The sequence below is a fragment of the Conger conger genome, chromosome 15 (genome assembly GCF_963514075.1).
Source record: "Conger conger chromosome 15, fConCon1.1, whole genome shotgun sequence".
NCBI lineage: Eukaryota > Metazoa > Chordata > Actinopteri > Anguilliformes > Congridae > Conger > Conger conger.
Window position 1 is genome coordinate 3,567,886 of NC_083774.1, and position 72,089 is coordinate 3,639,974.

Below are 72,089 nucleotides of genomic sequence, written 5' to 3' on the forward strand. Positions count from 1 at the left end.
CCTGGACTGGCTGATTGACATAAAAAATGTATTAAATTGAAGATGAATTCAAGTGAACATTATTTCAATAACACTCCCGAAGTACTAGGAATACAAGAATGCAGACAAGTGTAATTTCCAACATCTGCTAAAACAAACATACTGTTCTGTACAATTGCTGATTAAGCTGGAACCGAGAAATGTACTTCCACAGAAAATACCCATTTGAGTGAGGAAAAATAATGTTACTGTGAATTCTCAATAATTCAAGAAAGGTAATATTTTCTAGAACTGTAAAAATACAGAAAAAACTTTTTTGGATCATATCGTTCAGCACCTGGTTCTGGTTTGAGATGCATGTTGTTAAATCAATGACAAATAAGGAGCAAAACAAAAAATGCATGACAGTCTCACACCATTTTGCGCCAGTTTAAGATACATCTTTGAAAACAAAAATCAGTTACATGAGAGACACAGTTACAGGTTTTAACCCAAGCTCAAAAGTAAGCCCAGTTAACCAATGTATAAAGCAGATAATCACTTTGAAATATGTCACATCTGTGTTTTTACACAATGTAAATAAGTCAACAAATTATTATATGGAAAGGTTTGGCCTGGACAAATAGAATGTCCTCTTACCAGTCACCAACACCAGGAGACTTTGTTGCCCTCTAGTGGTGATCTGCTCTCTAATGAAAATAAAAACCAATAAAAAATGATGTATGCATAAATAAATTAAAATGAATATGTTTTAAGAAATTTACAACTGTACATTTATGATGAAAAATGGTTTACAGTGGAAAATTTTAAAATAATTAAAATAAAATAAAACGGAGAAAAGGGTAAAAAAAAAAGAGGTTTTATTGAGGAAATGGATGCAGAATAGCATGCATATGATGAATATGAAGACAAAGAAAAAATAAATAAATAAAATAAAATAAAAAAATACATAAGACTATAGTCTTATGTCCGAAATAGAAAATGGTCAAAAAATTATTTTTTTCTTTTTGTGGACTTAAATGGATTGCCAATTACGTTCAAATTACAACTGTGTTGACATTAATGAATATGAAGGCATTTTAATGTTTTTATGTGGAAAAATGTTTTTCATTGGCAAATAAAAAAAATACATAAGACTATACTCTTATGTCCAAAATCAGAAAATGGTCAAAAAAACTTTTTTTTTCTTTTTGTGGACTTAAATGGATTGCCAATTACGTTCAAATTACAACTGTGTTGAAATAAATGCACACAAGCGTTTTCTACAGTTTTTATTGGGAAAAATGATTTTCATTGGCAAATAAAAAAATACATAAGACTATAGTCTTATGTCCAAAATCAGAAAATGGTCAAAAAAACTTTTTTTTTCTTTTTGTGGACTTAAATGGATTGCCAATTACGTTCAAATTACAACTGTGTTGACATTAATGAATATAAAGGCATTTTAATGTTTTTATGTGGAAAAATGTTTTTCATTGGCAAATAAAAAAATACATAAGACTATAGTCTTCTGTCCAAAATCAGAAAATGGTCAAAAAAATTGTTTTTTCTTTTTGTGTACTTAAATGGATTGCAAATTACGTTCAAATTACAACTGTGTTGAAATAAATGCACACAAGCGTTTTCTACAGTTTTTATTGGGAAAAATGATTTTCATTGGCAAATAAAAAAATACATAAGACTATAGTCTTATGTCCAAAATCAGAAAATGGTCAGAAAATTCTTTTTTTTTTTTTGTGAACTTAAATGGATTGCCAATTAGGTTCAAATTACAACTGTGTTGTAATTAATGAATATAAAAGCATTTTAAGGTTTTTATGTGGAAAAATGTTTTTCATTGGCAAATAAAAAAATACATAAGACTATAGTCTTTTGTCCGAAATAGAAAATGGTCAAAAAATTATTTTTTTCCTTTTTGTGTACTTAAATGGATTGCCAATTACGTTCAAATTACAACTGTGTTGAAATAAATGCACACAAGCGTTTTCTACAGTTTTTATTGGGAAAAATGTTTTTCCTTGACAAATAAAAAAATACAAAAGACTATAGTCTTATGTCCAAAATCTGAAAATGGTCAAAAAAACTTTTTTCTTTTTGTGGACTTAAATGGATTGCCTTAGGTTCATATTATAAAGGTGTTGAAATAAATGCACACAAGCGTTTTCTACAGCTTTTATTGAGAAAAATGTTTTTCATTGGCAAATAAAAAAATACATAAGACTATAGTCTTATGTCCAAAATCTGAAAATGGTCAAAAAAACTTTTTTCTTTTTGTGGACTTAAATGGATTGCCAATTACGTTCAAATAACAACTGTGTTGACATTAATGAATATAAAGGCATTTTAATGTTTTCATGTGGAAAAATGTTTTTCATTGGCAAATAAAAAAATACATAAGACTATAGTCTTATGTCCAAAATCTGAAAATGGTCAAAAAAATTGTTTTTTCTTTTTGTGTACTTAAATGGATTGCCTTAGGTTCATATTATAAAGGTGTTGAAATAAATGCACACAAGCGTTTTCTACAGCTTTTATTGAGAAAAATGTTTTTCATTGGCAAATAAAAAAATACATAAGACTATGGTCTTATGTCCAAAATCAGAAAATGGTCAAAAAAATTGTTTTTTCTTTTTGTGTACTTAAATGGATTGCCTTAGGTTCATATTATAAAGGTGTTGAAATAAATGCACACAAGCGTTTTCTACAGCTTTTATTGAGAAAAATGTTTTTCATTGGCAAATAAAAAAATACATAAGACTATATAGTCTTATGTCCAAAATCAGACAATGGTCAAAAAAATTGTTTTTTCTTTTTGTGTACTTAAATGGATTGCCTTAGGTTCATATTATTAAGGTGATGAAATAAATGCACACAAGCGTTTTCTACAGCTTTTATTGAGAAAAATGTTTTTCATTGGCAAATAAAAAAATACATAATACTATAGTCTTATGTCCAAAATCTGAAAATGGTCAAAAAAACGTTTTTCTTTTTGTGTACTTCAATGGATTGCCAATTACGTTCAAATAACAACTGTGTTGTAATAAATGAATATAAAAGCATTTTAATGTTTTTATGTGGAAAAATGTTTTTCCTTGACAAATAAAAAAATACAAAAGACTATAGTCTTATGTCCAAAATCTGAAAATGGTCAAAAAAACTTTTTTCTTTTTGTGGACTTAAATGGATTGCCCATTACGTTCAAATTACAACTGTGTTGACATTAATGAATATAAAGGCATTTTAATTTTTTTATGTGGAAAAATGTTTTTCATTGGCAAATAAAAAAATACATAATACTATAGTCTTATGTCCAAAATCTGAAAATGGTAAAAAAAAAAAAATCCTTTCTTTGTGTACTTAAATGGATTGCCTTAGGTTCATATTATAAAGGTGTTGAAATAAATGCACACAAGCGTTTTCTACAGCTTTTATTGAGAAAAATGTTTTTCATTGGCAAATAAAAAAATACATAAGACTGTAGTCTTATGTCCAAAATCAGAAAATGGTCAAAAAAATTGTTTTTTCTTTTTGTGTACTTAAATGGATTGCCTTAGGTTCATATTATAAAGGTGATGAAATAAATGCACACAAGCGTTTTCTACAGCTTTTATTGAGAAAAATGTTTTTCATTGGCAAATAAAAAAATACATAATACTATAGTCTTATGTCCAAAATCAGAAAATGGTCAAAAAAATTGTTTTTTCTTTTTGTGTACTTAAATGGATTGCCTTCGGTTCATATTATAAAGGTGTTGAAATAAATGCACACAAGCGTTTTCTACAGCTTTTATTGAGAAAAATGTTTTTCATTGGCAAATAAAAAAATACATAAGACTATAGTCTTATGTCCAAAATCTGAAAATGGTAAAAAAAAAAAAATCTTTTCTTTGTGTACTTAAATGGATTGCCTTCGGTTCATATTATAAAGGTGTTGAAATAAATGCACACAAGCGTTTTCTACAGCTTTTATTGAGAAAAATGTTTTTCATTGGCAAATAAAAAAATACATAAGACTATAGTCTTATGTCCAAAATCAGAAAATGGTCAAAAAAATTGTTTTTTCTTTTTGTGTACTTAAATGGATTGCCAATTACGTTCAAATTACAACTGTGTTGAAATAATTGCACACAAGCGTTTTCTACAGTTTTTATTGGGAAAAATGTTTTTCATCGGCAAATAAAAATATACATAAGACTATAGTCTTATGTCCAAAATCTGAAAATGGTCAAAAAAATTGTTTTTTCTTTTTGTGTACTTAAATGGATTGCCTTAGGTTCATATTATAAAGGTGTTGAAATAAATGCACACAAGCGTTTTCTACAGCTTTTATTGAGAAAAATGTTTTTCATTGGCAAATAAAAATATACATAAGACTATAGTCTTATGTCCAAAATCTGAAAATGGTCAAAAAAATTGTTTTTTCTTTTCGTGTACTTAAATGGATTGCAAATTACGTTCATATTATAAAGGTGTTGAAATAAATGCACACAAGCGTTTTCTACAGTTTTTATTGGGAAAAATGTTTTTCATTGGCAAATAAAAAAATACATAAGACTATAGTCTTATGTCCAAAATCAGAAAATGGTCAAAAAAATTGTTTTTTCTTTTTGTGTACTTAAATGGATTGCCTTAGGTTCATATTATAAAGGTGTTGAAATAAATGCACACAAGCGTTTTCTACAGCTTTTATTGAGAAAAATGTTTTTCATTGGCAAATAAAAAAATACATAAGACTGTAGTCTTATGTCCAAAATCAGAAAATGGTCAAAAAAATTGTTTTTTCTTTTTGTGTACTTAAATGGATTGCCTTAGGTTCATATTATAAAGGTGATGAAATAAATGCACACAAGCGTTTTCTACAGCTTTTATTGAGAAAAATGTTTTTCATTGGCAAATAAAAAAATACATAATACTATAGTCTTATGTCCAAAATCAGAAAATGGTCAAAAAAATTGTTTTTTCTTTTTGTGTACTTAAATGGATTGCCTTAGGTTCATATTATAAAGGTGTTGAAATAAATGCACACAAGCGTTTTCTACAGCTTTTATTGAGAAAAATGTTTTTCATTGGCAAATAAAAAAATACATAATACTATAGTCTTATGTCCAAAATCTGAAAATGGTAAAAAAAAAAAAATCTTTTCTTTGTGTACTTAAATGGATTGCCTTCGGTTCATATTATAAAGGTGTTGAAATAAATGCACACAAGCGTTTTCTACAGCTTTTATTGAGAAAAATGTTTTTCATTGGCAAATAAAAAAATACATAAGACTATAGTCTTATGTCCAAAATCAGAAAATGGTCAAAAAAATTGTTTTTTCTTTTTGTGTACTTAAATGGATTGCCAATTACGTTCAAATTACAACTGTGTTGAAATAATTGCACACAAGCGTTTTCTACAGTTTTTATTGGGAAAAATGTTTTTCATTGGCAAATAAAAAAATACATAAGACTATAGTCTTATGTCCAAAATCTGAAAATGGTCAAAAAAATTGTTTTTTCTTTTCGTGTACTTAAATGGATTGCAAATTACGTTCATATTATAAAGGTGTTGAAATAAATGCACACAAGCGTTTTCTACAGTTTTTATTGGGAAAAATGTTTTTCATTGGCAAATAAAAAAATACATAAGACTATAGTCTTATGTCCAAAATCTGAAAATGGTCAAAAAAACTTTTTTCTTTTTGTGGACTTAAATGGATTGCCCATTACGTTCAAATTACAACTGTGTTGACATTAATGAATATAAAGGCATTTTAATTTTTTTATGTGGAAAAATGTTTTTCATTGGCAAATAAAAAAATACATAATACTATAGTCTTATGTCCAAAATCTGAAAATGGTAAAAAAAAAAAAATCCTTTCTTTGTGTACTTAAATGGATTGCCTTAGGTTCATATTATAAAGGTGTTGAAATAAATGCACACAAGCGTTTTCTACAGCTTTTATTGAGAAAAATGTTTTTCATTGGCAAATAAAAAAATACATAAGACTGTAGTCTTATGTCCAAAATCAGAAAATGGTCAAAAAAATTGTTTTTTCTTTTTGTGTACTTAAATGGATTGCCTTAGGTTCATATTATAAAGGTGATGAAATAAATGCACACAAGCGTTTTCTACAGCTTTTATTGAGAAAAATGTTTCTCATTGGCAAATAAAAAAATACATAATACTATAGTCTTATGTCCAAAATCAGAAAATGGTCAAAAAAATTGTTTTTTCTTTTTGTGTACTTAAATGGATTGCCTTAGGTTCATATTATAAAGGTGTTGAAATAAATGCACACAAGCGTTTTCTACAGCTTTTATTGAGAAAAATGTTTTTCATTGGCAAATAAAAAAATACATAAGACTATAGTCTTATGTCCAAAATCTGAAAATGGTAAAAAAAAAAAATCTTTTCTTTGTGTACTTAAATGGATTGCCTTCGGTTCATATTATAAAGGTGTTGAAATAAATGCACACAAGCGTTTTCTACAGCTTTTATTGAGAAAAATGTTTTTCATTGGCAAATAAAAAAATACATAAGACTATAGTCTTATGTCCAAAATCTGAAAATGGTCAAAAAAATTGTTTTTTCTTTTTGTGTACTTAAATGGATTGCCTTAGGTTCATATTATAAAGGTGTTGAAATAAATGCACACAAGCGTTTTCTACAGCTTTTATTGAGAAAAATGTTTTTCATTGGCAAATAAAAATATACATAAGACTATAGTCTTATGTCCAAAATCTGAAAATGGTCAAAAAAATTGTTTTTTCTTTTCGTGTACTTAAATGGATTGCAAATTACGTTCATATTATAAAGGTGTTGAAATAAATGCACACAAGCGTTTTCTACAGTTTTTATTGGGAAAAATGTTTTTCATTGGCAAATAAAAAAATACATAAGACTATAGTCTTATGTCCAAAATCAGAAAATGGTCAAAAAAATTGTTTTTTCTTTTTGTGTACTTAAATGGATTGCCTTAGGTTCATATTATAAAGGTGTTGAAATAAATGCACACAAGCGTTTTCTACAGCTTTTATTGAGAAAAATGTTTTTCATTGGCAAATAAAAAAATACATAAGACTATAGTCTTATGTCCAAAATCTGAAAATGGTCAAAAAAACTTTTTTCTTTTTGTGGACTTAAATGGATTGCCCATTACGTTCAAATTACAACTGTGTTGACATTAATGAATATAAAGGCATTTTAATTTTTTTATGTGGAAAAATGTTTTTCATTGGCAAATAAAAAAATACATAATACTATAGTCTTATGTCCAAAATCTGAAAATGGTAAAAAAAAAAAAATCCTTTCTTTGTGTACTTAAATGGATTGCCTTAGGTTCATATTATAAAGGTGTTGAAATAAATGCACACAAGCGTTTTCTACAGCTTTTATTGAGAAAAATGTTTTTCATTGGCAAATAAAAAAATACATAATACTATAGTCTTATGTCCAAAATCTGAAAATGGTAAAAAAAAAAAATCTTTTCTTTGTGTACTTAAATGGATTGCCTTCGGTTCATATTATAAAGGTGTTGAAATAAATGCACACAAGCGTTTTCTACAGTTTTTATTGGGAAAAATGTTTTTCATTGGCAAATAAAAATATACATAAGACTATAGTCTTATGTCCAAAATCAGAAAATGGTCAAAAAAATTGTTTTTTCTTTTTGTGTACTTAAATGGATTGCCAATTACGTTCAAATTACAACTGTGTTGAAATAATTGCACACAAGCGTTTTCTACAGTTTTTATTGGGAAAAATGTTTTTCATCGGCAAATAAAAATATACATAAGACTATAGTCTTATGTCCAAAATCTGAAAATGGTCAAAAAAACGTTTTTCTTTTTGTGGACTTAAATGGATTGCCAATTACGTTCAAATAACAACTGTGTTGACATTAATGAATATAAAGGCATTTTAATGTTTTCATGTGGAAAAATGTTTTTCATTGGCAAATACAAAAATACATAAGACTATAGTCTTATGTCCAAAATCTGAAAATGGTCAAAAAAACGTTTTTCTTTTTGTGGACTTAAATGGATTGCCAATTACGTTCAAATAACAACTGTGTTGACATTAATGAATATAAAGGCATTTTAATGTTTTCATGTGGGAAAATGTTTTTCATTGGCAAATACAAAAATACATAAGACTATAGTCTTATGTCCAAAATCTGAAAATGGTTAAAAAAAAAAAATCTTTTCTTTGTGTACTTAAATGGATTGCCAATTACGTTCAAATTACAACTGTGTTGAAATAAATGCACACAAGCGTTTTCTACAGTTTTTATTGGGAAAAATGTTTTTCATTGGCAAATAAAAAAATACATAAGACTATAGTCTTATGTCCAAAATCTGAAAATGGTCAAAAAAACGTTTTTCTTTTTGTGGACTTAAATGGATTGCTAATTACGTTCAAATAACAACTGTGTTGACATTAATGAATATAAAGGCATTTTAATGTTTTCATGTGGAAAAATGTTTTTCATTGGCAAATACAAAAATACATAAGACTATAGTCTTATGTCCAAAATCTGAAAATGGTCAAAAAAAACTTTTTTCTTTTTGTGGACTTAAATGGATTGCCAATTACGTTCAAATAACAACTGTGTTGTAATACATGAATATAAAAGCATTTTAATGTTTTTATGTGGAAAAATGTTTTTCCTTGACAAATAAAAAAATACAAAAGACTATAGTCTTATGTCCAAAATCTGAAAATGGTCAAAAAAACTTTTTTCTTTTTGTGGACTTAAATGGATTGCCAATTACGTTCAAATTACAACTGTGTTGACATTAATGAATATAAAGGCATTTTAATTTTTTTATGTGGAAAAATGTTTTTCATTGGCAAATAAAAAAATACAAAAGACTATAGTCTTATGTCCAAAATCTGAAAATGGTCAAAAAAAAAAATCTTTTCTTTGTGTACTTAAATGGATTGCCTTAGGTTCATATTATAAAGGTGTTGAAATAAATGCACACAAGCGTTTTCTACAGCTTTTATTGAGAAAAATGTTTTTCATTGGCAAATAAAAAAATACATAAGACTATAGTCTTATGTCCAAAATCTGAAAATGGTCAAAAAAACGTTTTTCTTTTTGTGGACTTAAATGGATTGCTAATTACGTTCAAATAACAACTGTGTTGACATTAATGAATATAAAGGCATTTTAATGTTTTCATGTGGAAAAATGTTTTTCATTGGCAAATACAAAAATACATAAGACTATAGTCTTATGTCCAAAATCTGAAAATGGTAAAAAAAAAAAAATCTTTTCTTTGTGTACTTAAATGGATTGCCAATTACGTTCAAATTACAACTGTGTTGAAATAAATGCACACAAGCGTTTTCTACAGTTTTTATTGGGAAAAATGTTTTTCATTGGCAAATAAAAAAATACATAAGACTATAGTCTTATGTCCAAAATCAGAAAATGGTCAAAAAAATTGTTTTTTCTTTTTGTGTACTTAAATGGATTGCCAATTACGTTCAAATTACAACTGTGTTGAAATAATTGCACACAAGCGTTTTCTACAGTTTTTATTGGGAAAAATGTTTTTCATCGGCAAATAAAAAAATACATAAGACTATGGTCTTATGTCCAAAATCTGAAAATGGTCAAAAAAACGTTTTTCTTTTTGTGGACTTAAATGGATTGCCAATTACGTTCAAATAACAACTGTGTTGACATTAATGAATATAAAGGCATTTTAATGTTTTCATGTGGGAAAATGTTTTTCATTGGCAAATACAAAAATACATAAGACTATAGTCTTATGTCCAAAATCTGAAAATTGTCAAAAAAAAATCTTTTCTTTGTGTACTTAAATGGATTGCCTTAGGTTCATATTATAAAGGTGTTGAAATAAATGCACACAAGCGTTTTCTACAGCTTTTATTGAGAAAAATGTTTTTCATTGGCAAATAAAAAAATACATAATACTATAGTCTTATGTCCAAAATCTGAAAATGGTCAAAAAAACGTTTTTCTTTTTGTGGACTTAAATGGATTGCCAATTACGTTCAAATAACAACTGTGTTGACATTAATGAATATAAAGGCATTTTAATGTTTTCATGTGGAAAAATGTTTTTCATTGGCAAATACAAAAATACATAAGACTATAGTCTTATGTCCAAAATCTGAAAATGGTAAAAAAAAAAAATCTTTTCTTTGTGTACTTAAATGGATTGCCTTCGGTTCATATTATAAAGGTGTTGAAATAAATGCACACAAGCGTTTTCTACAGCTTTTATTGGGAAAAATGTTTTTCATCGGCAAATAAAAATATACATAAGACTATAGTCTTATGTCCAAAATCTGAAAATGGTCAAAAAAATTGTTTTTTCTTTTTGTGTACTTAAATGGATTGCCTTAGGTTCATATTATAAAGGTGTTGAAATAAATGCACACAAGCGTTTTCTACAGCTTTTATTGAGAAAAATGTTTTTCATTGGCAAATAAAAATATACATAAGACTATAGTCTTATGTCCAAAATCTGAAAATGGTCAAAAAAATTGTTTTTTCTTTTCGTGTACTTAAATGGATTGCAAATTACGTTCATATTATAAAGGTGTTGAAATAAATGCACACAAGCGTTTTCTACAGTTTTTATTGGGAAAAATGTTTTTCATTGGCAAATAAAAATATACATAAGACTATAGTCTTATGTCCAAAATCAGAAAATGGTCAAAAAAATTGTTTTTTCTTTTTGTGTACTTAAATGGATTGCCAATTACGTTCAAATTACAACTGTGTTGAAATAATTGCACACAAGCGTTTTCTACAGTTTTTATTGGGAAAAATGTTTTTCATCGGCAAATAAAAAAATACATAAGACTATAGTCTTATGTCCAAAATCTGAAAATGGTCAAAAAAACGTTTTTCTTTTTGTGGACTTAAATGGATTGCCAATTACGTTCAAATAACAACTGTGTTGACATTAATGAATATAAAGGCATTTTAATGTTTTCATGTGGAAAAATGTTTTTCATTGGCAAATACAAAAATACATAAGACTATAGTCTTATGTCCAAAATCTGAAAATGGTCAAAAAAAACTTTTTTCTTTTTGTGGACTTAAATGGATTGCCAATTACGTTCAAATAACAACTGTGTTGTAATACATGAATATAAAAGCATTTTAATGTTTTTATGTGGAAAAATGTTTTTCCTTGACAAATAAAAAAATACAAAAGACTATAGTCTTATGTCCAAAATCTGAAAATGGTCAAAAAAACTTTTTTCTTTTTGTGGACTAAATGGATTGCTAATTACGTTCAAATAACAACTGTGTTGACATTAATGAATATAAAGGCATTTTAATGTTTTCATGTGGAAAAATGTTTTTCATTGGCAAATACAAAAATACATAAGACTATAGTCTTATGTCCAAAATCTGAAAATGGTCAAAAAAACGTTTTTCTTTTTGTGGACTTAAATGGATTGCCAATTACGTTCAAATAACAACTGTCTTGACATTAATGAATATAAAGGCATTTTAATGTTTTCATGTGGGAAAATGTTTTTCATTGGCAAATACAAAAATACATAAGACTATAGTCTTATGTCCAAAATCTGAAAATTGTCAAAAAATAAATTTTTTCTTTTTGTGTACTTAAATGGATTGCAAATTTCCTTCAAATTACAACTGTGTTGAAATAAATGCACACAAGCGTTTTCTACAGTTTTTATTGGGAAAAATGTTTTTCATTGGCAAATAAAAATATACATAAGACTATAGTCTTATGTCCAAAATCTGAAAATGGTAAAAAAAATTGTTTTTTCTTTTTGTGTACTTAAATGGATTGCCTTAGGTTCATATTATAAAGGTGTTGAAATAAATGCACACAAGCGTTTTCTACAGCTTTTATTGAGAAAAATGTTTTTCATTGGCAAATAAAAAAATACATAAGACTATAGTCTTATGTCCAAAATCTGAAAATGGTAAAAAAAAAAAATCTTTTCTTTGTGTACTTAAATGGATTGCCTTCGGTTCATATTATAAAGGTGTTGAAATAAATGCACACAAGCGTTTTCTACAGCTTTTATTGAGAAAAATGTTTTTCATTGGCAAATAAAAAAATACATAAGACTATGGTCTTATGTCCAAAATCAGAAAATGGTCAAAAAAATTGTTTTTTCTTTTTGTGTACTTAAATGGATTGCCTTAGGTTCATATTATAAAGGTGTTGAAATAAATGCACACAAGCGTTTTCTACAGCTTTTATTGAGAAAAATGTTTTTCATTGGCAAATAAAAAAATACATAAGACTATAGTCTTATGTCCAAAATCTGAAAATGGTAAAAAAAAAAAATCTTTTCTTTGTGTACTTAAATGGATTGCCTTCGGTTCATATTATAAAGGGTTTGAAATAAATGCACACAAGCGTTTTCTACAGCTTTTATTGAGAAAAATGTTTTTCATTGGCAAATAAAAAAATACATAAGACTATAGTCTTATGTCCAAAATCTGAAAATGGTCAAAAAAATTGTTTTTTCTTTTCGTGTACTTAAATGGATTGCCAATTACGTTCAAATTACAACTGTGTTGAAATAATTGCACACATGCGTTTTCTACAGCTTTTATTGAGAAAAATGTTTTTCATTGGCAAATAAAAATATACATAAGACTATAGTCTTATGTCCAAAATCAGAAAATGGTCAAAAAAATTGTTTTTTCTTTTTGTGTACTTAAATGGATTGCCTTAGGTTCATATTATAAAGGTGTTGAAATAAATGCACACAAGCGTTTTCTACAGCTTTTATTGAGAAAAATGTTTTTCATTGGCAAATAAAAAAATACATAAGACTATAGTCTTATGTCCAAAATCTGAAAATGGTCAAAAAAAGTTTTTCTTTTTGTGGACTTAAATGGATTGCCAATTACGTTCAAATAACAACTGTGTTGACATTAATGAATATAAAGGCATTTTAATGTTTTCATGTGGAAAAATGTTTTTCATTGGCAAATACAAAAATACATAAGACTATAGTCTTATGTCCAAAATCTGAAAATGGTAAAAAAAAAAAAATCTTTTCTTTGTGTACTTAAATGGATTGCCAATTACGTTCAAATTACAACTGTGTTGAAATAAATGCACACAAGCGTTTTCTACAGTTTTTATTTGGAAAAATGTTTTTCATTGGCAAATAAAAAAATACATAAGACTATGGTCTTATGTCCAAAATCAGAAAATGGTCAAAAAAATTGTTTTTTCTTTTTGTGTACTTAAATGGATTGCCTTAGGTTCATATTATAAAGGTGTTGAAATAAATGCACACAAGCGTTTTCTACAGCTTTTATTGAGAAAAATGTTTTTCATTGGCAAATAAAAAAATACATAAGACTATAGTCTTATGTCCAAAATCAGACAATGGTCAAAAAAATTGTTTTTTCTTTTTGTGTACTTAAATGGATTGCCTTAGGTTCATATTATTAAGGTGATGAAATAAATGCACACAAGCGTTTTCTACAGCTTTTATTGAGAAAAATGTTTTTCATTGGCAAATAAAAAAATACATAATACTATAGTCTTATGTCCAAAATCTGAAAATGGTCAAAAAAACGTTTTTCTTTTTGTGTACTTCAATGGATTGCCAATTACGTTCAAATAACAACTGTGTTGTAATAAATGAATATAAAAGCATTTTAATGTTTTTATGTGGAAAAATGTTTTTCCTTGACAAATAAAAAAATACAAAAGACTATAGTCTTATGTCCAAAGTCTGAAAATGGTCAAAAAAACTTTTTTCTTTTTGTGGACTTAAATGGATTGCCCATTACGTTCAAATTACAACTGTGTTGACATTAATGAATATAAAGGCATTTTAATTTTTTTATGTGGAAAAATGTTTTTCATTGGCAAATAAAAAAATACATAATACTATAGTCTTATGTCCAAAATCTGAAAATGGTAAAAAAAAAAAAATCCTTTCTTTGTGTACTTAAATGGATTGCCTTCGGTTCATATTATAAAGGTGTTGAAATAAATGCACACAAGCGTTTTCTACAGCTTTTATTGAGAAAAATGTTTTTCATTGGCAAATAAAAAAATACATAAGACTATAGTCTTATGTCCAAAATCAGAAAATGGTCAAAAAAATTGTTTTTTCTTTTTGTGTACTTAAATGGATTGCCAATTACGTTCAAATTACAACTGTGTTGAAATAATTGCACACAAGCGTTTTCTACAGTTTTTATTGGGAAAAATGTTTTTCATCGGCAAATAAAAATATACATAAGACTATAGTCTTATGTCCAAAATCTGAAAATGGTCAAAAAAATTGTTTTTTCTTTTTGTGTACTTAAATGGATTGCCTTAGGTTCATATTATAAAGGTGTTGAAATAAATGCACACAAGCGTTTTCTACAGCTTTTATTGAGAAAAATGTTTTTCATTGGCAAATAAAAATATACATAAGACTATAGTCTTATGTCCAAAATCTGAAAATGGTCAAAAAAATTGTTTTTTCTTTTTGTGTACTTAAATGGATTGCCAATTACGTTCAAATTACAACTGTGTTGAAATAATTGCACACAAGCGTTTTCTACAGTTTTTATTGGGAAAAATGTTTTTCATTGGCAAATAAAAAAATACATAAGACTATAGTCTTATGTCCAAAATCTGAAAATGGTCAAAAAAACGTTTTTCTTTTTGTGGACTTAAATGGATTGCCAATTACGTTCAAATAACAACTGTGTTGACATTAATGAATATAAAGGCATTTTAATGTTTTCATGTGGAAAAATGTTTTTCATTGGCAAATACAAAAATACATAAGACTATAGTCTTATGTCCAAAATCTGAAAATGGTCAAAAAAAACTTTTTTCTTTTTGTGGACTTAAATGGATTGCCAATTACGTTCAAATAACAACTGTGTTGTAATACATGAATATAAAAGCATTTTAATGTTTTTATGTGGAAAAATGTTTTTCCTTGACAAATAAAAAAATACAAAAGACTATAGTCTTATGTCCAAAATCTGAAAATGGTCAAAAAAACTTTTTTCTTTTTGTGGACTAAATGGATTGCTAATTACGTTCAAATAACAACTGTGTTGACATTAATGAATATAAAGGCATTTTAATGTTTTCATGTGGAAAAATGTTTTTCATTGGCAAATACAAAAATACATAAGACTATAGTCTTATGTCCAAAATCTGAAAATGGTAAAAAAAATTGTTTTTTCTTTTTGTGTACTTAAATGGATTGCCTTAGGTTCATATTATAAAGGTGTTGAAATAAATGCACACAAGCGTTTTCTACAGCTTTTATTGAGAAAAATGTTTTTCATTGGCAAATAAAAAAATACATAAGACTATAGTCTTATGTCCAAAATCTGAAAATGGTAAAAAAAAAAAATCTTTTCTTTGTGTACTTAAATGGATTGCCTTCGGTTCATATTATAAAGGTGTTGAAATAAATGCACACAAGCGTTTTCTACAGCTTTTATTGAGAAAAATGTTTTTCATTGGCAAATAAAAAAATACATAAGACTATGGTCTTATGTCCAAAATCAGAAAATGGTCAAAAAAATTGTTTTTTCTTTTTGTGTACTTAAATGGATTGCCTTAGGTTCATATTATAAAGGTGTTGAAATAAATGCACACAAGCGTTTTCTACAGCTTTTATTGAGAAAAATGTTTTTCATTGGCAAATAAAAATATACATAAGACTATAGTCTTATGTCCAAAATCTGAAAATGGTAAAAAAAAAAAATCTTTTCTTTGTGTACTTAAATGGATTGCCTTCGGTTCATATTATAAAGGGTTTGAAATAAATGCACACAAGCGTTTTCTACAGCTTTTATTGAGAAAAATGTTTTTCATTGGCAAATAAAAAAATACATAAGACTATAGTCTTATGTCCAAAATCTGAAAATGGTCAAAAAAATTGTTTTTTCTTTTCGTGTACTTAAATGGATTGCCAATTACGTTCAAATTACAACTGTGTTGAAATAATTGCACACATGCGTTTTCTACAGCTTTTATTGAGAAAAATGTTTTTCATTGGCAAATAAAAATATACATAAGACTATAGTCTTATGTCCAAAATCAGAAAATGGTCAAAAAAATTGTTTTTTCTTTTTGTGTACTTAAATGGATTGCCTTAGGTTCATATTATAAAGGTGTTGAAATAAATGCACACAAGCGTTTTCTACAGCTTTTATTGAGAAAAATGTTTTTCATTGGCAAATAAAAATATACATAAGACTATAGTCTTATGTCCAAAATCTGAAAATGGTCAAAAAAATTGTTTTTTCTTTTTGTGTACTTAAATGGATTGCCTTAGGTTCATATTATAAAGGTGTTGAAATAAATGCACACAAGCGTTTTCTACAGCTTTTATTGAGAAAAATGTTTTTCATTGGCAAATAAAAAAATACATAAGACTATAGTCTTATGTCCAAAATCTGAAAATGGTAAAAAAAAAAAATCTTTTCTTTGTGTACTTAAATGGATTGCCTTCGGTTCATATTATAAAGGTGTTGAAATAAATGCACACAAGCGTTTTCTACAGCTTTTATTGAGAAAAATGTTTTTCATTGGCAAATAAAAAAATACATAAGACTATGGTCTTATGTCCAAAATCAGAAAATGGTCAAAAAAATTGTTTTTTCTTTTTGTGTACTTAAATGGATTGCCTTAGGTTCATATTATAAAGGTGTTGAAATAAATGCACACAAGCGTTTTCTACAGCTTTTATTGAGAAAAATGTTTTTCATTGGCAAATAAAAATATACATAAGACTATAGTCTTATGTCCAAAATCTGAAAATGGTAAAAAAAAAAAATCTTTTCTTTGTGTACTTAAATGGATTGCCTTCGGTTCATATTATAAAGGGTTTGAAATAAATGCACACAAGCGTTTTCTACAGCTTTTATTGAGAAAAATGTTTTTCATTGGCAAATAAAAAAATACATAAGACTATAGTCTTATGTCCAAAATCTGAAAATGGTCAAAAAAATTGTTTTTTCTTTTCGTGTACTTAAATGGATTGCCAATTACGTTCAAATTACAACTGTGTTGAAATAATTGCACACATGCGTTTTCTACAGCTTTTATTGAGAAAAATGTTTTTCATTGGCAAATAAAAATATACATAAGACTATAGTCTTATGTCCAAAATCAGAAAATGGTCAAAAAAATTGTTTTTTCTTTTTGTGTACTTAAATGGATTGCCTTAGGTTCATATTATAAAGGTGTTGAAATAAATGCACACAAGCGTTTTCTACAGCTTTTATTGAGAAAAATGTTTTTCATTGGCAAATAAAAAAATACATAAGACTATAGTCTTATGTCCAAAATCAGACAATGGTCAAAAAAATTGTTTTTTCTTTTTGTGTACTTAAATGGATTGCCTTAGGTTCATATTATTAAGGTGATGAAATAAATGCACACAAGCGTTTTCTACAGCTTTTATTGAGAAAAATGTTTTTCATTGGCAAATAAAAAAATACATAATACTATAGTCTTATGTCCAAAATCTGAAAATGGTCAAAAAAACGTTTTTCTTTTTGTGTACTTCAATGGATTGCCAATTACGTTCAAATAACAACTGTGTTGTAATAAATGAATATAAAAGCATTTTAATGTTTTTATGTGGAAAAATGTTTTTCCTTGACAAATAAAAAAATACAAAAGACTATAGTCTTATGTCCAAAATCTGAAAATGGTCAAAAAAACTTTTTTCTTTTTGTGGACTTAAATGGATTGCCCATTACGTTCAAATTACAACTGTGTTGACATTAATGAATATAAAGGCATTTGAATTTTTTTATGTGGAAAAATGTTTTTCATTGGCAAATAAAAAAATACATAATACTATAGTCTTATGTCCAAAATCTGAAAATGGTAAAAAAAAAAAAATCCTTTCTTTGTGTACTTAAATGGATTGCCTTAGGTTCATATTATAAAGGTGTTGAAATAAATGCACACAAGCGTTTTCTACAGCTTTTATTGAGAAAAATGTTTTTCATTGGCAAATAAAAAAATACATAATACTATAGTCTTATGTCCAAAATCTGAAAATGGTAAAAAAAAAAAATCTTTTCTTTGTGTACTTAAATGGATTGCCTTCGGTTCATATTATAAAGGTTTTGAAATAAATGCACACAAGCGTTTTCTACAGCTTTTATTGAGAAAAATGTTTTTCATTGGCAAATAAAAAAATACATAAGACTATAGTCTTATGTCCAAAATCAGAAAATGGTCAAAAAAATTGTTTTTTCTTTTTGTGTACTTAAATGGATTGCCAATTACGTTCAAATTACAACTGTGTTGAAATAATTGCACACAAGCGTTTTCTACAGTTTTTATTGGGAAAAATGTTTTTCATCGGCAAATAAAAATATACATAAGACTATAGTCTTATGTCCAAAATCAGAAAATGGTCAAAAAAATTGTTTTTTCTTTTTGTGTACTTAAATGGATTGCCAATTACGTTCAAATTACAACTGTGTTGAAATAATTGCACACAAGCGTTTTCTACAGTTTTTATTGGGAAAAATGTTTTTCATCGGCAAATAAAAAAATACATAAGACTATGGTCTTATGTCCAAAATCTGAAAATGGTCAAAAAAACGTTTTTCTTTTTGTGGACTTAAATGGATTGCCAATTACGTTCAAATAACAACTGTGTTGACATTAATGAATATAAAGGCATTTTAATGTTTTCATGTGGGAAAATGTTTTTCATTGGCAAATACAAAAATACATAAGACTATAGTCTTATGTCCAAAATCTGAAAATTGTCAAAAAAAAATCTTTTCTTTGTGTACTTAAATGGATTGCCTTAGGTTCATATTATAAAGGTGTTGAAATAAATGCACACAAGCGTTTTCTACAGCTTTTATTGAGAAAAATGTTTTTCATTGGCAAATAAAAAAATACATAATACTATAGTCTTATGTCCAAAATCTGAAAATGGTCAAAAAAACGTTTTTCTTTTTGTGGACTTAAATGGATTGCCAATTACGTTCAAATAACAACTGTGTTGACATTAATGAATATAAAGGCATTTTAATGTTTTCATGTGGAAAAATGTTTTTCATTGGCAAATACAAAAATACATAAGACTATAGTCTTATGTCCAAAATCTGAAAATGGTAAAAAAAAAAAATCTTTTCTTTGTGTACTTAAATGGATTGCCTTCGGTTCATATTATAAAGGTGTTGAAATAAATGCACACAAGCGTTTTCTACAGCTTTTATTGAGAAAAATGTTTTTCATTGGCAAATAAAAAAATACATAAGACTATAGTCTTATGTCCAAAATCAGAAAATGGTCAAAAAAATTGTTTTTTCTTTTTGTGTACTTAAATGGATTGCCAATTACGTTCAAATTACAACTGTGTTGAAATAATTGCACACAAGCGTTTTCTACAGTTTTTATTGGGAAAAATGTTTTTCATCGGCAAATAAAAATATACATAAGACTATAGTCTTATGTCCAAAATCTGAAAATGGTCAAAAAAATTGTTTTTTCTTTTTGTGTACTTAAATGGATTGCCTTAGGTTCATATTATAAAGGTGTTGAAATAAATGCACACAAGCGTTTTCTACAGCTTTTATTGAGAAAAATGTTTTTCATTGGCAAATAAAAATATACATAAGACTATAGTCTTATGTCCAAAATCTGAAAATGGTCAAAAAAATTGTTTTTTCTTTTCGTGTACTTAAATGGATTGCAAATTACGTTCATATTATAAAGGTGTTGAAATAAATGCACACAAGCGTTTTCTACAGTTTTTATTGGGAAAAATGTTTTTCATTGGCAAATAAAAATATACATAAGACTATAGTCTTATGTCCAAAATCAGAAAATGGTCAAAAAAATTGTTTTTTCTTTTTGTGTACTTAAATGGATTGCCAATTACGTTCAAATTACAACTGTGTTGAAATAATTGCACACAAGCGTTTTCTACAGTTTTTATTGGGAAAAATGTTTTTCATCGGCAAATAAAAAAATACATAAGACTATAGTCTTATGTCCAAAATCTGAAAATGGTCAAAAAAACGTTTTTCTTTTTGTGGACTTAAATGGATTGCCAATTACGTTCAAATAACAACTGTGTTGACATTAATGAATATAAAGGCATTTTAATGTTTTCATGTGGAAAAATGTTTTTCATTGGCAAATACAAAAATACATAAGACTATAGTCTTATGTCCAAAATCTGAAAATGGTCAAAAAAAACTTTTTTCTTTTTGTGGACTTAAATGGATTGCCAATTACGTTCAAATAACAACTGTGTTGTAATACATGAATATAAAAGCATTTTAATGTTTTTATGTGGAAAAATGTTTTTCCTTGACAAATAAAAAAATACAAAAGACTATAGTCTTATGTCCAAAATCTGAAAATGGTAAAAAAAAAAAATCTTTTCTTTGTGTACTTAAATGGATTGCCTTCGGTTCATATTATAAAGGTGTTGAAATAAATGCACACAAGCGTTTTCTACAGCTTTTATTGAGAAAAATGTTTTTCATTGGCAAATAAAAAAATACATAAGACTATAGTCTTATGTCCAAAATCTGAAAATGGTCAAAAAAATTGTTTTTTCTTTTCGTGTACTTAAATGGATTGCCAATTACGTTCAAATTACAACTGTGTTGAAATAATTGCACACATGCGTTTTCTACAGCTTTTATTGAGAAAAATGTTTTTCATTGGCAAATAAAAATATACATAAGACTATAGTCTTATGTCCAAAATCAGAAAATGGTCAAAAAAATTGTTTTTTCTTTTCGTGTACTTAAATGGATTGCCTTAGGTTCATATTATAAAGGTGTTGAAATAAATGCACACAAGCGTTTTCTACAGCATTTATTGAGAAAAATGTTTTTCATTGGCAAATAAAAAAATACATAAGACTATAGTCTTATGTCCAAAATCTGAAAATGGTCAAAAAAAGTTTTTCTTTTTGTGGACTTAAATGGATTGCCAATTACGTTCAAATAACAACTGTGTTGACATTAATGAATATAAAGGCATTTTAATGTTTTCATGTGGAAAAATGTTTTTCATTGGCAAATACAAAAATACATAAGACTATAGTCTTATGTCCAAAATCTGAAAATGGTAAAAAAAAAAAAATCTTTTCTTTGTGTACTTAAATGGATTGCCAATTACGTTCAAATTACAACTGTGTTGAAATAAATGCACACAAGCGTTTTCTACAGTTTTTATTGGGAAAAATGTTTTTCATTGGCAAATAAAAAAATACATAAGACTATAGTCTTATGTCCAAAATCTGAAAATGGTCAAAAAAACGTTTTTCTTTTTGTGGACTTAAATGGATTGCTAATTACGTTCAAATAACAACTGTGTTGACATTAATGAATATAAAGGCATTTTAATGTTTTCATGTGGAAAAATGTTTTTCATTGGCAAATACAAAAATACATAAGACTATAGTCTTATGTCCAAAATCTGAAAATGGTCAAAAAAAACTTTTTTCTTTTTGTGGACTTAAATGGATTGCCAATTACGTTCAAATAACAACTGTGTTGTAATACATGAATATAAAAGCATTTTAATGTTTTTATGTGGAAAAATGTTTTTCCTTGACAAATAAAAAAATACAAAAGACTATAGTCTTATGTCCAAAATCTGAAAATGGTCAAAAAAACTTTTTTCTTTTTGTGGACTTAAATGGATTGCCAATTACGTTCAAATAACAACTGTGTTGACATTAATGAATATAAAGGCATTTTAATGTTTTCATGTGGAAAAATGTTTTTCATTGGCAAATACAAAAATACAAAAGACTATAGTCTTATGTCCAAAATCTGAAAATGGTCAAAAAAACTTTTTTCTTTTTGTGGACTTAAATGGATTGCCAATTACGTTCAAATAACAACTGTGTTGACATTAATGAATATAAAGGCATTTTAATGTTTTCATGTGGAAAAATGTTTTTCATTGGCAAATACAAAAATACATAAGACTATAGTCTTATGTCCAAAATCTGAAAATGGTCAAAAAAAACTTTTTTCTTTTTGTGGACTTAAATGGATTGCCAATTACGTTCAAATTACAACTGTGTTGACATTAATGAATATAAAGGCATTTTAATTTTTTTATGTGGAAAAATGTTTTTCATTGGCAAATAAAAAAATACATAAGACTATAGTCTTATGTCCAAAATCTGAAAATGGTAAAAAAAAAAAATCTTTTCTTTGTGTACTTAAATGGATTGCCTTAGGTTCATATTATAAAGGTGTTGAAATAAATGCACACAAGCGTTTTCTACAGCTTTTATTGAGAAAAATGTTTTTCATTGGCAAATAAAAAAATACATAAGACTATAGTCTTATGTCCAAAATCTGAAAATGGTCAAAAAAACGTTTTTCTTTTTGTGGACTTAAATGGATTGCTAATTACGTTCAAATAACAACTGTGTTGACATTAATGAATATAAAGGCATTTTAATGTTTTCATGTGGAAAAATGTTTTTCATTGGCAAATACAAAAATACATAAGACTATAGTCTTATGTCCAAAATCTGAAAATGGTAAAAAAAAAAAAATCTTTTCTTTGTGTACTTAAATGGATTGCCAATTACGTTCAAATTACAACTGTGTTGAAATAAATGCACACAAGCGTTTTCTACAGTTTTTATTGGGAAAAATGTTTTTCATTGGCAAATAAAAAAATACATAAGACTATAGTCTTATGTCCAAAATCTGAAAATGGTCAAAAAAACGTTTTTCTTTTTGTGGACTTAAATGGATTGCTAATTACGTTCAAATAACAACTGTGTTGACATTAATGAATATAAAGGCATTTTAATGTTTTCATGTGGAAAAATGTTTTTCATTGGCAAATACAAAAATACATAAGACTATAGTCTTATGTCCAAAATCTGAAAATGGTCAAAAAAAACTTTTTTCTTTTTGTGGACTTAAATGGATTGCCAATTACGTTCAAATAACAACTGTGTTGTAATACATGAATATAAAAGCATTTTAATGTTTTTATGTGGAAAAATGTTTTTCCTTGACAAATAAAAAAATACAAAAGACTATAGTCTTATGTCCAAAATCTGAAAATGGTCAAAAAAACTTTTTTCTTTTTGTGGACTTAAATGGATTGCTAATTACGTTCAAATAACAACTGTGTTGACATTAATGAATATAAAGGCATTTTAATGTTTTCATGTGGAAAAATGTTTTTCATTGGCAAATACAAAAATACATAAGACTATAGTCTTATGTCCAAAATCTGAAAATGGTCAAAAAAAACTTTTTTCTTTTTGTGGACTTAAATGGATTGCCAATTACGTTCAAATAACAACTGTGTTGTAATACATGAATATAAAAGCATTTTAATGTTTTTATGTGGAAAAATGTTTTTCCTTGACAAATAAAAAAATACAAAAGACTATAGTCTTATGTCCAAAATCTGAAAATGGTCAAAAAAACTTTTTTCTTTTTGTGGACTTAAATGGATTGCCAATTACGTTCAAATAACAACTGTGTTGACATTAATGAATATAAAGGCATTTTAATGTTTTCATGTGGAAAAATGTTTTTCATTGGCAAATACAAAAATACATAAGACTATAGTCTTATGTCCAAAATCTGAAAATGGTCAAAAAAAACTTTTTTCTTTTTGTGGACTTAAATGGATTGCCAATTACGTTCAAATAACAACTGTGTTGTAATACATGAATATAAAAGCATTTTAATGTTTTTATGTGGAAAAATGTTTTTCCTTGACAAATAAAAAAATACAAAAGACTATAGTCTTATGTCCAAAATCTGAAAATGGTAAAAAAAAAAAATCTTTTCTTTGTGTACTTAAATGGATTGCCTTCGGTTCATATTATAAAGGTGTTGAAATAAATGCACACAAGCGTTTTCTACAGCTTTTATTGAGAAAAATGTTTTTCATTGGCAAATAAAAAAATACATAAGACTATAGTCTTATGTCCAAAATCTGAAAATGGTCAAAAAAATTGTTTTTTCTTTTCGTGTACTTAAATGGATTGCCAATTACGTTCAAATTACAACTGTGTTGAAATAATTGCACACATGCGTTTTCTACAGCTTTTATTGAGAAAAATGTTTTTCATTGGCAAATAAAAATATACATAAGACTATAGTCTTATGTCCAAAATCAGAAAATGGTCAAAAAAATTGTTTTTTCTTTTCGTGTACTTAAATGGATTGCCTTAGGTTCATATTATAAAGGTGTTGAAATAAATGCACACAAGCGTTTTCTACAGCTTTTATTGAGAAAAATGTTTTTCATTGGCAAATAAAAAAATACATAAGACTATAGTCTTATGTCCAAAATCTGAAAATGGTCAAAAAAAGTTTTTCTTTTTGTGGACTTAAATGGATTGCCAATTACGTTCAAATAACAACTGTGTTGACATTAATGAATATAAAGGCATTTTAATGTTTTCATGTGGAAAAATGTTTTTCATTGGCAAATACAAAAATACATAAGACTATAGTCTTATGTCCAAAATCTGAAAATGGTAAAAAAAAAAAAATCTTTTCTTTGTGTACTTAAATGGATTGCCAATTACGTTCAAATTACAACTGTGTTGAAATAAATGCACACAAGCGTTTTCTACAGTTTTTATTGGGAAAAATGTTTTTCATTGGCAAATAAAAAAATACATAAGACTATAGTCTTATGTCCAAAATCTGAAAATGGTCAAAAAAACGTTTTTCTTTTTGTGGACTTAAATGGATTGCTAATTACGTTCAAATAACAACTGTGTTGACATTAATGAATATAAAGGCATTTTAATGTTTTCATGTGGAAAAATATTTTTCATTGGCAAATACAAAAATACATAAGACTATAGTCTTATGTCCAAAATCTGAAAATGGTCAAAAAAAACTTTTTTCTTTTTGTGGACTTAAATGGATTGCCAATTACGTTCAAATAACAACTGTGTTGTAATACATGAATATAAAAGCATTTTAATGTTTTTATGTGGAAAAATGTTTTTCCTTGACAAATAAAAAAATACAAAAGACTATAGTCTTATGTCCAAAATCTGAAAATGGTCAAAAAAACTTTTTTCTTTTTGTGGACTTAAATGGATTGCCAATTACGTTCAAATTACAACTGTGTTGACATTAATGAATATAAAGGCATTTTAATTTTTTTATGTGGAAAAATGTTTTTCATTGGCAAATAAAAAAATACATAAGACTATAGTCTTATGTCCAAAATCTGAAAATGGTAAAAAAAAAAAATCTTTTCTTTGTGTACTTAAATGGATTGCCTTAGGTTCATATTATAAAGGTGTTGAAATAAATGCACACAAGCGTTTTCTACAGCTTTTATTGAGAAAAATGTTTTTCATTGGCAAATAAAAAAATACATAAGACTATAGTCTTATGTCCAAAATCTGAAAATGGTCAAAAAAACGTTTTTCTTTTTGTGGACTTAAATGGATTGCTAATTACGTTCAAATAACAACTGTGTTGACATTAATGAATATAAAGGCATTTTAATGTTTTCATGTGGAAAAATGTTTTTCATTGGCAAATACAAAAATACATAAGACTATAGTCTTATGTCCAAAATCTGAAAATGGTAAAAAAAAAAAAATCTTTTCTTTGTGTACTTAAATGGATTGCCAATTACGTTCAAATTACAACTGTGTTGAAATAAATGCACACAAGCGTTTTCTACAGTTTTTATTGGGAAAAATGTTTTTCATTGGCAAATAAAAAAATACATAAGACTATAGTCTTATGTCCAAAATCTGAAAATGGTCAAAAAAACGTTTTTCTTTTTGTGGACTTAAATGGATTGCTAATTACGTTCAAATAACAACTGTGTTGACATTAATGAATATAAAGGCATTTTAATGTTTTCATGTGGAAAAATGTTTTTCATTGGCAAATACAAAAATACATAAGACTATAGTCTTATGTCCAAAATCTGAAAATGGTCAAAAAAAACTTTTTTCTTTTTGTGGACTTAAATGGATTGCCAATTACGTTCAAATAACAACTGTGTTGTAATACATGAATATAAAAGCATTTTAATGTTTTTATGTGGAAAAATGTTTTTCCTTGACAAATAAAAAAATACAAAAGACTATAGTCTTATGTCCAAAATCTGAAAATGGTCAAAAAAACTTTTTTCTTTTTGTGGACTTAAATGGATTGCTAATTACGTTCAAATAACAACTGTGTTGACATTAATGAATATAAAGGCATTTTAATGTTTTCATGTGGAAAAATGTTTTTCATTGGCAAATACAAAAATACATAAGACTATAGTCTTATGTCCAAAATCTGAAAATGGTCAAAAAAACGTTTTTCTTTTTGTGGACTTAAATGGATTGCCAATTACGTTCAAATAACAACTGTGTTGACATTAATGAATATAAAGGCATTTTAATGTTTTCATGTGGGAAAATGTTTTTCATTGGCAAATACAAAAATACATAAGACTATAGTCTTATGTCCAAAATCTGAAAATTGTCAAAAAATAAATTTTTTCTTTTTGTGTACTTAAATGGATTGCAAATTTCGTTCAAATTACAACTGTGTTGAAATAAATGCACACAAGCGTTTTCTACAGTTTTTATTGGGAAAAATGTTTTTCATTGGCAAATAAAAATATACATAAGACTATAGTCTGATGTCCAAAATCTGAAAATGGTAAAAAAAATTGTTTTTTCTTTTTGTGTACTGAAATGGATTGCCTTAGGTTCATATTATAAAGGTGTTGAAATAAATGCACACAAGCGTTTTCTACAGCTTTTATTGAGAAAAATGTTTTTCATTGGCAAATAAAAAAATACATAAGACTATAGTCTTATGTCCAAAATCTGAAAATGGTAAAAAAAAAAAATCTTTTCTTTGTGTACTTAAATGGATTGCCTTCGGTTCATATTATAAAGGTGTTGAAATAAATGCACACAAGCGTTTTCTACAGCTTTTATTGAGAAAAATGTTTTTCCTTGACAAATAAAAAAATACAAAAGACTATAGTCTTATGTCCAAAATCTGAAAATGGTCAAAAAAACGTTTTTCTTTTTGTGGACTTAAATGGATTGCCAATTACGTTCAAATAACAACTGTGTTGACATTAATGAATATAAAGGCATTTTAATGTTTTCATGTGGAAAAATGTTTTTCATTGGCAAATACAAAAATACATAAGACTATAGTCTTATGTCCAAAATCTGAAAATGGTAAAAAAAAAAAAATCTTTTCTTTGTGTACTTAAATGGATTGCCAATTACGTTCAAATTACAACTGTGTTGAAATAAATGCACACAAGCGTTTTCTACAGTTTTTATTGGGAAAAATGTTTTTCATTGGCAAATAAAAAAATACATAAGACTATAGTCTTATGTCCAAAATCTGAAAATGGTCAAAAAAAACTTTTTTCTTTTTGTGGACTTAAATGGATTGCCAATTACGTTCAAATTACAACTGTGTTGAAATAATTGCACACAAGCGTTTTCTAGTTTTTATTGGGAAAAATGTTTTTCATCGGCAAATAAAAAAATACATAAGACTATAGTCTTATGTCCAAAATCTGAAAATGGTCAAAAAAATTGTTTTTTCTTTTTGTGTACTTAAATGGATTGCCTTAGGTTCATATTATAAAGGTGTTGAAATAAATGCACACAAGCGTTTTCTACAGCTTTTATTGAGAAAAATGTTTTTCCTTGACAAATAAAAAAATACAAAAGACTATAGTCTTATGTCCAAAATCTGAAAATAGTCAAAAAAACTTTTTTCTTTTTGTGGACTTAAATGGATTGCCAATTACGTTCAAATTACAACTGTGTTGACATTAATGAATATAAAGGCATTTTAATTTTTTTATGTGGAAAAATGTTTTTCATTGGCAAATAAAAAAATACATAAGACTATAGTCTTATGTCCAAAATCTGAAAATGGTAAAAAAAAAAAATCTTTTCTTTGTGTACTTAAATGGATTGCCTTAGGTTCATATTATAAAGGTGTTGAAATAAATGCACACAAGCGTTTTCTACAGCTTTTATTGAGAAAAATGTTTTTCATTGGCAAATAAAAAAATACATAAGACTATAGTCTTATGTCCAAAATCTGAAAATGGTCAAAAAAACGTTTTTCTTTTTGTGGACTTAAATGGATTGCTAATTACGTTCAAATAACAACTGTGTTGACATTAATGAATATAAAGGCATTTTAATGTTTTCATGTGGAAAAATGTTTTTCATTGGCAAATACAAAAATACATAAGACTATAGTCTTATGTCCAAAATCTGAAAATGGTAAAAAAAAAAAAATCTTTTCTTTGTGTACTTAAATGGATTGCCAATTACGTTCAAATAACAACTGTGTTGACATTAATGAATATAAAAGCATTTTAATGTTTTTATGTGGAAAAATGTTTTTCCTTGACAAATAAAAAAATACAAAAGACTATAGTCTTATGTCCAAAATCTGAAAATGGTCAAAAAAACTTTTTTCTTTTGGTGGACTTAAATGGATTGCCAATTACGTTCAAATTACAACTGTGTTGACATTAATGAATATAAAGGCATTTAAATTTTTTTATGTGGAAAAATGTTTTTCATTGGCAAATAAAAAAATACATAAGACTATAGTCTTATGTCCAAAATCTGAAAATGGTAAAAAAAAAAATCTTTTCTTTGTGTACTTAAATGGATTGCCAATTACGTTCAAATTACAACTGTGTTGAAATAATTGCACACAAGCGTTTTCTACAGTTTTTATTGGGAAAAATGTTTTTCATCGGCAAATAAAAAAATACATAAGACTATAGTCTTATGTCCAAAATCTGAAAATGGTCAAAAAAATTGTTTTTTCTTTTTGTGTACTTAAATGGATTGCCTTAGGTTCATATTATAAAGGTGTTGAAATAAATGCACACAAGCGTTTTCTACAGCTTTTATTGAGAAAATTTTTTTTCATTGTCAAATAAAAAAATACATAAGACTATAGTCTTATGTCCAAAATCTGAAAATGGTCAAAAAAAACTTTTTTCTTTTTGTGGACTTAAATGGATTGCCAATTACGTTCAAATAACAACTGTGTTGTAATAAATGAATATAAAAGCATTTTAATGTTTTTATGTGGAAAAATGTTTTTCCTTGACAAATAAAAAAATACAAAAGACTATAGTCTTATGTCCAAAATCTGAAAATGGTCAAAAAAACTTTTTTCTTTTTGTGGACTTAAATGGATTGCCAATTACGTTCAAATTACAACTGTGTTGACATTAATGAATATAAAGGCATTTTAATTTTTTTATGTGGAAAAATGTTTTTCATTGGCAAATAAAAAAATACATAAGACTATAGTCTTATGTCCAAAATCTGAAAATGGTCAAAAAAATTGTTTTTTCTTTTTGTGTACTTAAATGGATTGCCTTAGGTTCATATTATAAAGGTGTTGAAATAAATGCACACAAGCGTTTTCTACAGCTTTTATTGAGAAAAATTTTTTTCATTGGCAAATAAAAAAATACATAAGACTATAGTCTTATGTCCAAAATCTGAAAATGGTCAAAAAAAACTTTTTTCTTTTTGTGGACTTAAATGGATTGCCAATTACGTTCAAATAACAACTGTGTTGTAATAAATGAATATAAAAGCATTTTAATGTTTTTATGTGGAAAAATGTTTTTCCTTGACAAATAAAAAAATACAAAAGACTATAGTCTTATGTCCAAAATCTGAAAATAGTCAAAAAAACTTTTTTCTTTTTGTGGACTTAAATGGATTGCCAATTACGTTCAAATTACAACTGTGTTGACATTAATGAATATAAAGGCATTTTAATTTTTTTATGTGGAAAAATGTTTTTCATTGGCAAATAAAAAAATACATAAGACTATAGTCTTATGTCCAAAATCTGAAAATGGTAAAAAAAAAAAATCTTTTCTTTGTGTACTTAAATGGATTGCCTTAGGTTCATATTATAAAGGTGTTGAAATAAATGCACACAAGCGTTTTCTACAGCTTTTATTGAGAAAAATGTTTTTCATTGGCAAATAAAAAAATACATAAGACTATAGTCTTATGTCCAAAATCTGAAAATGGTCAAAAAAACGTTTTTCTTTTTGTGGACTTAAATGGATTGCCAATTACGTTCAAATAACAACTGTGTTGACATTAATGAATATAAAGGCATTTTAATGTTTTCATGTGGAAAAATGTTTTTCATTGGCAAATACAAAAATACATAAGACTATAGTCTTATGTCCAAAATCTGAAAATGGTAAAAAAAAAAAAATCTTTTCTTTGTGTACTTAAATGGATTGCCTTAGGTTCATATTATAAAGGTGTTGAAATAAATGCACACAAGCGTTTTCTACAGCTTTTATTGAGATAAATGTTTTTCATTGGCAAATAAAAAAATACATAAGACTATAGTCTTATGTCCAAAATCAGAAAATGGTCAAAAAAATTGTTTTTTCTTTTTGTGTACTTAAATGGATTGCCAATTACGTTCAAATTACAACTGTGTTGAAATAATTGCACACAAGCGTTTTCTACAGTTTTTATTGGGAAAAATGTTTTTCATCGGCAAATAAAAAAATACATAAGACTATAGTCTTATGTCCAAAATCTGAAAATGGTCAAAAAAACGTTTTTCTTTTTGTGGACTTAAATGGATTGCCTTAGGTTCATATTATAAAGGTGTTGAAATAAATGCACACAAGCGTTTTCTACAGCTTTTACTGAGAAAAATGTTTTTCATTGGCAAATAAAAAAATACATAAGACTATAGTCTTATGTCCAAAATCTGAAAATGGTAAAAAAAAAAAAATCTTTTCTTTGTGTACTTAAATGGATTGCCTTAGGTTCATATTATAAAGGTGTTGAAATAAATGCACACAAGCGTTTTCGACAGCTTTTACTGAGAAAAATGTTTTTCATTGGCAAATAAAAAAATACATAAGACTATAGTCTTATGTCCAAAATGTGAAAATGGTCAAAAAAATTGTTTTTTCTTTTTGTGTACTTAAATGGATTGCCTTAGGTTCATATTATAAAGGTGTTGAAATAAATGCACACAAGCGTTTTCTACAGCTTTTACTGAGAAAAATGTTTTTCATTGGCAAATAAAAAAATACATAAGACTATAGTCTTATGTCCAAAATCAGAAAATGGTCAAAAAAATTGTTTTTTCTTTTTGTGTACTTAAATGGATTGCCAATTACGTTCAAATTACAACTGTGTTGAAATAATTGCACACAAGCGTTTTCTACAGTTTTTATTGGGAAAAATGTTTTTCATCGGCAAATAAAAAAATACATAAGACTATAGTCTTATGTCCAAAATCTGAAAATGGTCAAAAAAATTGTTTTTTCTTTTTGTGTACTTAAATGGATTGCCTTAGGTTCATATTATAAAGGTGTTGAAATAAATGCACACAAGCGTTTTCTACAGCTTTTACTGAGAAAAATTTTTTTCATTGGCAAATAAAAAAATACATAAGACTATAGTCTTATGTCCAAAATCTGAAAATGGTCAAAAAAAACTTTTTTCTTTTTGTGGACTTAAATGGATTGCCAATTACGTTCAAATAACAACTGTGTTGTAATAAATGAATATAAAAGCATTTTAATGTTTTTATGTGGAAAAATGTTTTTCCTTGACAAATAAAAAAATACAAAAGACTATAGTCTTATGTCCAAAATCTGAAAATAGTCAAAAAAACTTTTTTCTTTTTGTGGACTTAAATGGATTGCCAATTACGTTCAAATTACAACTGTGTTGACATTAATGAATATAAAGGCATTTTAATTTTTTTATGTGGAAAAATGTTTTTCATTGGCAAATAAAAAAATACATAAGACTATAGTCTTATGTCCAAAATCTGAAAATGGTAAAAAAAAAAAATCTTTTCTTTGTGTACTTAAATGGATTGCCTTAGGTTCATATTATAAAGGTGTTGAAATAAATGCACACAAGCGTTTTCTACAGCTTTTATTGAGAAAAATGTTTTTCATTGGCAAATAAAAAAATACATAAGACTATAGTCTTATGTCCAAAATCTGAAAATGGTCAAAAAAACGTTTTTCTTTTTGTGGACTTAAATGGATTGCCAATTACGTTCAAATAACAACTGTGTTGACATTAATGAATATAAAGGCATTTTAATGTTTTCATGTGGAAAAATGTTTTTCATTGGCAAATACAAAAATACATAAGACTATAGTCTTATGTCCAAAATCTGAAAATGGTAAAAAAAAAAAAATCTTTTCTTTGTGTACTTAAATGGATTGCCTTAGGTTCATATTATAAAGGTGTTGAAATAAATGCACACAAGCGTTTTCTACAGCTTTTATTGAGATAAATGTTTTTCATTGGCAAATAAAAAAATACATAAGACTATAGTCTTATGTCCAAAATCAGAAAATGGTCAAAAAAATTGTTTTTTCTTTTTGTGTACTTAAATGGATTGCCAATTACGTTCAAATTACAACTGTGTTGAAATAATTGCACACAAGCGTTTTCTACAGTTTTTATTGGGAAAAATGTTTTTCATCGGCAAATAAAAAAATACATAAGACTATAGTCTTATGTCCAAAATCTGAAAATGGTCAAAAAAACGTTTTTCTTTTTGTGGACTTAAATGGATTGCCTTAGGTTCATATTATAAAGGTGTTGAAATAAATGCACACAAGCGTTTTCTACAGCTTTTACTGAGAAAAATATTTTTCATTGGCAAATAAAAAAATACATAAGACTATAGTCTTATGTCCAAAATCTGAAAATGGTAAAAAAAAAAAAATCTTTTCTTTGTGTACTTAAATGGATTGCCTTAGGTTCATATTATAAAGGTGTTGAAATAAATGCACACAAGCGTTTTCGACAGCTTTTACTGAGAAAAATGTTTTTCATTGGCAAATAAAAAAATACATAAGACTATAGTCTTATGTCAAAAATGTGAAAATGGTCAAAAAAATTGTTTTTTCTTTTTGTGTACTTAAATGGATTGCCTTAGGTTCATATTATAAAGGTGTTGAAATAAATGCACACAAGCGTTTTCTACAGCTTTTACTGAGAAAAATGTTTTTCATTGGCAAATAAAAAAATACATAAGACTATAGTCTTATGTCCAAAATCTGAAAATGGTAAAAAAAAAAAAATATTTTCTTTGTGTACTTAAATGGATTGCCTTAGGTTCATACTGTAAGGGTGTTGAAATAAATGCACACAAGCGTTTTCTACAGCTTTTACTGAGAAAAATGTTTTTCATTGGCAAATAAAAAAATACATAAGACTATAGTCTTATGTCCAAAATCTGAAAATGGTAAAAAAAAAAAAATCTTTTCTTTGTGTACTTAAATGGATTGCCTTAGGTTCATATTATAAAGGTGTTGAAATAAATGCACACAAGCGTTTTCTACAGCTTTTACTGAGAAAAATGTTTTTCATTGGCAAATAAAAAAATACATAAGACTATAGTCTTATGTCCAAAATCTGAAAATGGTAAAAAAAAAAGAATATTTTCTTTGTGTACTTAAATGGATTGCCTTAGGTTCATATTATAAAGGTGTTGAAATAAATGCACACAAGCGTTTTCTACAGCTTTTATTGAGATAAATGTTTTTCATTGGCAAATGAAAATATACATAAGACTATAGTCTTATGTCCAAAATCAGAAAATGGTCAAAAAAATTGTTTTTTCTTTTTGTGTACTTAAATGGATTGCCAATTACGTTCAAATTACAACTGTGTTGAAATAATTGCACACAAGCGTTTTCTACAGTTTTTATTGGGAAAAATGTTTTTCATCGGCAAATAAAAATATACATAAGACTATAGTCTTATGTCCAAAATCTGAAAATGGTCAAAAAAACGTTTTTCTTTTTGTGGACTTAAATGGATTGCCAATTACGTTCAAATAACAACTGTGTTGACATTAATGAATATAAAGGCATTTTAATGTTTTCATGTGGAAAAATGTTTTTCATTGGCAAATACAAATATACATAAGACTATAGTCTTATGTCCAAAATCTGAAAATGGTCAAAAAAAAAAAATCTTTTCTTTGTGTACTTAAATGGATTGCCAATTACGTTCAAATTACAACTGTGTTGAAATAAATGCACACAAGCGTTTTCTACAGTTTTTTTTGGGAAAAATGTTTTTCATTGGCAAATAAAAAAATACATAAGACTATAGTCTTATGTCCAAAATCTGAAAATTGTCAAAAAAATTTTTTTTTCTTTTTGTGTACTTAAATGGATTGCAAATTACGTTCAAATTACAACTGTGTTGAAATAAATGCACACAAGCGTTTTCTACAGTTTTTATTGAGAAAAATATTTTTCATTGGCAAATAAAAAAATACATAAGACTATAGTCTTATGTCCAAAATCAGAAAATGGTCAAAAAATTGTTTTTTTCTTTTTGTGGACTTAAATGGATTGCCAATTACGTTCAAATTACAACTGTGTTGACATTAATGAATATGAAGGCATTTTAATGTTTTTATGTGGAAAAATGTTTTTCCTTGGCAAATAAAAAAATACATAAGACTATAGTCTTATGTCCAAAATCTGAAAATGGTAAAAAAAAAAAAATCTTTTCTTTGTGTACTTAAATGGATTGCCTTAGGTTCATATTATAAAGGTGTTGAAATAAATGCACACAAGCGTTTTCTACAGCTTTTACTGAGAAAAATGTTTTTCATTGGCAAATAAAAAAATACATAAGACTATAGTCTTATGTCCAAAATCTGAAAATGGTAAAAAAAAAATAATATTTTCTTTGTGTACTTAAATGGATTGCCTTAGGTTCATATTATAAAGGTGTTGAAATAAATGCACACAAGCGTTTTCTACAGCTTTTATTGAGATAAATGTTTTTCATTGGCAAATAAAAATATACATAAGACTATAGTCTTATGTCCAAAATCAGAAAATGGTCAAAAAAATTGTTTTTTCTTTTTGTGTACTTAAATGGATTGCCTTAGGTTCATATTATAAAGGTGTTGAAATAAATGCACACAAGCGTTTTCTACAGCTTTTATTGAGAAAAATGTTTTTCATTGGCAAATAAAAAAATACATAAGACTATAGTCTTATGTCCAAAATCTGAAAATGGTCAAAAAAACGTTTTTCTTTTTGTGGACTTAAATGGATTGCCAATTACGTTCAAATAACAACTGTGTTGACATTAATGAATATAAAGGCATTTTAATGTTTTCATGTGGAAAAATGTTTTTCATTGGCAAATACAAAAATACATAAGACTATAGTCTTATGTCCAAAATCTGAAAATGGTAAAAAAAAAAAAATCTTTTCTTTGTGTACTTAAATGGATTGCCAATTACGTTCAAATTACAACTGTGTTGAAATAAATGCACACAAGCGTTTTCTACAGTTTTTATTGGGAAAAATGTTTTTCATTGGCAAATAAAAAAATACATAAGACTATAGTCTTATGTCCAAAATCAGAAAATGGTCAAAAAATTGTTTTTTTCTTTTTGTGGACTTAAATGGATTGCCAATTACGTTCAAATTACAACTGTGTTGACATTAATGAATATGAAGGCATTTTAATGTTTTTATGTGGAAAAATGTTTTTCCTTGGCAAATAAAAAAATACATAAGACTATAGTCTTATGTCCAAAATCTGAAAATGGTCAAAAAAACGTTTTTCTTTTTGTGGACTTAAATGGATTGCCAATTACGTTCAAATAACAACTGTGTTGACATTAATGAATATAAAGGCATTTTAATGTTTTCATGTGGAAAAATGTTTTTCATTGGCAAATACAAAAATACATAAGACTATAGTCTTATGTCCAAAATCTGAAAATGGTAAAAAAAAAAAAATCTTTTCTTTGTGTACTTAAATGGATTGCCTTAGGTTCATATTATAAAGGTGTTGAAATAAATGCACACAAGCGTTTTCTACAGCTTTTATTGAGATAAATGTTTTTCATTGGCAAATAAAAAAATACATAAGACTATAGTCTTATGTCCAAAATCAGAAAATGGTCAAAAAAATTGTTTTTTCTTTTTGTGTACTTAAATGGATTGCCAATTACGTTCAAATTACAACTGTGTTGAAATAATTGCACACAAGCGTTTTCTACAGTTTTTATTGGGAAAAATGTTTTTCATCGGCAAATAAAAAAATACATAAGACTATAGTCTTATGTCCAAAATCTGAAAATGGTCAAAAAAACGTTTTTCTTTTTGTGGACTTAAATGGATTGCCTTAGGTTCATATTATAAAGGTGTTGAAATAAATGCACACAAGCGTTTTCTACAGCTTTTACTGAGAAAAATATTTTTCATTGGCAAATAAAAAAATACATAAGACTATAGTCTTATGTCCAAAATCTGAAAATGGTAAAAAAAAAAAAATCTTTTCTTTGTGTACTTAAATGGATTGCCTTAGGTTCATATTATAAAGGTGTTGAAATAAATGCACACAAGCGTTTTCGACAGCTTTTACTGAGAAAAATGTTTTTCATTGGCAAATAAAAAAATACATAAGACTATAGTCTTATGTCAAAAATGTGAAAATGGTCAAAAAAATTGTTTTTTCTTTTTGTGTACTTAAATGGATTGCCTTAGGTTCATATTATAAAGGTGTTGAAATAAATGCACACAAGCGTTTTCTACAGCTTTTACTGAGAAAAATGTTTTTCATTGGCAAATAAAAAAATACATAAGACTATAGTCTTATGTCCAAAATCTGAAAATGGTAAAAAAAAAAAAATATTTTCTTTGTGTACTTAAATGGATTGCCTTAGGTTCATACTGTAAGGGTGTTGAAATAAATGCACACAAGCGTTTTCTACAGCTTTTACTGAGAAAAATGTTTTTCATTGGCAAATAAAAAAATACATAAGACTATAGTCTTATGTCCAAAATCTGAAAATGGTAAAAAAAAAAAAATCTTTTCTTTGTGTACTTAAATGGATTGCCTTAGGTTCATATTATAAAGGTGTTGAAATAAATGCACACAAGCGTTTTCTACAGCTTTTACTGAGAAAAATGTTTTTCATTGGCAAATAAAAAAATACATAAGACTATAGTCTTATGTCCAAAATCTGAAAATGGTAAAAAAAAAAGAATATTTTCTTTGTGTACTTAAATGGATTGCCTTAGGTTCATATTATAAAGGTGTTGAAATAAATGCACACAAGCGTTTTCTACAGCTTTTATTGAGATAAATGTTTTTCATTGGCAAATGAAAATATACATAAGACTATAGTCTTATGTCCAAAATCAGAAAATGGTCAAAAAAATTGTTTTTTCTTTTTGTGTACTTAAATGGATTGCCAATTACGTTCAAATTACAACTGTGTTGAAATAATTGCACACAAGCGTTTTCTACAGTTTTTATTGGGAAAAATGTTTTTCATCGGCAAATAAAAATATACATAAGACTATAGTCTTATGTCCAAAATCTGAAAATGGTCAAAAAAACGTTTTTCTTTTTGTGGACTTAAATGGATTGCCAATTACGTTCAAATAACAACTGTGTTGACATTAATGAATATAAAGGCATTTTAATGTTTTCATGTGGAAAAATGTTTTTCATTGGCAAATACAAATATACATAAGACTATAGTCTTATGTCCAAAATCTGAAAATGGTCAAAAAAAAAAAATCTTTTCTTTGTGTACTTAAATGGATTGCCAATTACGTTCAAATTACAACTGTGTTGAAATAAATGCACACAAGCGTTTTCTACAGTTTTTTTTGGGAAAAATGTTTTTCATTGGCAAATAAAAAAATACATAAGACTATAGTCTTATGTCCAAAATCTGAAAATTGTCAAAAAAAATTTTTTTTCTTTTTGTGTACTTAAATGGATTGCAAATTACGTTCAAATTACAACTGTGTTGAAATAAATGCACACAAGCGTTTTCTACAGTTTTTATTGAGAAAAATATTTTTCATTGGCAAATAAAAAAATACATAAGACTATAGTCTTATGTCCAAAATCAGAAAATGGTCAAAAAATTGTTTTTTTCTTTTTGTGGACTTAAATGGATTGCCAATTACGTTCAAATTACAACTGTGTTGACATTAATGAATATGAAGGCATTTTAATGTTTTTATGTGGAAAAATGTTTTTCCTTGGCAAATAAAAAAATACATAAGACTATAGTCTTATGTCCAAAATCTGAAAATGGTAAAAAAAAAAAAATCTTTTCTTTGTGTACTTAAATGGATTGCCTTAGGTTCATATTATAAAGGTGTTGAAATAAATGCACACAAGCGTTTTCTACAGCTTTTACTGAGAAAAATGTTTTTCATTGGCAAATAAAAAAATACATAAGACTATAGTCTTATGTCCAAAATCTGAAAATGGTAAAAAAAAAATAATATTTTCTTTGTGTACTTAAATGGATTGCCTTAGGTTCATATTATAAAGGTGTTGAAATAAATGCACACAAGCGTTTTCTACAGCTTTTATTGAGATAAATGTTTTTCATTGGCAAATAAAAATATACATAAGACTATAGTCTTATGTCCAAAATCAGAAAATGGTCAAAAAAATTGTTTTTTCTTTTTGTGTACTTAAATGGATTGCCTTAGGTTCATATTATAAAGGTGTTGAAATAAATGCACACAAGCGTTTTCTACAGCTTTTATTGAGAAAAATGTTTTTCATTGGCAAATAAAAAAATACATAAGACTATAGTCTTATGTCCAAAATCTGAAAATGGTCAAAAAAACGTTTTTCTTTTTGTGGACTTAAATGGATTGCCAATTACGTTCAAATAACAACTGTGTTGACATTAATGAATATAAAGGCATTTTAATGTTTTCATGTGGAAAAATGTTTTTCATTGGCAAATACAAAAATACATAAGACTATAGTCTTATGTCCAAAATCTGAAAATGGTAAAAAAAAAAAAATCTTTTCTTTGTGTACTTAAATGGATTGCCAATTACGTTCAAATTACAACTGTGTTGAAATAAATGCACACAAGCGTTTTCTACAGTTTTTATTGGGAAAAATGTTTTTCATTGGCAAATAAAAAAATACATAAGACTATAGTCTTATGTCCAAAATCAGAAAATGGTCAAAAAATTGTTTTTTTCTTTTTGTGGACTTAAATGGATTGCCAATTACGTTCAAATTACAACTGTGTTGACATTAATGAATATGAAGGCATTTTAATGTTTTTATGTGGAAAAATGTTTTTCCTTGGCAAATAAAAAAATACATAAGACTATAGTCTTATGTCCAAAATCAGAAAATGGTCAAAAAATTGTTTTTTTCTTTTTGTGTACTTAAATGGATTGCAAATTACGTTCAAATTACAACTGCGTTGAAATAAATGCACACAAGCGTTTTCTACAGCTTTTATTGAGAAAAATGTTTTTTATTTGCAAATAAAAAAATACATAAGACTATAGTATTATGTCCAAAATCCGAAAATGGTCAAAAAAACGTTTTTCTTTTTGTGGACTTAAATGGATTGCCAATTACGTTCAAATAACAATGTGTTGACATTAATGAATATAAAGGCATTTTAATGTTTTCATGTGGAAAAATGTTTTTCATTGGCAAATACAAAAATACATAAGACTATAGTCTTATGTCCAAAATCTGAAAATGGTAAAAAAAAAAAAATCTTTTCTTTGTGTACTTAAATGGATTGCCAATTACGTTCAAATTACAACTGTGTTGAAATAAATGCACACAAGCGTTTTCTACAGTTTTTATTGGGAAAAATGTTTTTCATTGGCAAATAAAAAAATACATAAGACTATAGTCTTATGTCCAAAATCTAAAAATTGTCAAAAAAAAATTTTTTTCTTTTTGTGTACTTAAATGGATTGCAAATTACGTTCAAATTACAACTGTGTTGAAATAAATGCACACAAGCGTTTTCTACAGTTTTTATTGAGAAAAATGTTTTTCATTGGCAAATAAAAAAATACATAAGACTATAGTCTTATGTCCAAAATCTGAAAATTGTCAAAAAAAAAATTTTTTCTTTTTGTGTACTTAAATGGATTGCAAATTACGTTCAAATTACAACTGTGTTGAAATAAATGCACACAAGCGTTTTCTACAGTTTTTATTGAGAAAAATGTTTTTCATTGGCAAATAAAAAAATACATAAGACTATAGTCTTATGTCCAAAATCAGAAAATGGTCAAAAAATTGTTTTTTTCTTTTTGTGGACTTAAATGGATTGCCAATTACGTTCAAATTACAACTGTGTTGACATTAATGAATATGAAGGCATTTTAATGTTTTTATGTGGAAAAATGTTTTTCCTTGGCAAATAAAAAAATACATAAGACTATAGTCTTATGTCCAAAATCTGAAAATGGTCAAAAAATTATTTTTTACTTTTTGTGTACTTTAATGGATTGCCAATTACGTTCAAATTACAACTGTGTTGAAATAAATGCACACAAGCGTTTTCTACAGTTTTTATTGAGAAAAATGTTTTTCATTGGCAAATAAAAAAATACATAAGACTATAGTCTTATGTCCAAAATCAGAAAATGGTCAAAAAATTGTTTTTTTCTTTTTGTGGACTTAAATGGATTGCCAATTACGTTCAAATTACAACTGTGTTGACATTAATGAATATGAAGGCATTTTAATGTTTTTATGTGGAAAAATGTTTTTCCTTGGCAAATAAAAAAATACATAAGACTATAGTCTTATGTCCAAAATCTGAAAATGGTCAAAAAATTATTGTTTACTTTTTGTGTACTTTAATGGATTGCCAATTACGTTCAAATTACAACTGTGTTGAAATAAATGCACACAAGCGTTTTCTACAGCTTTTATTGAGAAAAATGTTTTTCATTGGCAAATAAAAAAATACATAAGACTATAGTCTTATGTCCAAAATCTGAAAATGGTCAAAAAAACGTTTTTCTTTTTGTGGACTTAAATGGATTGCCAATTACGTTCAAATTACAACTGTGTTGAAATAAATGCACACAAGCGTTTTCTACAGTGTTTATTGGGAAAAATGTTTTTCATTGGCAAATAAAAATATACATAAGACTATAGTCTTATGTCCAAAATCTGAAAATGGTCAAAAAAATTGTTTTTTCTTTTTGTGTACTTAAATGGATTGCCTTAGGTTCATATTATAAAGGTGTTGAAATAAATGCACACAAGCGTTTTCTACAGCTTTTATTGAGAAAAATGTTTTTCATTGGCAAATAAAAAAATACATAAGACTATAGTCTTATGTCCAAAATCTGAAAATGGTCAAAAAAAACGTTTTTCTTTTTGTGGACTTAAATGGATTGCCAATTACGTTCAAATAACAACTGTGTTGACATTAATGAATATAAAGGCATTTTAATGTTTTCATGTGGAAAAATGTTTTTCATTGGCAAATAAAAAAATACATAAGACTATAGTCTTATGTCCAAAATCTGAAAATGGTCAAAAAAATTGTTTTTTCTTTTTGTGTACTTAAATGGATTGCAAATTACGTTCATATTATAAAGGTGTTGAAATAAATGCACACAAGCGTTTTCTACAGTTTTTATTGGGAAAAATGTTTTTCATTGGCAAATAAAAATATACATAAGACTATAGTCTTATGTCCAAAATCAGAAAATGGTCAAAAAAATTGTTTTTTCTTTTTGTGTACTTAAATGGATTGCCAATTACGTTCAAATTACAACTGTGTTGAAATAATTGCACACAAGCGTTTTCTACAGTTTTTATTGGGAAAAATGTTTTTCATTGGCAAATAAAAAAATACATAAGACTATAGTCTTATGTCCAAAATCAGAAAATGGTCAAAAAAATTGTTTTTTCTTTTTGTGGACTTAAATGGATTGCCAATTACGTTCAAATTACAACTGTGTTGACATTAATGAATATGAAGGCATTTTAATGTTTTTATGTGGAAAAATGTTTTTCCTTGGCAAATAAAAAAATACATAAGACTATAGTCTTATGTCCAAAATCTGAAAATGGTCAAAAAATTATTTTTTACTTTTTGTGTACTTTAATGGATTGCCAATTACGTTCAAATTACAACTGTGTTGAAATAAATGCACACAAGCGTTTTCTACAGCTTTTATTGAGAAAAATGTTTTTCATTGGCAAATAAAAAAATACATAAGACTATAGTCTTATGTCCAAAATCTGAAAATGGTCAAAAAAACGTTTTTCTTTTTGTGGACTTAAATGGATTGCCAATTACGTTCAAATAACAACTGTGTTGACATTAATGAATATAAAGGCATTTTAATGTTTTCATGTGGAAAAATGTTTTTCATTGGCAAATACAAAAATACATAAGACTATAGTCTTATGTCCAAAATCTGAAAATGGTAAAAAAAAAAAAAATCTTTTCTTTGTGTACTTAAATGGATTGCCAATTACGTTCAAATTACAACTGTGTTGAAATAAATGCACACAAGCGTTTTCTACAGTGTTTATTGGGAAAAATGTTTTTCATTGGCAAATAAAAATATACATAAGACTATAGTCTTATGTCCAAAATCAGAAAATGGTCAAAAAATTGTTTTTTTCTTTTTGTGGACTTAAATGGATTGCCAATTACGTTCAAATTACAACTGTGTTGACATTAATGAATATGAAGGCATTTTAATGTTTTTATGTGGAAAAATGTTTTTCCTTGGCAAATAAAAAAATACATAAGACTATAGTCTTATGTCCAAAATCTGAAAATGGTCAAAAAATTATTTTTTACTTTTTGTGTACTTTAATGGATTGCCAATTACGTTCAAATTACAACTGTGTTGAAATAAATGAATATAAAGGCATTTTAATGTTTTCATGTGGAAAAATGTTTTTCATTGGCAAATAAAAAAATACATAAGACTATAGTCTTATGTCCAAAATCTGAAAATGGTCAAAAAAATTGTTTTTTCTTTTTGTGTACTTAAATGGATTGCAAATTACGTTCATATTATAAAGGTGTTGAAATAAATGCACACAAGCGTTTTCTACAGTTTTTATTGGGAAAAATGTTTTTCATTGGCAAATAAAAATATACATAAGACTATAGTCTTATGTCCAAAATCTGAAAATGGTCAAAAAAATTCTTTTTTCTTTTTGTGTACTTAAATGGATTGCCAATTACGTTCAAATTACAACTGTGTTGAAATAATTGCACACAAGCGTTTTCTACAGTTTTTATTGGGAAAAATGTTTTTCATTGGCAAATAAAAAAATACATAAGACTATAGTCTTATGTCCAAAATCAGAAAATGGTCAAAAAATTGTTTTTTCTTTTTGTGGACTTAAATGGATTGCCAATTACGTTCAAATTACAACTGTGTTGACATTAATGAATATGAAGGCATTTTAATGTTTTTATGTGGAAAAATGTTTTTCCTTGGCAAATAAAAAAATATATAAGACTATAGTCTTATGTCCAAAATCTGAAAATGGTCAAAAAATTATTTTTTTCTTTTTGTGTACTTTAATGGATTGCCAATTACGTTCAAATTACAACTGTGTTGAAATAAATGCACACAAGCGTTTTCTACAGCTTTTATTGAGAAAAATGTTTTTCATTTGCAAATAAAAAAATACTTAAGACTATAGTCTTATTTCCAAAATCTGAAAATGGTCAAAAAAATTGTTTTTTCTTTTTGTGTACTTAAATGGATTGCCAATTACGTTCAAATTACAACTGTGTTGAAATAATTGCACACAAGCGTTTTCTACAATTTTTATTGGGAAAAATGTTTTTCATCGGCAAATAAAAAAATACATAAGACTATAGTCTTATGTCCAAAATCTGAAAATGGTCAAAAAAATTGTTTTTTCTTTTTGTGTACTTAAATGGATTGCCTTAGGTTCATATTATAAAGGTGTTGAAATAAATGCACACAAGCGTTTTCTACAGCTTTTATTGAGAAAAATGTTTTTCATTGGCAAATAAAAAAATACATAAGACTATAGTCTTATGTCCAAAATCTGAAAATGGTCAAAAAAAACTTTTTTCTTTTTGTGGACTTAAATGGATTGCCAATTACGTTCAAATAACAACTGTGTTGTAATAAATGAATATAAAAGCATTTTAATGTTTTTTTGTGGAAAAATGTTTTTCCTTGACAAATAAAAAAATACAAAAGACTATAGTCTTATGTCCAAAATCTGAAAATAGTCAAAAAAACTTTTTTCTTTTTGTGGACTTAAATGGATTGCCAATTACGTTCAAATTACAACTGTGTTGACATTAATGAATATAAAGGCATTTTAATGTTTTTATGTGGAAAAATGTTTTTCATTGGCAAATAAAAAAATACATAAGACTATAGTCTTATGTCCAAAATCTGAAAATGGTAAAAAAAAAAAATCTTTTCTTTGTGTACTTAAATGGATTGCCTTAGGTTCATATTATAAAGGTGTTGAAATAAATGCACACAAGCGTTTTCTACAGCTTTTATTGAGAAAAATGTTTTTCATTGGCAAATAAAAAAATACATAAGACTATAGTCTTATGTCCAAAATCTGAAAATGGTCAAAAAAACGTTTTTCTTTTTGTGGACTTAAATGGATTGCCAATTACGTTCAAATAACAACTGTGTTGACATTAATGAATATAAAGGCATTTTAATGTTTTCATGTGGAAAAATGTTTTTCATTGGCAAATACAAAAATACATAAGACTATAGTCTTATGTCCAAAATCTGAAAATGGTAAAAAAAAAAAATCTTTTCTTTGTGTACTTAAATGGATTGCCAATTACGTTCAAATTACAACTGTGTTGAAATAAATGCACACAAGCGTTTTCTACAGTTTTTATTGGGAAAAATGTTTTTCATTGGCAAATAAAAAATACATAAGACTATAGTCTTATGTCCAAAATCTGAAAATGGTCAAAAAAATTCTTTTTTCTTTTTGTGTACTTAAATGGATTGCAAATTACGTTCATATTATAAAGGTGTTGAAATAAATGCACACAAGCGTTTTCTACAGTTTTTATTGGGAAAAATGTTTTTCATTGGCAAATAAAAATATACATAAGACTATAGTCTTATGTCCAAAATCAGAAAATGGTCAAAAAAATTGTTTTTTCTTTTTGTGTACTTAAATGGATTGCCAATTACGTTCAAATTACAACTGTGTTGAAATAATTGCACACAAGCGTTTTCTACAGTTTTTATTTGGAAAAATGTTTTTCATTGGCAAATAAAAAAATACATAAGACTATAGTCTTATGTCCGAAATCAGAAAATGGTCAAAAAATTCTTTTTTTCTTTTTGTGGACTTAAATGGATTTCCAATTACGTTTAAATTACAACTGTGTTGACATTAATGAATATAAAGGCATTTTAATGTTTTTATGTGGAAAAATGTTTTTCATTGGTAAATAAAAAAATACATAAGACTATAGTCTTATGTCCGAAATCAGAAAACTGTAAAAAAAAAAAATTGTTTTTTCTTTTTGTGCACTTAAATGGATTGCCAATTAGGTTCGTATTACAATGGTGTTGATATAAATGCACACAAGCGTTTTCTACATTTTTTTATTGGGAAAAATGTTTTTCATTGGCAAATAAAAAAATGCATTAGACTATAGTCTTATGTCCAAAATCTGAAAATGGTCAAATAAATTTTTTTTTCTTTTTGAGTACTTAAATGGATTGCAAACTACGTTCAAATAACAACTGTGTTTAAATAAATGCACACAAGCGTTTTCTACAGTTTTTATTGGGAAAAATGTTTTTCATTGGCAAATAAAAAAATACATAAGACTATAGTCTTATGTCCGAAATCAGAAAATGGTAAAAAAAAAAAAAAAATCTTTTTGTGGACTTAAATGGATTGCCAATTACGTTCAAATTACAACTGTGTTGATATAAATGCACACAAGCGTTTTCTACATTTTTTATTGGGAAAAATGATTTTCATTGGCAAATAAAAAAATACATAAGACCACAGTCTTATGTCCAAAATCAGAAAATGGTCAAAAAATTCTTTTTTTCTTTTTGAGGACTGAAATGGATTGCCAATTAGGTTCATACTGTAAGGGTGTTGAAATAAATGCACACAAGCGTTTTGTACAGCTTTTATTGGGAAAAATGTTTTTCATTGGCAAATAAAAAAATACATAAGTCTCTAGTCTTATGTCCAAAATCTGAAAAATGGGCAAATAATTATTTTTGTGTACTTACATTGCTACGCAATTACTTTTAAATTACAACTGTGTTGAAATTAATAAATATAAAGGCATTTTAATTATTTTATGTGGAAAAATGGTTTTCATTGGCAATTAAAAAAATACATGAACTATAGTCTTATGTCTGAAATCAGAAAATGGTCAAAAAAAATTTTTTTCTTTTTGTGTACTTACATGGATTGCCAATTAGGTTCATATTACAAGGGTTTTGAAATAAATGCACACAAGCGTTTTCTAAAGCTTTTATTGGGGAAAATGTTGTTCAGTGGCAAATGAAAAAATCCATAAGACTATAATCTTATGTCCAAAATCTGAAAATGGTCAAAAAATTCTTTTTTTCTTTTTGTGTACTTTAATGGATTGCCAATTACGTTCAAATTACAACTGTGTTGAAATTAATGAATATAAAAGCATGTCGCCCTGGTTATGGGTATGCACTTTGTTGTACGTCGCTCTGGATAAGAGCGTCTGCCAAATGCCAGTAATGTAATGTAAACTCAGAGGCCCTTCCCTCAGCTTTCATTACATTACATTACATTTCATCACATTACATTAATGGCATTTGGCGACGTACAACAAAGTGCAAAGTGCATACCCCTACCAGGGATAAGTGCGCTGAAAGACCCTAGAGGGAAGTACAATTTCAGCTGCTACCTGCGAAGACAACGAAGATAAGGACTTTTTTTTTTTAATCGTACTACCGCAAAACACAATTGCATGAACAACGTATGAACCGCTTACCCAGCCAAACAATGCTTACCAAGCCAAATGAAACAGCACTGACATGTCGGAGGCGAGACAAGCTGACCTAATCCGCAGGACAGAGGCCGAGGTCTGTGGCGATCACAGGTTGTGTCTCGAGGGGAAATCACCAGACTCGGCGGGGTCATCCACAAGGACATGTTCCAGTCATATCACTGATGGGACATAGCTGTGTGTGTGTGTGTGTGTGTGTGTGTGAGTGAGTGTGTGGAACTGCCAGGGCCCTGCCCTTACTTTCTCGACCCTTCACTCCCGTATTTTGTGTGTTTTCACACACTGAGCACCGAGGAGAGCGCTTGGAAAGTACTCTCATGACCAGCTTACACACCACATCCAATCGCAAAAACAAACATCCAATTTTAGAAGTGCGGAATACAGACGTCCCACCTCTCCCGGAAGGTCTGGCAGTCTCCCAGAATTCAGCACCCGCTCCCCGATAGAAATTGGGAAATTAATTGCATTGCATTTAAACACCTTTCATAGATATCAGAGTGCACAATAGATTCATCCACAGACTCTCCCCGCCCCCCATTGTTGGCTGGTCAATTGGGGCAAAAGGGTATTTTTCCGTTAGATAGTATCTGGGTTTGCATACAAATGTGTGTGTATAGAGCAGATATGTCCATTCAGTATTTTTTATTAAAAACTGATATTGGGAATCTCATCTTATAGGTACATAATAATCAAACGTGAACAGAACAAATGATAGCAAAAGCAGTTCTAGTGCATAAAATATTGAAGAGGATATAAACCATGGAGAAAAGACAATGGGTAAGTGCGGGAAAAATAAACCAAATATGTATTAGTATATAAATAATTATTACAATAATAAAAAAATAATAATAATAAGTACAAAAATAAAAATGATCAGCACACAGTCACATTGGATGGGCCCTGAAATCAGGGACAAAACCCTCAGTCTGTCTAACATTCTGAGGTTGGAGAGTTTAAGTGGTCTAGCTCGAGAGTATTTTGTTCTCAGTGTACACAGTATTATCATTATTTCTTCGAGCCCTCAACCACATGTTGACTTATCTTTGGGGTTTTCCTGTCCACATCTCAATCCAAATTTGGAGGCATCCTATGAAATTTCCTCTTCCAATTTCTGACCCTCCACCAAATACTTATGGAACCGCAATCAACTATGCACAGTACCCAATCTGGCAGCCATTTTATGAATTTCACAATGCACTAACCACAAACCAAAAAACAGTTGGGGAATGACCTGGGGTGAAATCTCCCGAGATGGATTCTACAATGAGACCTACATCCACTCTGGGAATCCCTTTTTGAAAGTGGCATCATCAACTCTGAACGGCTGAAATTACATTCCATGAAATTACATACACCATATAACATGGTGTTGTTTATGAAATGGTGACCACATTTAGAGACCATAGTTAAAAATAAATACTTATGAAACAGTCAATACTATCAATAATTGTCATTACGTTAGCTTACATAACATAATGACAAACATAATGAGACAAACATGATGGCAATTACTCAGGACAGGACAGGACAGTCTATGCAGTAGTATGATAGAACATTAAGAATGCATTACAAATGCACATGTGGTCACCAGTAAAAGGCGTAGGAACGTAAAACAATGACATATTTGACCCAGGTCTGCCAGGCAGGTCATACCCATGTGAATAGACATTAGAGGAACTATATTGTCTCTGTAATTAGCAACCACCAGTGCCCCCATATTTCTGTTCTACCTACCTTCTCTATTAGTGTATAGTCAGGCATCCCAGTGAGCAAAGGTTGGAATCTAAATGGTAAATGGTTGGCATTTATATAGCGCCTTTATCCAAAGCGCTGTTCAATTGATGCTCTCATTCTCATTCACCCATTCATACAAAACACTCATACACCAACATCGACTAGCTGGGGTTAGGGGTCTTGCACAGGGACACTTTGACACACCCAGGGTGGGATCGAACCGGCAACCCTCCGACTGCCAGACGACTGCTCTTACTGCCTAATCCAGTGACATCTAGGGGGGTGGAAACCAAAGCTGAGAAACATTTACTCAGATATAGCCTAGAAAACTTCCACTTTTGAACCAAATGTACCCATTCTCACATGAACACTCAGATGCCTTCACACTGAAAAAATTTTCACTGGGACATTCCATCCGATGGTGTTCCTGGCAATACACGCATAACAAAAACATCAGTAATTTCTGTAGACATCTTACTAGACCGTTAGAGAAGATGAAAGGATTACGCTTGGATGGTCTTTATTTAAAATAACTGTCGTCACAATCAATTTAATAGATTTAAAAGAAATACTGATACTTTCCTGTACAGTGTCTATAATATCAACCACAGTAATACAGTATCAACTCAGGACACAGCTTAAGATCCAAGTTCATAGCTTTGAGAAGTGAACAGAATAACACATTTCTCAGAAATGGAGTTGACAGAAGTGCCACTCTTATAAATGCATTTGGCTTTATTTATAACCTTAAATCAACGATCATTGATCAAATATTCAGCCATTGAATTCTAAAGTATGACTACTTGTCATTTACAAGATTAAAAGTTTAAGGTTTGACAGTATTTTGGTTACCTTACAACCTCAGAAATGTAAATCCAGAGTTATAGAAATTAAATTATGAATCCAAACCTATCCAATAACTATAATAATTGGGCCTCATTTTCAAAATCTTCTGAGCTTTCAAAATGTTTATTCAGCCTTATGGAAAAAGTCATATAGAAACAGTATCAATAATAAATATAATGAATAAACATCAGAAAAAGTTGTAATTGATTGGTCTGCGCATATTCACAGTAGGGACAGTAAAAGGGCTATATCTTTGGAGTTGTATCGACATCAGTGATAGGCCCCATTGTCCTCCACTACCACAAGCCCACCAGCCCAAGGTAAGTGCTGTGAAATAAATTGGCAAGTCACATTATAATGGAAATGTCACAGTAAGACACTTGAACATTGTCATAACGATCACTGGAGCTGTGTCCGCCTGGTCCTTGAAATCCCATTCCATGTAGCAACGTCCTTGCAAACACAAGCAGCATAAAACTGAACGAGGCCCTGCAGAAAGAAACAGTTCAAGCAAGGTTTTGAAACAGCTGGTAGCTGGTTAACCAGTGAGACCAGCTCCATACGCAACATGGTTTGACCCACTCAAGCTGTGTTTTGAAACAGCTGGTAGCTGGTTGACCAGTTCAGACCAGCTCCATGCTCAACATGGTTTGACCCGCTGGTAGCTGGTCATTTCAGGCTGGTCACAGCCGGATTTTTACACCAGGGAACGGGACTGGAAGGAGCAGAAGGCCGAGGTGGCGGCCTTGGTCCAGGGCGAAGCTCGGTCACCTCTGAAACAGAAGCAGCAGCCCCTTCCTGAAGCTCGGTCACCTCTGAAACAGAAGCAGCAGCCCCTTCCTGAAGCTCGGTCACCTCTGAAACAGAAGCAGCAGCCCCTTCCTGAAGCTCGTTCACCTCTGAAACAGAAGCAGCAGCCCCTTCCTGAAGCTCGGTCACCTCTGAAACAGAAGCAGCACCCCCTTCCTGAAGCGCTGGTCGCGCACGCTGTAGATGACCACGTTGCAGCAGCTGCTGGCCGTCAGGATCCAGAAGGCGAAGAAGGAGAAGGTGCACCAGGTGTGGCCCACCACGCTGCCCAGCACGAACACGGCGATGGGCGAGAACGACGCGGTGAAGGCGAACGTCAGGATCCCGATGGTCTTGGCCGCCTTGATGTCGGAGAAGGAGGGCCTGTGCATCCACCCTCCTCCTCCTCCTCCTCCTCCTCCTCCGCCCGCGTCTCCGCCAAAGCCGCTGCCCTGCGACAGCTGCTTGCGTTTGCGCGTGTGGCGGCGGATGGAGGAGAAGGACAGGACGTTGACGGCCAGCGTGCCGCCCAGCAGCGTGAAGTCGAAGGCGGGGAAGAGGAGCAGGAGGGCCCCGTCCCCGTCCGGCGGGGACACGTAGTTGCACATGCGGCTGCAGCCGTTGTACTCCAGGGCGAAGGCGTCGCTCGGCACCAGGGGCGCCAGCGCCAGCAGGAAGCTGCCCGCCCAGGACAGGACGATGAGAAGCAGCACGCGCCGGCGCGTCACCACCGAGTCCTTGTGCAGCGGCCGCAGGATGGCCACGCTGCGCTCCACCGTCATCAGGAAGATGGTGCTGATGGAGACGAAGGTGCAGCCGGCGAACAAGGGGCCGATCAGCTGGCAGGGCTGCCAGGGGCCCCGGAGCCCGCCCGGCGAGGACAGGGGCCCGCCCTGGTACCAGGCGGGCGGCGCGCTGCTGAGCATCAGCGAGACTTCGGTGTAGACGGAGAACGGTACCACGAGCACGCCCACCATCATGTCCGCCAGCGCCAGAGACACTGCGGCACACAGAACCGGGGGTTTTACACATTTACATTTTAGTCATTTTAGCAGACGCTTTAAATCCAGAGCGACTTACAAGTGCATAGGTTCTTCCACAAGTCAAAGCATCACCTCCGTAACTAGGAAAATACATAGGAAGTGCTGTTTTAAACATATAGTCATCTTTTTTTTTTTGGGGGGGGGGTTAGACAAGAGGGATAGGGATATCAGAAAGGGGGGCGGGGGAAATCAGGAGGGAGGACTAAGGTAGAGTTTGAAAAGGTGTGTTTTTAGTCTGCGTTGAAATAGGGGGAGGGATTCTGCTGTCCTGACAGTGGTGGGCAAGTCATTCCACCACTGAGGAACCAGAACAGAAAACAGGCGTGAACGTGCAGCTCGACCGCCAGGTGCTCTTAGTGAGGGAACCATAAGGCGACCAGAGCTGGCAGACCGGAGTGGTCTAGCTGGGGAGTAGGGAGTGATCAAGGATTGTATGTAAGGTGGGGCAGTCCCCTTAGCAGCCTGAAATGCGGCAGAATGACTGCGCTGATTAAAGGGCCATCCACACCGAGAGCGATAACTATAGCGATAGCTACTGTATACGTGCGCAGTATATGTCGTTTAAAAAATAATAATTCTGACTGAACTGGATGGTGGAGTTCTTTTTCAACGACAGTGACGGAATTGATATTGTTGGGATCATTTTTCAGAGCGATATACAAAATAAAACACTGACAGCCAAATCCATCCTAATTTACAGAACCTCACATAAAAAATGACAGATAACCTAGCCTACTTATGGAACATTGTCATTCATCAGTGTGGGTGCTCACACCACTATCGCTATAGACAGTTATGGTTATAGTCACTCATAGCTCTTGGTGTGGACAGGGCTTCCAAACCAGAACAACTCTTTACACTTCGGTCCATGTTCCATATTTGGGAGTTCCATCTAACACAGTAATTCTGCCCTGGACAATCTGTAATATTCAGAATCCATTGCAATGTTTTCTGATAACTCCAGCCTAACTATTACATTGCATTACATTATTGCCATTTGGCAGACGTTCTTATCCAGAGCGATGTACAGTTGATTAGACTGAGCAGGAGACAATCCTCCCCTGGAGCAATGCAGGGTTAAGGGCCTTGCTCAAGGGCCCAACGGCTGTGCGGATCTTATTGTGGCGACACCAGGATTAGAACCACCGACCTTGTGTGTCCCAGTCATTTACCTTAACCACTACGCAGCCCCAATTATACTTATGAATAGCCATTTCTTCCAGAATAACTGCTTTTCAATCATGTTTAGTAACATTATTGAGCTTTTTCAACCAGGCTCATCTTTGTCCAAGGATATCTTAAGGCTTTTCAATTTCAGCTTAATACATGCACATTGGAGGCAGTGCTGGTGGATAGCTCTGTGTCATTTCACACTAAATAAGTCTGATAATAAGGCTGATTTGAAGGTTCAAGGATGATTACTGCTCCACTGAAACTAGACATATTTTCAAGATTAAAATGCTGCATATAATACCAACACATAGAAGGAAATACGTTTCAAATAAAAACAGGTGGGATTTAATCTTCTTACATAATGCAAACATCTCATCTCATAGTCCCCAGTATCAAATTCTATAACTTATGTAATGGAACGGTACATGTTTTTTCAACATTCAACCATATCCAATGTATTTTGGAAATGCAATACTTAAGCAAGGTATTATCGCACCTGGGCATTACATAATATCACATAATTATACTCTTCATGCTACATTTATGAATATCTCAATTATTCCAATTTCTAGGAGTCAAAAATATAAGCCATTCGACAAATACACTAGATGTCCTTGGAACTTGACAATTATATGTATAGCCTCCTGAGGCCCTGTGTCCTTAAACGAGGACATTACATTTGGCTTTCCTTGAGCTCTATACAGTATTTCGCTTAACATAATGGACATCAATTAAAATGAAATAAAACATATACTGAAAATATTTTCACTGTAACATGTTTGTGTCACCTAATGCACTTGTGTTTTTTAAGAAAATGCCTTAAGCTCAGTTTCCCCTGGGTGACAGGAGGTCAGGCTAAGAAGAGGCTTGTGAATACCTTTGAGGTATCCCTGCGGAGTACGGAAGTGCCGCGTCAGCCTGAAGACGGTGAGCGTGACCGTGTTCCCGGCGATGATGGCGAAGGAGAGGCTAACCATGAACACGACGGCCAGGGTGTGGCTCAGGAGGCCACAGCAGCAGGAGGAGCACAGCGGGGCCAGGGACTGTCCACTCAACGGGGCCACTGAAGCCCCGTCCAACGGGACCACTGACGCCCCTTCCCGAGGGCCCGAAAAAGCTGCGGCCGTCATGTTGAGGTCGCCCGCGACCCCCCCGCGTTCCTCTGCCCCCCATGGCCTGCTCAGGTTCCCCGGGACCCCAGACATGCTGGAGACCCCTGGCCGAGCAGGGGGGTGGTCTAAAGGCCCTATGACCAGTCTGGTGAGCAGGGTTTCTCCTGTGGGGACAGAGGGACAGACAAATAATTTTATAATACATATTTTTGTATTTGTAGAGCATCTTTCCAGCAATGAAAACAAGGTACTGAAACAAAGAAAATTTTAATGACAGATTGCAAAACGCAGTAAAAGCAAAGCGTAAGAATATTGATTATGTTTGGCTAAAAGTACAAAAAATACAAGTACAAAGGGAAGGCGAGCCTGTACAAATGGGTTTTAAGATTTGATTTAAAAGCAGAAACTGATTTAACGTGTAATATATGACAGCGAAGGCGCAGTCAAAGACCTTCCTCAGTTAAGTCAGTCCTGATGTATGATTTCGTATTCATATCTAGGGGCTGGTATTCGTGAGAGCAACACTGTTGTTCTCCACTCCGGTCACTGTTGCTCTCCGCTCCTGTTCGTCGCTCTGGGCAAGACCGTTCGCCAAACGACTTGAATAAAAACCTGTCAATATTGATGAAGATCCAATATTGGCTGAGCCGGTATGTATGAGTTTCTGTGGATCATATCTACCGAGAGGCTCAATAAACAAGGATTAGCTGTTAGAACGTCGATTCAGTTCAAATGTTATAACGGCCAATATTTGTCCGGTACTGGCAACTGACTGGAAAATTAATAACAGAGTTGATAATAGAGTTTAATAGATAATAGAGATAGAGATAATAGAGTTAGATCAGGGTTCCGCGTATTTGAAGTCAACTTGCGTATCACGGCGAGGTCAACACTTTTTCACAGGAACTACATGGGACGGTTCATGTCGTGCACGTCCATGAAGTTCTGAGGCAGCTCTCGTTAGCTGCTTTTCAGTCTCTGACATTCAGTCTGGCAGGTAATTCTCTTGGCTGGAACACGATAGGAACAGTGATGAAAGGTGGCGAAAGAACTGAACAGAAGCCTATTCTGCGTTCTTTTACAGGAAAAACCCAAAGGAACTCCTCGTACCACAGCGAAGTGTCCTCATCATCGCAGGTGCAAACTACAAATACGGTGTGGAAGAACCACAATGAAATACCATTGCATTTTTCTTTTGTATTTTAACTTTACTAAACTCTAAAATAGGGAGGTTGACGCACTGGGTTTATGCTGAAATAAATGTACACATACATATCACATCATACTTAACATTCTTTCACAAAGAAGAGGTTTATATAATGTGAAATAGATTTGCAGCTAAAATAATAAAACCAAAAGGACAATTTTCATTACTTTCAATACTTCATTTTTATGATATTTGTTTTTCAGTCATTTTCTTCCCCAGGCATATACACCAACTCTTGCAACAAACTTCAGATGTCAAGAAAGATATATTTTTTTCTATTAGATTTCATGATCTTTCTGAATTACTTGCAACTTGTGAAGGAAATTGGACAAATGGATCATATGACAAGCAAACCATAAACATGCGTGCCTATAGTCAAACATAGACAAGCACATTTCCAAGATTTTACTGTTGTTTTCTTTGAACCTTCAGACACAACATACAGGAACATAATAAAGTAATACAAAATGAAAATGATAGATAGATATGATTGTTGGATTGTTTTCTCCACAAAATTATTTTCTATTGCGCCATGCAATATTGAGGTACTTCCGCTTCGTCTTAATACCAGATGAAATGTTTGTATTATATAGCGATGGAGACGCTGAATATATTAAACAAATCTCAAACATCTTATCTTGTTGTATTAAAAAAGATGTAGCATAAGGGCTTCTTATCAATGCAAATGCGCACATAACTTCCCAAGAAGCAGTAATTCATTTTGTCTCCAGTAGAGGGCATGAGCCCCTTCAGGAACAACACTATATTCCACAGTACATATACAGTACACTACAAGGGACATTCCATACAAATAAACAAATGATCCATCCATCCATCCATCCATTATCTGAACCCGCTTATCCTGATCAGGGTCGCAGGGGGGCTGGAGCCTATCCCAGCATACATTGGGCGAAAGGCAGGAATACACCCTGGACAGGTCGCCAGTCTATCTCAGGGCACACACACCATTCACTCACACACTCATACCTATGGGCAATTTAGACTCTCCAATCAGCCTAACGTGCATGTCTTTGGACTGTGGGAGGAAACCGGAGTACCCGGAGGAAACCCACGCAGACACGGGGAGAACATGCAAACTCCGCACAGAGAGGCCCCGGCCGACGGGGATTCGAACCCAGGACCTCCTTGCTGTGAGGCGGCAGTGCTACCCACTGCACCATCCGTGCCGCCTAAACAAATTATACCGTATTATGTAAAAATCAATCAATTCTTCATAACCATCCGAATACAACTAAAAGTACATATTCCAAAATATTTCTAAAATTGTAATCATTTTTTGAATTGTAATACTGCATTTCCACAGAGAAGTTTTTTTCCCATCCACTCCCTGTAAAACGATTTCACGTCATCGTGTAGCAGTGGGTGTGTCCAATCAGCCCCCTTGAGAAATGCCCTCGAAAGATCGGGCTTCTCGTGTATCTACGTCATATCACAGATGCTAGTGCCGCTCCAACTTCTGTTCCAGCCCGTCTTTAAACTTCAGTCTTTCTGCCGAGTCCTGGGGGAATAGCATGTTGCTGGCGGTGCATGGCTGCTCTGACTGTCAGCATTGGTTTCCCACACAGGGGAACGGTGAGAACAGTGGCCACTGCTAAGCAGGGACGCTGCCAGCAACCCAGGGCTGCGTGAGAAACATATGACACTGGGACAAATGGACAATATCCCCGTCTATCAACCCAGACATGTTTGAGCTCAGACCAGCCAGGGACTCCCTGGATAGGGAAGCCTGTTGATTACATTGATCCATAAACAGAGACTGGCGGGCAGGTGCTCCTTTAAGGGACGTCCGCACTGAATTTCCCGGGATGAGGAATTGGGTCGGGAAGGAAGGATACCCGGGGATACCCGGGGCTACGTCAGGGAGCTGCAGCTGAGATCGGGCACCTGTCACGGGGGTAATGAATGGGCCAGAACCCAGTCCCCAGGAGCCCCTGGTAGCCTTTCTATTGGGCCAGGATGTACTGTAGGAAGCTGCTCCGTTTCCCAGTCGCAACACAGGGGCAGCCAAACTTCATTCCACAGTGGCCACTTCTTGGAAGTGCAAATATAGCTTTTTTTTTTTTTTTTTTTTTTTTTTTTTTTTTAAATCAGATTGTTTTCTCTCTCTGTTTTGATCATTTTTTTTCAGTTTTTCATTCTAGGCTGCCCTCTTCCTGCCTCTCTGATTCATTCCAACGTGTTGCATCTATCCATCTCTAAACCCCTCAAAATGTTAACCCTTACTATGCAATATGTGATTTTGCTAATGCATGTTGTATGTGTACTGCTTCATAATTCTCGACTGAAATAGGCTGGCACTAATGATCTTGCCCTCATTCCCATGTTGTCTGAGTCATGAGTCCACTCTGATTAAATGTACCAGAAAGAGCAATTTCATGTAATTATGATATTAATTGAAAGGAATAATAATCCACATATCCACAATAAGTCTTATTAACTTGCAGGAAAAAGTGTTGCAAACTGGGCTAACCCTAAAACTTATAAGTAATAATGATTAATTGGGTTTACCCTATGACTCTTTTTCACCATTTAAATTTAAATTCAATCTCTGCTCTTGGTTATTTAAATACAAACCTGGGCTAATTGTTCAACATAAAAACAAAACAAATAGAAACATGATCATTAGAATGACTGCAAGTACAACTTTGAAAACCCTTAAGAAACATTGATTACGTAAACATAATATGCTATATGTGAACAGATGCCAATAGAATCATCCAAAAATGTTTGAATGAGCAAAATGGATGTATGAAAATTGTTTAGATAAATTCTGTTCATGTGTTCCTTTTATACATTTTCAGCCTTTTGAAAAACAATACATTTTCTTAGGGGCACCCTAACCAACACCACTGACATAGTTTAAAATATTAAATATGATTACTTCATGAACCTAGATGGTTAAATTAAAAGACACTCCCCACCTCCCACAACATTGCTATTGCCCATGTTGCACAGATACAGTTCATACTACAAAGAGCTAATCTATCTATCTATCTATCTATCTATCTATCTATCTATCTATCTATCTATCTATCTATCTACATACACAAAAAGTGAATAGAATGCAGAATGCAAAATGATAGTTTGTTTTTGTTGTTCTATTTATTCACTGCTTACAGTTATAACATGATTTCAAAATTATTTTTCGACAGCACTTTATCCTGACATTCCTGCCACCAATTGTGAAAATACAGACAGATGGCTCTCACCGAGATGCTATTGAAGAAGGGAGAAGTCCATCTTCAGTCCTGGTGATGTTATGGAGGCATGAGCTTGTCCTGTGGACATCAGTGTCCCTCAGTGAGCACCACCAAACGTCCAAATCCACTGGAAACAGAGTCTAATCCTTCAATGCATTACAGTCAAAACCTCAGTGGAAAAACCGCAATAACCAGGGAGAGGGTCAGCATCCCCACTCCAGTAGGGCGTTTAGCTTCTGTAAAGCTCGTCAGGCTCCTACTGGCCTCTTACACATACACACTCTCTTTTTCTCTCACCCTTTTTCTTCCTCTCTCTCTCTCATTCTCTCTCTCCCTCTCCCTCTCTTTCTTCCTCTCTCTCTCTATTCCCCTGAAGCTGCAGCCTCTCCTTTTCTCCCTCCCTCCCTCTCTCTCTTACTCTACCTTTCTCTCTCCCATCTTTGTCACACTTGCAATAGTTCCCTCAGACTCCAAGAGTCCCCAACGCCCCCCCATCATCTCTTCTTAACACTTTCAATTCCTTTCACTTTTCACAGGCATGTGATCCAATCCATTCTCACCTCTCTCTCTCCCTCTCCCCCTCCCCCTCCCCCTCCCCCTCCCCCTTCCCCTCACTCCATCTCCCTCTCTCTCTTTCTCTTTCTCACTCCATCTCCCTCTCTCTCTTTCTCTCTGTCCCTCTCCCTCTCTCCCCTCCCTCTCTCTTTCCCTCTCTCTCCCTCCCTCTCTACTCTCTACTCTCCAGTCAGTCCTCACTTGTAATCCCTTGTCCAGTCCCATCTGAAGCCTCTCTTTTACCTCCTTCTCATGCTTTACATTTTTCCCTGTGTCACTCTTTCTCTCCTCTCTTTCTCACCCATCGCCCTCTCTAGCTGAACTGGCAGAGCTCAGACCTCAGTGCCGTGGTGCGTACGCGGCTTGTGTACAGACGTGCCAGGGCTCCCAGCGGACGCATTACTTCCACACAGCGGACGGGGGGGCCGCCACTTCACGCTCTCGCGGTCTGATTGGCCGTGCATCGCGAAAGCTCTTCGGTTCGCACGTTCCGTAAATACAGCGCGTTACATCTCATGTTCCTCCAGCGAGGGAAACTGAGTTTCTATTTTCTTTATTCTGCCAATGACCAAGCATGTGCATGCAAGGCACGCACAAGGCACGCACGCAAACGCACACAAACATACTAGTAAGAAAAAAGAAAAAGAAAAAAGAAAATAAATTCAATAAAAACTCGCATTTACGATTACATTACTGGCATTTGGCAGACGGTCTTATCCAGAGCGACGTACAGTCGATTAGACTAAGCAGGAGACAATCCTCCCCTGGAGCAATGCAGGGTTATGGGCCTTGCTCAAGGACCCAACAGCTGTGCGGATCTTATTGTGGCTACACCGGGATTAGAACCACTGACCTTGCGTGTCCCAGTCATTTACCTTAACCACTACGCTACAGGCCACCCAAAAGCTCAAAGATGACTATTGTTGTTTGTTACTGCACTTGTTCAGGAACTTATGCACTTGTAAATTGCTTTGGATTAAAAGCGTCTGTTGAATGACTAAAATGTTAAGTGGGGGATGACATTGGCTCAGGCAGTAAAGCAGTTCGATCCCGCCCTGGGTGTGCCAAAGTATGCCGGAGCAACACACCAAACTCCCAAATGCTCCTGATGAGCTGGTTGGTGTCTTGCATGGCAACCAATCGTATTGGTGTATGAGTGTGAGTATGAATGGGTGAATGAGAAGCATCAATTGTACATCACTTTGAATAAAGGCGCTCTATAAATGGCAACCGTTTACTGTGTAAATGTAGCACACATTTAAACAGCGTGAGCGCGCACACACACTCGTATTTGCAATGTCTGACTAATTGTTATCGGGTAATTTAGCCGGCAGGACAGTATGTCATGGACAACGGCCTTATGACCAGACAGCTTTGCCTTCACTTTTGAGTCACACTCTGCCCTCTCTGATCTCCAGGTCCACCAAGCATGTCATTTCTCCCACATATCCCGTGCATAATCAAGCAATGATGTCTCTGCAGATTCTTCCTTGTTATTATGCATGCAGATGGAGCATTAATATTTATGAGAACCGTTTCCATTACTTTTGACTCCGTGCTTTGATTCCAAGTCATTCTCATTAATATTGTAGGAGACCCTACCTGCATTTATTTTATTTATGATCCTGAGAATTCTTAACATTTGTATCTTGTTTCAAGTCAAAGACAACAGTTTCACCATTTTACTCTACAAATTGTAAAACATAAAGATTTGACAAGCACATATTCCGATGGGTAATTATGATAAAACATTGTCATGTAAAGCTCATTTATTGCATTCAATGACTGTGTGATTGGTATGTATGATATTATTATTTTTTAAGATTGCAATTATTTTTTAAAAAGCTACAGTCATCAAGCAAGTTTCATTCAAAACTAAGCTAATAGATACTAGGAGGACATTGTGTGCTTATTTTTTTTTGTAGATTTTATTTTGTATTTTGAATTTTGTATTTTGGAGAAAGAAGACCTACCAACAGTATTGTCTGGCAGCATTATACTGGGCAATATATTGAAGCTGATTTTAGACACCTGATTTTTCAAATTCGGCAAGTTTGTACATCCTGTGTGTGTGCGTCATCATATTTGAAAACACAAATATTTAATCTACATTGCATTTTCTTTTTCTTCACTTTAATGAAAATTATTTTTGAAACAAAATGCACTTTTCTCCTTTGTAAACAAGCCAAGCCCGATCGTATCGTGCATTGTGTGATCGGTCAGCGGCAGTGCCGGTGTGGGCAGGGTGCTGACTCAGCACAGAGCGCTTATTTTCACCTGAAGGGTTAAAGAAGGCCCGCACACAGGCACACCACGGCGTTTAAGCAGAACAGCCAAAACTCAAATATATTTTTGTGCCCTGCAGGGAATAAAAACTGTTTTCTGTTTTTACAAATGACCAACAAAACATAACCTCGATGAACCTCTATGAAGCAGCACACTGCCCATAATCACTCCTTTAGCAGTGTATGTGGTCACAGCTTGTATTCCCACCATTTCTTAATTATTTTTTAGAAAACGTTTTGATCAATAAAGTGAGTACAAGAGTGACATCTGTGTAACCAAAATAGCTCCTGATCATGACTTAATTTTATGTGAATCGTGGACAGTGTGACGCAAAGGCAAAACAGCAGGAAATGTACAGCAAGCACAGGAGTGAGGAACATTCAGGGCGTGCTGTGTGGGTAATTGTAGCGTAGTGGTTAAGGAAAAGGACTGGGGCACGCAAGGTCGGTGGTTCTAATCCCGGTGTAGCCACAATAGGATGCGCACAGCCGTTGGGCCCTTGAGCGAGGCCCTTAACCCTGCATTGCTCCAGGGGAGGATTGTCTCCTGCTTAGTCTAATCAACTGTACGTCGCTCTGGATAAGAGCGTCTGTCAAATGCCAATAATGTAATGTAAATCCTTATTTAAGGTTTTATGGTGATTCAATCTAAAACGCAGATCAATCAAAACCCCCCATATTAATCCAGCACCGAATAGCAAAGATTCAGAAAAAGACAACATGATTAGCTCTTGTTCGGGGTACAATTTTGTATCATGCCATTTTCATCTGTTGCACAGAAAGATAACAGATCAATAGGAAGTAGTTTGTTACTCCAGTACATCAAAACGGCTGTCTCCTGTCCTGGTAATGTAATAAACAAATGAAGGAGTTAATGAACTAATTCATTTGATTACAAAATCTGCCAGAACAATCTGCCACAATCACTGCTTGTGTTCATTACAATTATAATCTAATGTTTAAATCCACCATGTCTTAAAGTCACACAGCTTTACATGTGGATCACATTTCTACAACTCATGCCTGGTTTTGAATGGTTTCATTTACTTCCAAATTTATCATTTCTTTAACACCAGATTTGCCTCTACCACAAGGCTGAGACTTGGCTGTAGGCGGACTTGTAAGACAATGACCTCAAGCATACCTCAAAATCCACACAGAAATGGTTCTGTGACAAACAAGAACAAAATTTCTGTTCTGCAATGGCCATCTCCGTAATTATAAGCAAGTATTTTTTGTGCAGTCAGGGGTACCAATAATTCCACTGAACTGGCCTGTGCAGTTGGCTCCTGTATAGGTGTTTGAGTCACACCTTTCAATGTACAGTAAGTCAATGGGAACAATACAGTAAAAATATGAAGTCAATAATTATTTTTCCCAACAAGAAAAGGTTGTTGTGATCAGTGGGCCCCCCCAATGTGCGGATCTGTTAAGTTATTGTGCTTTTATAGACACTCAAGGCACTTTACAGAGATGAGGTGGACAAAGCGTCATGCTTGGTGGATGAATCAGGGACAGTTTGCGTCGCTGTAACTCTCCCGTGTTTAGTGAACGAATTGCAGCCTGCCTCTGGTTCCAATGTATACAACATGGCAGCAGCCCAAAAATTTCACTTCGGTGCCATCAAAACTTGTCACAAGCCCATGGAAAACCAGTGGGTGACCAGTGGCGTGACCTTTGGTCCGTATTTCTTTTCTTTTTTTTCTACAGCCCCTGGTTTTACCACGGAAAGGAGAGTTATTTCAGTACCAGCTCCATATGCATACTAAAGAAACTAATGGATGAGGGATCCATTGTCCTTGTGGAAGCTTAACACGACCTGACAATGATGTCTTTCATCGGCGTAATATCAGTCGCAGACCTCAAAACAGCATTACACTCCAAAGCCATCCCCGACCTCTCACCCAGACAAAAGAGATAATCACGACGACCCTACTGATTAGACATTGTGAATTAGACCACATATTAATGTACCTAAGACCTGGCCCTTATAACTCAATACATTAGTTCTAATTAGTTATTAATTCGCATGCACAACTATGGACTCGGAACATAATTGGAAAGCCGTGAATATGCCTTTGATCAGGGACCGCTGACCTCATTCTGGGAGATGATTTTTTTTCTATCAAAATCAATGTTTTTCTCTACCTTTTCCTTCCTCTCATTTAATAACACTCAACCAGCAAACTATGAAAAACACCAGATTCTTCTGAAAAGAGCATATGACTGAAGCATCTATGAGACACATGTCTTCCTGAAGGCGGGAGCTTTCAAATAACTGGAAGGACACAACCACACACACAAAATATTAACACTGGTGCACGTTCTCTGCAATGATTGGTAAACGTGGAGGAGCCACCTTCGTGTCAAGGACCTGGCAGACTTTTGTAAATTAAACAATTTACAAAATTTGGCGGGGTCACATGGCTCAGGCAGTAAGAGCAGTCGTCTGGCAGTGGGAGGGTTGCCGGTTTGATCCCCCGTCCAGGCTGTGTCGAAATGTCCCTGAGCAACACCTAACCCCCAAATTCTCCTGATGAGCTGGTTGGTGCCTTGCATGGCAGCCAATCAGCGTCAGTGTGTGAGTGTGTGAATGAGAAGCATCAATTGTACAGCGCTTTGGATAAAGGCGCTATATAAATGCCAACCATTTACCATTTACAAACAACCAGCCTCAAACTGAGGCATTCTGGAGATGACTTAGTAAAACAGCCGTGGATTTGCTTATGACAGAGTAATCAGATTTCCCTTCTACAAAAAGGTTTCAGTGGATTAATCTCTTTATATCCGATATGAGAAACAAGAATACTTGGTTGACAATATTGGAATGACAAGCGGTCGAAATCCTGAACGATACGACGCTATCCTTGATAAAGACCAAACGATATTGGCACAAATACAGCAGGAATCCCCCCCTGCTTTGGCCCCCAGCCTTCACCTACCCGTGGATATTTTTATTCACATTATCCCTGAGCCGTGGAAGAGTGCAGGGGGACAGGGGGACGGGGGGGGGGGGGGGGGGAGAGGGGCGGCCATCACTTGTAATAGGTGTTGGCAAACACATCTGGAGACATCCTTCCTAAATGACTTGAGCGGGGGGTCTCAGAAGATCACACTCCCACTCTCTACGTCCGCCTGAGCTGTCTCTCCGTTATTGATTCAGACACAAGAGTGGTGCGGTGTGCAGAGCCGCCGCATGCGTCCGTGTGTCCGTTTGCTCTGAGGAATCACACGGGAACGACAAGGGGAAGCTTCTGGAGCCACGGTCCCCGAATTAAGCAGCGATCCGAGCAGACGCATTTCCACGTGGCGCGTTCGGGATTTTTCACTTACAGTTTACCTGCTGATCCATTACCTATGTCATTTCACAAAATGTTTATGAGAAAGACTCAAACTGGGGGAAGATATTTAGGCTATGAGGCATGTACAGACTTTGGAAATGGGCAGTTTGTGACTTAGAAAATCAAACACAAAGCGCTGTATATGCTTTCAGAAAATTGTTCCACACAAGAAAATAATTAACATATTTGGTGTAGCAACGGCCGGGGCCTCTCTGTGCGGAGTTTGCATGTTCTCCCCGTGTCTGCGTGGGTTTCCTCTGGGTACTCCGGTTTCCTCCCACAGTCCAAAGACATGCAGGTTAGGCCAATTGGAGAGTCTAAATTGCCCGTAGGCATGAGTGTGTGAGTGAATGGTGCGTGTGCCCTGCGATGGACTGGCGACCTGTCCAGGGTGTATTCCTGCCTTTCGCCCAATGTATGCTGGGATAGGCTCCAGCCCCCCTGCGACCCTGATCAGGATAAGCGGGTTCAGATAATGGATGGATGGATGGGTGTAGCAACAATTTTTGCAAACAAATGACATTTCAACCAGTTTATCTGAAAAAGCCAGTATTGACAATCTTCCCCAACAAAAGTGTACCAGGCCTCATGTGCTGTGACTGCCCATGGTGCTGAAGGTCAGAAACCTAAATTATGCGCACAAGCAACCAATTGTGAATAACATGACCGCAATCAATAATGTTTTTCACCATTAACTGTTGCTTTTTTTCATGACCCCTATAAAATAGCACCATACATTTCTGCTACAGTAGCAGTTTAATTTACTCTATAATGGATGACACCAACTTAGACCATTTCATTTTGAGTATCGCCTCATGCAATATGTTCCTATACAGTGTATGTTGGGATTTATATAGGTTTATATAGGTATATAGGATTTATATAGGCATCTCACTACGAGCACCTGGTGGTCGAGCTGCACGTTCACGCCTGTTTTCCGTTCTGGTTCCTCAGTGGTGGAAAGACTTACCTACCACTGTCAGGACAGCAGAATCCCTCCCCTATTTCACCGCAGACTAAAAACACACCTTTTCAAACTGTACCTTAGTCCTACCTCCTGACCCCCCGACCCCCCTTTCTGATATCCCTATCCCTCTTGTCCAGCCCAAAAAAAAAGAAAAAAAAGAAAAAAAAGAAAAAAAGATTGCACTTATGATCACTGTATGTTTAGAACAGCACTTCATGGGTATTTTACTAGTTATGGATGTGTTGCTTTAACTTGTGGAAGAACCTATGCACTTGTAAATTGCTTTGGATTAAAAATGTCTGCCAAATGACTAAAATGTAAATGTAATGTAAATGTATTTGAAGCAATTGAAATTGCAGCCGATAGCCTCGTGGGCTATAGCTAAGGTGCTAGTCGCTAGTGGCTAAGGTGCTTGACTAGGACCTGGAAGGCTGGTGCTTCAAGCCCCAGTGTGGCCACAATAAGATCTGTGCTGCTCTTGGACCCTTGAGCAAGGCCCTTAACCCCACTTTGCTCCGGGGTGAATAGGCCCCTGCCTAGTCTGTTAACCACTTTGGATTAAAGCATCAGCTAAATAAATGTAATGCAATGAAATTTGAAGCAATGATTGGAAACATCTTTAGTCTTGAAACAACATGAACATTAGTTCAATGTTACGGCTGATTGAATTGCTACTTTATTTTTGTGATAGATTCAGCTTTTACAGGATACATAATCTGTAGCAAATATAATTGCGTACATATCTTCCTTCATACAAGGCTATAAAATAAACATTTGTTACTGTACAATACCAAACATAGCGTATGAGTTACCAACATATTTACTTATTTATTTATTGAATGATCTTGAATGATATTTTTTTTCCTTTCTGCTTTTGGAATGGTTTTGTGCACAGGACAAATATGAGGATCGAGAAGGTTTTCTTTTTTAATTTAAATTGCCATGGTGGAAGCATAATAGCGTTCGAGCTGAAATATTCATATCCCTGTCAATGGTTATTACTTTCGACATCCTGTTCATCGCACTTTCCTGTCCCTGCTCCTGCCTGTAAATGTGAGTGCTCCTTCCAGGGCGAGAGAGCTGGTGGAGTTACATAACGGCACGCGCCCCTGACCACCATCACACCGCGCTTACAGACAGCGCCGCACGTTGCACAAGGACAGAGCCCAATGGCCGCACAAACAGCCAGGGAAAACTTAAAGCATTCACGGCCAAACGCAATAAAATATCTAAAGGGACACGACTAAATCCTCAAACCCAGGCTATGAATGCAGAAACATTATGAACCGTTTTGTCAAGGATATTCGTTTAATTAGAAAAATATACCAGGGTCATGTTGCATCGTGAATTTCAAAAAGATAACTCAAAAATTTTTATGTCACTTTCAATTTCAGTGTTGACCTTCAGATAACTGTTTCTTTCACAGTTCAGGATTTTTGCTGTCAAATACAAAAAACTAATATAAACTTAATCTCTGAAAACCATATCTTCACTTTTTTTTCACTTTTCAATTATTTTGACAATTGAATTAAAAAAGCTAGGCAAAACATATTGGCAGGGCTGTAAGTATTGGAAGCAAAACGAATAATAATAATAATAATAATAATAATAATAATAATAATAATAATAATAAAATAAAAATAAAAAAACCTGATAGCATTCTTGATAAAATGAACATGTATGAATAAATTCTATTATTTCAAGTTAAATTCTAAGGACCCTTGTGAATTGCAGCTAACATTTTAACTTTTTTTTTACATTATTGGCATTTGGCAGACGCTCTTATACAGAGCGACGTACAGTTGATTAGACTAAGCAGGAGACAATCCTCCCCCGGAGCAATGCAGGGTTAAGGGCCTTGCTCAAGTGGCTACACTGGGGATCGAACCACCACTAAGCTACAGGCTCCACATTTCAGGAACATCCATAAAAAAAAGACGCATATCTACGCCGGGAATATGTACCATAACACTCCAGCCATGTTTGGAGATTAAAAAAAGATTCACTACATTCTATTTCTGCCCAAAATAAAGACATGCTGCACAGCTAAAATAAGTAGCTTGGATATTCAAAGGTACTACATACATGAACCACTGCTAGCCAGATGTATTAAGCAGTTATTTAAAATCAAATAGATATAGCCAGCACCTCTATGCCATAGACATAATGCATTTGGACATCTCTTGTTTTCAGTTACTGTTTCTGTTACCTCATTTCACAAAGTGTTTCCAGGTGTCTTGTTGAACATTTCTGGGTTGTTCTTACGAGTAGCAGAATACAAATAAAAACAATTAAAAAAAAATAAAATAAATCATCCCTTCATCACACGAGGTCGCAGAAGCCTTCTAGTAATCAGGTAGTTAGAATGCTCGGAATGGAGGCTCCCAGCACCACTCCAAAATTTAATTCTTTGGAATGAAATAATGTTGATTTTAAAAACTAAAAAGCCTACCCAGGGATAAGACCACTTGTTCATTTCAGATGACAAAGTTTGCATCACTCAGGGGGGTGGTATCTCTCCAGACTGTCAATGACAGATCAGGAACAGTCTTTTTAGTTCTAAATGAGCACTCTCCGGCTCCAGAAACCGCACGTCCGTGGTTCAAAAACGAATTTCCCAGGGAAAGTGAGATGTGAGATGTCACCGTATTCATCTACAATCTACAGTTATTTTTCACCAGATCTCACACGGTTACGTAACTCCCTCCAGCTCCAGGAGGAAGTGCCAATAGGAGTGAAGTTAAATTTTTTTTAAAAAAGGAGAGAGGTTTTTTTTGTGTTCAACAAGGTCCAGAACATCTACACGGAGGAATTTACGGGTTTGTGTGCAAGGGCGTAGCAGGGTTAGGGGGAGACTCCGGCGCTGTCTGTGAAGGACATGGAGGACTCAGGACGACAGGGCACCAAGTGCTCAGACGTCGGGGCAGGCTCGCCCCCCAGAGGTGGCTGAGAGACGGGCCGACCCGACCCGGGCCGGTTACATTTAAACACCTGTCTGCACACATTCCCGTCAACGCGCTATAAAAAGTCCTGGCTTCCCTTCAGACACAGGCCTCAAATCTCTCAGGGATTTCAGGACAGGAACGTCTCATACGGCGCTACTCAACTCCCCGTCCTGAGGGCCGCGGTGTCTGCAGGTATTTGCTTGTACCGTATGCTACACGAGCTGATTTCACTCATTATTTTACCCACTTGGTTCAGATAATAACTAATAATGACTAAGCTGAGTTCTATTAGAGGGACAGGCCTGTTTATAGGAGTGAGTGAGAGAACCAGGGAGAGAGGCAGGGACCTGTGTGCTTGTTGGAAAGGATTCAGTTCACCTCTTTCACTTGATCTTTCCTCCTTTTTTTTCTGACTGAAATCATTAAGAGGAGCTGGAAGATACAACTGTCCCTTGCATTTGGCCATGCTACTAATTTTCACTGTCATATTTAAAAAAATGTAGCCTTTTATCTCAGGTCTTATCACTGAATAAATGTTTTATATTGCATTATAAAGCTGACAATATAAATTTTAAGAGGAATAATGTATGAGAAACTGCCAAAATACAATCTCTCAGCTGCAGCGTAGTTAAAACGTCATTACATGACAAATGGACGACAAAGCTTTAACTGAAAGGCAAGCGCAGTCATATGTTCATCATGAATCACCGCTTCACCGTGGAGGACGCTGTTGTGAGGCACAGAAAGACGTATATTATCACCTCTCTGGATCTCAGGCTTTCGGTCGGTCACACGGTCGGACAATGTGCTTTTGCCATCGCCTTGCTTAGCGTGAGTGCGCGGTCTGTGATTGATCGTTTCTTAGCTACAGCTTACAACCCAAAACGTGTAGGCAGCTGTGTACACAAACGCATTCTCAGCCACTGCTTCTGTTTCCCGTCTCGCCTGTATGCACAGTATTATTTTATGAATGTCACTGATACAGTATTGTCAATAACATAGTTATCTCTTCATTGCTTATTACTATGGGTGTGCCAAAATATTGATACAAGCAATATACAGTAGGGCCTTTCGTGTCATATTGCTATGCATATAGGTAGAAAAATGCCTGTACCGATAATTTACTTATTTGCAGGTTTTTCCTGACCCATAGTCATTCTTAACAAACATACAGTATGTGTAACAGAAATTCCCATTAGTGCAGGCAGATAGCACAATAGCCTACACGTTACATGCAGTCGAAAGGACTTTGTATTGTAAAATGGAGCAGCAAATGTAACAACCAGTGCCTGCCAGGTAAGAAGCAGATGTACATTTTAGCTTTTACCGAAAACAAGACAGGCCTACTACAAATCTTTGAATTCATGTACCAAGGCATCGTCCTGATGAGACACCATGTCTCCTTCTCCGTGTTCTGTTCTTGGGCAGTTGTTCACAAACCCACACACCTTGGCGAAGACTTTGTCGTGTCTTTGAAAACCTTAATTTGAACACGGTCATCGCTCTTTCAGGGGAATGAGATTAGGAGCTGCACTGAGCGCACGGGAAATGAAGTCACAGACGTGCCCCAGTTTCAGAATGAAGATTCTGATCAATATCACCGTGAAAGTAATCATGAGCTTCCTAATTGTAACCGCGTTAGTGAGAATGTGGCCAGTTATGCACGTGCTTGTCAGTGGATCAGAATACACTTTTTCCATGCCATCTGCTTCTGGCAGAAACAAATGCTGCTTCTGTTCTATTTATTCACATAAAGCCGTCACGTAGAGGAAATTAATAAACAGAGGCCACTTTCAATCAATACGTGTTCGACGACTAATTCTGAAGAAAACTTTTATTTTCAGTACAGTTCTAAAAAAAAAAAAAAAAAAAGTGCAGTTATAAACTAATGTTAGCATTCTAAGGTCATCTAGTTCATGCAGTAAACTTTCCCTAAATGAACAGCAGTTTAAGTGTTTTACCTGCTTTCTAACTTCAGAGTTGTGTTACAGCACCAAGGCTTGTCATTGCAACTTAATGGACTGGGGCGACTGGACCATAAGGCTGCACAAACCCACTTCAAGATGACTTTTCCGCTTCATACCTTTACGGCTCCAGACTAAGTAACCACGCCACAGGGTGACAGCGTGACGGGACGGAGCGTTCACATGGCCACACGCGCCACATCAACACATCAATAATCCATTCCCCATTCCCCATTCCATTATCCACAATCTGCCTCTCCTCCATTCCCCGACCTCTAGGTGACAACCTCTGCTCAACAGCTGCCTACAGGAAAGGTTACGATGAAAAACTATATTGATTAAAACCTTTTTTTTTTTTTTTGATTCATTGATATTTCAAAGTCAAAGGTGTATGTACGGTGAGGTAAAGTTAAGGAAGTCAACCAATCAGACGTCCTCGTCACTGTCGATCATACCTCCCAAGGGTATTTTTTATATTACATAAGGGTGTGTTAAATATAAGGATTAAGATTTTGTTGCAGGAAGGGAAAACAAGTTTCAGACTCTCTTTGACATTCTTTTTGAACGCCTGGTTCAAAAAGACTGGTTCGAACCCCGGTGTAGCCACGATAACAACAACACAGCTGCTGGGCCCCTTAGCAAGGCCACATTTCTCCAGGGGGAATTGTCTCCTGCTTAGTCTAATCAACTGTAAGTCGCTTTGAAAAGTCAAAATTGTACCATATAATTTCAAAACAGAACTGAACATGCACTCTCGGGAATAAAGTGACATTGGAGGGACAGTTTTGTTATTCAAGCATCACATTTCCCAAATGTACCCTATAAAAGTACAGAAATGTTCTCTTCGGGTAGAAATGAGTACGCTTTCCAAACAAATGTTTTTTACAAATTAATTAAAGATGTATTTCTGGGTAGGGGTACGATTTTATGTACCTATAGGGTATAGGGTATTTTTAGGTAGACCTGCACACCAGGGTGTTAATACAAACATCAAATCAGCCAATCAGGTGGCAGCAACCCAATTCATAAAAGCCTGCATAGATACTCAAGAGGTTCATTCGTCTATTAGACGAAACATCTGAATGGGGAAGAAATGCAATCTACTGTAAGTGACTTTGACTGTGGAGTGATTTTTAGCGCCAGACAAGGTGGTTTGAGTATCTCAAACTGCTGATCTCCTGAGATTCTCACACACAAGTCTCCACAGAGTCTCTGGAGCATACAGAGAATGGCACAAAAAATGAAAAGTGTGCGATTGACTATCCAGCTTCACTTCACTCGGGCAGTCATACGCTTGGGTGTGTGTGTGTGTGTGTGTGTGTGTATGTGCGCGTGTGTGCTTGTGCATCGAGTCAAGGTAAGCGTACCTCCATTACTTGGGGAAAATGTACTATTTTTATTCAGCTGAACATCACGATCAACCCCCAGAGAAGCACCCAGAACAAGGCTGGGACGGGTTGAGTTCTGACAGGTGGATTATTTGCACATCACACTGGTTCTGGTTAACAGATTTCCCTGAAGGACGGACTCCTTCGAGTATTCTCGCTGAAGCATCCTTGGGGGGCCTCCTCGCACTAGCCCCCTTGCTCACCCAAAATGGCTCAGAGCGTCTTTAAAGACGAGGGGCCTCGATCAAATTCCAGGTCTTGCAATGACAGAGGAGATGAGGACATAGGGCCGCCCGTAGTGTAGTGGTTAAGGTATGTGACGGGGACCCGCAAGGTCGGTGGTTCTAATCCCGGTGTAGCCACAATAAGATCTGCACAGCCGCTGGGCCCTTGAGCAAGGCCCGCAACCCTGCTCCAGGAGAGGATTGTCTCCTGCTTAGTCTAATCAACTGTATGTCGCTCTGGGTAAGAGCGTCTGCCAAATGTCATTAATGTAATGTAATAAGGACGGATGAAATAAGCAATTGGAATGAACCCTCGGTTCACACAGATTTCTGTCCCAACAGGCTATTCTGATCCAGATGTGCATGTCCAGCAATAATCTCCGTCTGTACTGGTGTACCTGGTGGAGAGGGCTCCACCTGTCAGAACCCATCTCCTCCCTGAAAACAGCATACAGTAGTGCCTGTGCA

The 72,089-nt window shown here is 32.6% G+C and overlaps 2 protein-coding genes across 2 annotated transcripts in view; one reads left to right on the top strand and one right to left on the bottom strand.

The window, feature by feature from the left end:
- Window positions 1-50,342: 50,342 nt before the first annotated feature.
- LOC133111866 (beta-2 adrenergic receptor-like) lies at window positions 50,343-58,971 on the bottom strand. Its single transcript, XM_061222495.1, has 3 exons — window positions 58,866-58,971; window positions 53,290-53,688; window positions 50,343-51,196 (listed from the first exon to the last, which is right to left on the bottom strand). The coding sequence occupies exons 1-3, from the start codon at window positions 58,969-58,971 to the stop codon at window positions 50,343-50,345; spliced, it is 1,359 nt and encodes a 452-aa protein (XP_061078479.1).
- Window positions 58,972-68,140: 9,169 nt separating this feature from the next.
- dpep1 (dipeptidase 1) overlaps window positions 68,141-72,089 on the top strand; it is an 18,316-nt gene continuing 14,367 nt past the window's right edge. The window contains exon 1 of the mRNA XM_061222607.1: window positions 68,141-68,237. The gene's annotated coding sequence lies outside the window, so the exon portion shown is untranslated. The remainder of the gene's footprint in view (window positions 68,238-72,089) is intronic.

Excerpts from the sequence above, each read along its gene's own strand:
- LOC133111866 (XM_061222495.1), bottom strand. The coding sequence starts at position 58,971 with ATGCACGGCCAATCAGACCGCGAGAGCGTGAAGTGGCGGCCCCCCCGT. Across the intron at positions 53,689-58,865 it reads CACGTCTGTACACAAGCCGC|GAGAAACCCTGCTCACCAGA; the intron begins GTACGCACCACG and ends CTGTCCCCACAG. Across the intron at positions 51,197-53,289 it reads TCCGCAGGGATACCTCAAAG|TGTCTCTGGCGCTGGCGGAC; the intron begins GTATTCACAAGC and ends TGTGTGCCGCAG.